General features: G+C 35.5%; 1 long non-coding RNA gene across 1 annotated transcript; it reads left to right on the forward strand.

The window, feature by feature from the left end:
• Positions 1 to 15,332: 15,332 nt before the first annotated feature.
• Positions 15,333 to 28,703, forward strand: LOC136830758 (uncharacterized). The gene is made up of 3 exons (XR_010850737.1): positions 15,333 to 15,488; positions 18,477 to 18,668; positions 25,264 to 28,703. It is a non-coding gene; the product is annotated as an uncharacterized lncRNA (long non-coding RNA).
• The last annotated feature ends 43,386 nt before the right edge of the window (positions 28,704 to 72,089 follow it).

A 72,089-nucleotide genomic window follows, 5' to 3' on the forward strand; every position in this document is an offset into this window, starting at 1 on the left:
GTACTATTATGAAAAGGCTAATTTTATGGACGTCTTCTGCATAGAAGCTTCATCTTGGAGTTCGTAATCAAAAGATATTGTGGCATTGACTAATGCCTTTTCTGTCCTCTGCAGTAACCCCTATTAGGTGAAACGACCTTAATTATTTACAATAAAAAAGTAAAAAATACGCCGAAGTTTCTTCGGCGCAATCGAGTTTTCTGTACATCGTGTAATCAAGGCCACCGAAAATAGATCTATCTCTCGGTGGTGTCGATATAATGCTGTATGAGATGCGGGCCATGAAACTTTTAACCACGACCTATATCGCTGCCAGACGCTCGATTATGGTTAACTTTAACCTTATATAAAATAAAAAAAACTACTGAGGCTGGAGGGCTGCAATTTGGTATGTTTGATGATTAGAGGGTGAATGATCAACATAGCAATTTGCAGCCCTCTAGCCTCAGTAGTTTTTAAGATCTGAGGGCGGACAGCTAAAAGTGCGGACGGACAAACAAAGCAGGTACAATAGTTTTCTTTTACAGAAAACTAAAATGTGTTTAATTTATTCGTGGGTGTATTTGTGTTTACATGGGAATGGGTAGCTTCCACTGTTTTCATCGCAAAAAATTTTAAAGTTATTTAGTTTGAATTGGGCTGAGGAAATAGCACTTGCAAAGGCCACACAGATATCAGGCGCTCATATAATGCAAATAAGCCGCTTACCCCGAACCAGATATTAAGAAAACATGCAAATTCAACCAGTCAGGGTCCTAATCTCTGTCAGAACTGATGCTCGCTGTACAAATAGGGTAGGAAATGAGCATATCACAATACTCCCTCATTATTAGGCGTGAGATTGCAAGTCATTTTGAAGCAGCGCAATGAGAGGATTGCATTGCCCTCTTTGATGAAGGGATGTTTTGTTTGTTGCCAGTTTGTACGACAGTGAAATGACAAGATTCGGGATGTATTGCCTGATGATTCAATTCAGACAGGCAGAAGTTTTTCTGGGTGATAGATATTGGGCGCCAACAGTCTTCTGGTTCAGGCCTGTGAGAGATGAGATTGTGTTATTCTGTAATGTGGTTAAACTACAAAATAATGCTAACACTGATTAGCTAAAAATTGGAAACAAACCTGATTGTTTTTAACAGTTTAAATTTGGTCATTTTAGCTCAGTAAATACATTGTTTATGCAAGAAAGCCATGCATGATTGGGTTTTCTGTTAGAAATTGTCAGTTTATGCACCATTGACAATTGCAATATGAAGTTAAGAATACTTCAAGAAAGATAAAAACAGTTGAAGACAGGAAATTAGCCTATTGCAAGTTAAATAAAATACATTAATCTTTATCATTTTAGTAATGTTAGCAACAGAAACATGTAAATTAACTTTTTTTAAGTTTGATGGTAAATTAACTTTTTCTAGGTTTGATGGTAAATTAACTTTTTTACGTTTGATGGTAAATTAACTTTTTAGGTTTGATGATAAATTAACTTTTTTTAGGTTTGATGGTCATACTTGATTATCAGCTTTCCTTAAAAGCATTTCCCCTCGTAATCAGTTCTTAGGCAAGACGTGTATAAACAAAATTACATCTTATTTTGCTTGTTCATTACAACCTGAATCTTTTAAAATTACAGACTTTAAGTTTCCATAATAATTTTCTTCGCCCTTTTATCCACTAGGATATTAATTACAAGTAAAACTTTTTTCATTATGAAAACTTAAAGTAAGATTAAAATGATCAATTAGGGACAAAAACTTTCATTCGTGTTAAACCAAAGACTCGAGGCCTAAGCCAAGCTTATCCATCATACCTTGAACACTCTTTGATGTGTTAAGTCAGTGTTGATGTTTCCCAATCCCATCCAAGTTACTAAAAGATAAACACAGTAATCCACCTCACTCCAACTTGTCTTGCTGAGAATCAACAGCAAGCTCAGTATCGCATGCATGCAGATCCCATGCTCCAGAAAAGAGGTCTGTTGAACGTTCACTTAACTCCACTGCTTTATAAGATCTTAACAAGATGTCAGTCATTGCTGATACATGGAACAAACCTACTTATCAATTCTTAATAATGAGGTCATATGCAGAACTTAATGGATAATTGCTTCTTCCTGAGCAAACCTACCGCGAAAATATCACGAAGACCCTGTTATCATGGAGAATATATAACAAAGCTAATTACCGGTTGTTTGAAAATGTTGAGATATTGAGGTATGGAAGGAGAGAAAGAGTGGAATTCACTGTCTACAAAAGGGTATTTAGGTCCCTTTCTCATCGTCTGTCAGTCACATTTTTTTTCCATATCGAGGGGTAGGCTCATTGATTCAGCTTCATATTGAAGTTCAGTACTAAATATCTTTGGGCTGTGTTGTGCCAATGGTTTGCGACCATCAGTATGTTTTTGTCTCGTGTCATTCACAGTCGAGTCCGGAATCCCATTTTCTGTTGGGTTTGTCATAGAAAACTGAAATTAAAATAATGGTTAAATGAGAATGATCCTAACGAGATAGGAAAAACTCGGGCCTTGGCCCAAGAGAAATAACATCCCATCTCTAGAAAATAAAAATGAGGTTTAAAAGTCCCAAGAAAAACAGAGTAGTTTTTATTCTGAAAATGAAGGACCGATGTAAGGTATATATAAAAGAGGAATTTGTTTAGTATCATATGCTTACTCGTTTGCCTAGAGTCAGATTTTGTCTTATATTTACCAAGATTACAGATGACTCTCTCTCTCTCTCTCTCTCTCTCTCTCTCTCTCTCTCTCTCTCTCTCTCTTTTGGCTAGCCAGGCATCATCATATCCATTTACCGCTTGCACCACGCTCCTAAGGTTTGTCTCAAGTAGATATCGGATTCAGAATTCGTTTTGCCTGTGAATGGCAGTCATAAAGACTGCTGTTAATATGACATTTATTCTGTATCTACTACAAAGATATTTTATTCAATTTTAACATCGATTTCAACCGTTGCAATTAATTAGATACCTCAGTCAAATGTGAGGAGCATTCAGAACCTTTGCTGAGAGTATATTTTATTCGTCTGTGTCACCAGTCTTATCCGCTGTGATAAAATATTTAATTCGTAGATTAATAAAATGTCTCAATATGCCTTTAGAAGTTTCAGGTCATCACAGAGCACCATAATGAAACAGATTACATTTCCTCGTTTATTAGAGCCGATAATGATCCAATTCAGGAAGAATTACGCAGCGAAAGGAATCAAAAGGTATTCCGTAATGAACTTCCGTAATGGTTTGGTTCAGCCAGTGGTGCAGTTTTTATGTCATTAACCGAAGGGCCCAGTTAACCGCGTATTAATGGAGCCTCCGTCAGATCATTGATTGCTGATGCAAAGAACGTCGCAATGCATCGAGTGTCATTGTGAGCGTAAAACTAACTTCAAAGAATGTGTCGGATAGGACGTAACGATGGCGAGGTTAAATGGTGCAGATTTTGAACCCTTCATATCTCGACTAATGTATGAATCTGCTTTTAGTTTGATTCTGTAAGTTCAGCATCACAGTCAACATGATTTTTCCCTTCATCTAAATAAAATTGTTCATAATGAGCATTAATATAGTGTGTATTTCATTCGGACATCAGTCACTTCCGGGTTGTGTCATTAGGACATCAGTCACTTCCGGGTTGTGTCATTCGGACATCGGTCACTTCCGGGTTGTATCATTCGGACATCAGTCACTTCCGGGTTGTATCATTCGGACATCAGTCACTTTCGGGTTGTACCGTAGGATGACGGTTCACTCCGCTGTCAAAATTTGTGCCCACTTCCTGTTTCTGGGTTTTATCATTCCTCCATCCCATGGCTTCTTCCTTATTTTCGTCAGGCCTGGGCTACTTAAGGGTACTGTTCGTGATTAATATTAATATGGGTTCCTTTTCATTAGGAAATCAGCCACTTCCGGGTTGTACAGTGGGGCGACGGCTCACTCTGCTGCCAAAATTTGCAACTCGCTTTCTGTTTCTCTTCCCTGGTTAAAATTTTTAATATTCCTCCGTTCTGCCGCACTCTTAAGAGTACTAGGTTGTTCGACCCATGGACTTCAGAACGTAAAAATTAATCTCTAATAAAAATATATATTTTTGTCAGTGACTATTCGGCGTAATGAAAGCCTTTGAGGGGTCTTGCATCACTGATATATCAAAATCTTGCCGTTTCAGCGAATCTTATCAATAACGGTTTTGAGGGGTGTTGCACCAAAATCTTGCTGTTTCAGCGAATCTTGTCAATAACGGTGCAGAGATACACTGCTTGTTAACGTGTTGTATAAGGAAATGGTAAATTGCAACATTCGCCAATTACCAGCCATGTAATTGCTCTTCAGTATAAACTATCGTGATGCCATGGAGAGCCGTTGTATCATAATTCCGAAGGATTTCTAAACAGAATGTATTTATGTAAGAAATATGATTAGAATTTTAGCTCGGGTATGTCTGTCTCATTGTCTTTCGTCATTATATTTTTAATGTTAGTGGTCATTCGCTTTGCGACGCCAGATATTCTAATACTCGATCAATAACTTGTGATGCAACGTCCTTCTTTCTGTGTGTCGAAAAGTTCATCCAGTGTTGCTAAACAAAGCTCGTAGCAAACATAGTTTTTTTTTAACTTTGTGTTCTCGTTTACGAGTATATTCTACATGGATGATTCGTATGATGCCTCAAATACTTTGTGTGTGTGTGTGTGTGTGTGTGTGTGTGTGTTGATACACAGAACACTATCTAAGCGTGGAAACAAGGCGATAATATTGGCCCGAATAAAAAGAATATGGATGCGAAAGCTTTGTTAGCGAGATTCTTTGTTTCTTTGTTAAAATCAATTGTCTTCCAGTTATTGCAATTTCCTCTTCTTTTTGCGAGATTCAGATATCTTCTTTAAGATTCCAATTGGCCTTCGTCCATATAAAAAAAAAAACTAGAACAAATCTAGAGCCCTTCCTTTTTGAAAGAGATTCAATTAAGAGCGACCTGTTGTCTAAACGCGCTTGGAAGGCCCGGCGATCGAGATTGCCAAAGGATTCAAATTGCTATTGGTATCGCCATTGCCAAGGTATCAAGGTTGCCAGTGGATCGAAATTACCGAAGAAACGAGATTGCCGAGTGCCTGATATTGCCATTGAATATGAAAGTCTTAGCATAATGAAATTCAGAATATTTATTTGCAAATGCCCAAAAGCTTTTCTCCTTTGCTTTTAGTTTCCTGGAAAAGAAAACTATTGGGATGGCTTTTTGTCTGTCCGTCCGCCCTCAGATCTTAAAAATTGCTGAGGCTAGAGGGCTGCAAATTTGTATGTTCATCATCCACCCTCCAGTCACCAAACAGACCAAATTGCAGCCCTCTAGCCTCAGTAGTAGTTTTATTTTATTTAAGGTTAAAGTTAGCCATGATCGTGCGTCTGGCACCGCTATAGGTGCCAACAACACAAGCCACCACTGGGCCGTGACTTACAGTTTCATGGGCCGCGCTGAGAGTTTCATACAGCATTTTGACGCTTCATACAGAAAACTCGATTGCGCCGAAAAACGATTGCGCAAAAGAAACTTGTTTTCATTCTGTAACATCATGGGGAGATAGCATAAATGAATGATAAAGACCATGTAATTAGCTCGTGCCTTCCAAATTAAAGAGGTTAATGACAATGAGCTTTGTCATCTAATTGCGTAAAACTGATATTTGTTTTGACAATTAGTAGTAAAGGAATTGTACAATGCTCGCATTAATTTCCCTAAACGGTCTAAACTACTTTTCGTTATTCACCAAAGCCAATCAAATCATGGACATGTATTTCATGATGATATTGTCAATGAAAATTACCGTTTTGTTCATTACACTGTAATGTATGCATGGCATAAAGACAACCCTTAAATATGTCAAATACAATATGTGACTTCTATTGCCCATCAGCTGAAAATAGATTGCATATTCGTTTTCATCTATTGATTCATTTGTTTTTTGTTTTTTTTTTTGGAAAGGGGGGGGACTTCCCATCAGGGCCGCCCTAATTTTGGTGACTAGAAAAAATATTAATAATCAAATAGCGAAAGTTCCTCCTTCCTTTGTAAAACTTAAAAGATGAGAGGAAAGGTGATTAAAACCGAAAACTTTCACGTGGGCGGAGCCGAAGACGTAGGGTTGCCATCAACCTTATTAAAACTCTTCTTTGAAGATGCAGCTTGTTGGAAGTTGAACCATTTAATTAGTCCTTGTAGTTTGGAGTCGGTCTGCATAAGTTCCTCAGTCTCTCTCGTTCCCTTGGCTTCTTTGGCTTTATGTGGATCATTGCCGTTTATACCCGATTCGTGAGGTCTGGTGAAAGCGTCTGTTCATTGATTTATGGGATGCGGTTACTGGTAACATGCCCTTGGCCCAAAGATGGTCGAGAGAGATGATGACCTAGTAAGGTCACTCCATGAAGACCGAAGTATGCCTGTTGATTCCTTTTGATGAAAAAATTTTAAAAGGTGATTGTTTAGATTTTGGGAAATGAGAAGAATTGTTTTCTGTTAATTTTTTTCTATGGCAAATGATAAGAGTATTTTCTGTTAATATTCATGTGTTATGAAGATAAGTTTTTTGTATGCCGCCCACGGTTCACAAACAAAGTTAACACGGGTTCGACCCCAGGCAGGGAAGCAACGATGTCTGCAGTCCATCGCAAACCTATTGTAGTTCTGTTGACCCAGCATTTAAGTCGTGTACTTCATAGTCACTTTGCTGTCATGGGTCGCAGGTTGGGTGAAGGGAGAAATCAAAAGAAAACGGACAAGGTCGATCAGTGTTTCGTTAAGAGTAAAAATGGTAAGGTAATCTTTCACGCCAAGAGGGCTCTCTCTCTCTCTCTCTCTCTCTCTCTCTCTCTCTCTCTCTCTCTCTCTCTCTCTCTCTCTCTGTGTGTGTGTGTGTGTGTGTGTGTGTGTTTTCATATCTCTGTAGGAGCTGCGTAGTTGAAGACAATAGTGCATATAAGAAATATTTCTACATCGATTAGCGAAATTAAGCAAATGCAAATAAGCATATTTTCCATATTCTGATCTTCCATTTCCTTCAGAATATATTTACAGGTTATTTAATTTCTGCAGCGGAAGTGGAGGCGCCCTTGGCCATATCCAATTACTTACACAAACATGTTTAGGGTTATATGTCGGTTATTGACGGGAGCTGTAAACAAAAAATTCCGGTACTTCTTTTAAGAAGGAAAATATATCGATTCTCATTCACAAGCAGTTACGTGATTGAAGTAATAACAGAACAAGCGATATGACACAGTTTACTTGTGCTGAAGAGCTCGCTTGTAACTCCAAACCCCCTTGACGTTGTTGCTGCTGTTGTAGATCAAGCCGGCCATGTGCCAGCACGGGCTCTTGCTCTTAAAGCGTGCTTTCTCCGTGGGGTTATTGTCGTCGGCGCACCTTACGAGGTGCCCTGTAGGCATTAGTGAAAGGTGTTTGCAGCGCCCTTTCGTCCCTTAGCGGCACCTGCTTCAAAGCTTTTTACTTTGCATCCATTCCTGCTCTCCTTCTTCCATATTGCTGTCCAACCTCTCTATCACGTCTTATTTTAACTCTGAGGTTTCCTTTGGATCCTTGTTCTTCATCTTTATTTTCTACATATCTTCATCTTGCTGCCCGACGTAGCCCCCAAACCCCCTCTTTTCACGATCTTAGGCGCTGAATGGTTGAAAGTACCCCATTGCTTGGCTTTACAGCCTAATTTTCATGATTCGTTCATTCTGCGGCTGGGTAATCCAAGCAGTACCTGCGTGTCAGCAAATGCCTATTCTTGTTTATGATTTCGTCCTCACAGCCATTGTCATGGAATTAGAAAAGAAAGGAAGAAGGAATAAAACCTGGTACGCATCAGAATGCATTACGAAAATCTTTAGTAATCATCGAAAACCAGTGATCCTAAAAATTGGGTCTCCCTAGCTCTTATGGTGAGTCATCAGATTTCCTGGGAAATTCGACCGGTAACGGTTTGTACTCTGGGATGTTGCTCGTCTTTGATAAGACACCACTGTATCTCAGAAATAAAATTCCAGTGGGTGTTTGTAATGTGAATTTTGTTGCCCCTGTTTGGTTGGATTAGTCAAAAAGACAGGAGTTCAGTGGATGCTTATATCTTAGAATGCATAAGTAACAATGGTTTACAACTAGATACTAACTCTGTTGCTCCTTATAATAGCAAAATTCATTCTTTTACAATTGTGTCTGTGTCTTGTTTTGTAGCTAACCTCATTTACTTTTATTTTACCCTTCATTTATTTTTCTGTACTATTTCCAAACTTTTGGGCGATGCCATAAGTATACCTTAGTTTAACCAGACCACTGAGCTGATTAACAGCTCTCCTAGGGCTGGCCCGAAGGATTAGACTTATTTTACGTGGCTAAGAACCAATTGGTTATCTAGCAACGGGACCTACAACTTATTGCGGAATCCGAACCACATTATAGCGAGAAATGAATTTCTATCACCAGAAATAAATTCTTCTAATTCTTCATTGGCCGGCCGGAGAATCGAACGCAGGCCCAGCACAGTGCTAGCCGAGAACGATATCGACCCGTCCAATGAGGAACTAGGGCGATCCCATAAGTTGTCTGTCCATTTGAGATGGATGGATGGTGTTCAAAGCTGAAACTCACGTGGGTCTGGAAAAAGCAATATAAATATCATTACTTCACCTTTCTTACCTTTGAAACCTCTGTGCACAAATGTTTGCTCTTCATTCGTCGTGCATCTGGTTATAATGAATAAGAAGGATGTAGAAATTTAGTGCGTAGTGTAAGAAAATAATTAGAGATGTAACAGTACTGTTTATATATACACAGCTCAAATCCAGGTCTTTTATTAAACATTCAGATCTTCTTGGATACTCCTCAGGCATAACGATAATAAAAGTGCTCTGATCAGTGTCAGAGATAATGATAATTCTGGATCGAACTGACGTATCCAGTTACATGATCTTCTAAACCTATATCAAATTTACTGTTCTCTCTCTCTCTCTCTCTCTCTCTCTCTACGATCTGCATATTGCCGTTGGGTTGAGAATGGGACTTCTGTGGGAGATAAGCACCGATCTCTCTCTCTCTCTCTCTCTCTCTCTCTCTCTCTCTCTCTCTCTCTGAACACCCCCGATCCGCGTATTGCCGCTGGGTTGAGAATGGGACTTCTCTGGGAGATACGTACCGATCTCTCTCTCTCTCTCTCTCTCTCTCTCTCTCTCTCTCTCTCTTGCCGTTGGGTTGAGAATGGAAATTCTCTGGGGGATACGCACCGATCTCTCTCCCTCTCTCTCTCTCTCTCTCTCTCTCTCTCTCTCTCTCTCTCTCTACAATAATCAGGGGTGAGCAAGACAGTCTAGAAATAGATAGATTTGTTTGTCTTTCAGGTGGGACAGACGGAAGGGCAAACATAGAACGCACATTATTACACATTTTCGTGTCTCGGTGAGATTCCCGTAATGTTCCTTTCAGTTTCTTCCTAATTATGGGTTTTGTCTGGATTTTCCAGCCTGCTGGAGATTTTTTTTTTATTCTGCATTGCAGAGAGAGAGAGAGAGAGAGAGAGAGAGAGAAACTATTTTGTTATGACTATGAAGAGATTCATCTCTCTCTCTCTCTCTCTCTCTCTCTCTCTCTCTCTCTCTCTCTCTCTCTCTCTCTATATATATATATATATATATATATATATATATATATATATATATATATATATATATATATATATATATATATATATATAGATAGATAGATATGTGAGCGGACGTGTGTGTATGTATACATGCAGATGTATAAATCAGCTTCGCTTTAATTCATTTACAAACATCATTCACCTCTGAGATAATCTTTTATTACAGATTATAAATACATACGCATTTATCTACCAGATTTCATCCCTGTAAATTCTCCCATGGCCGAATTGACGCGCAACTCTCATAGTAAATGGTAAAAAAAAAAAAAATAAAATAGAAGAAAGCCGAACAGAAATCTAACGCACAAAAGATGGCCAATACTTTTTTTTTTTTTTTTTTTTTTTTTAGCGTCGCCCCAAACATCATTCACTTCCTTTTTTCCTCGAACCAAACTCTTCGTGAGGCTATTTACGTTTTGCAACGAAGTCTTCTCCTCCAACAATAACCTTAATTTTTCTCCTGAACACGAAAACTTTCATCCCCCTAATTCGCTTCTGCCCGGCCACTCCATCATCGCCTCTCGGCGTTTCTTTGAAGTTTGTTTAATTTCGTATTTTAAAATGTCTTGCCTTCGGGAGAAAGCCAGGGCTTCCTTAGCCTGAAACGCACGATGTTTTCTTTTAAGAGTTGTGTAGCTTTTAGAAATCTTAAGTTCCAGGGTGGAATATTTGTATATTGAATTGCTGGCATAACGCATCTCACCTTTCAAGTCTTTTCATTTTGTTGTCGAGATTTTTCTTCGGCCGAAAGCCAAGACTTCCGCAGCCTCGGCGTGTGAAGTATTCTCTTCGAAAAGAGCTGCATATTTTATACCCTTCAATGTCAGGGTAATTTTCAGAGTGAAATGCGTATCTAACCCATGGAATGCTTATATTGCTTAATTTTATACAGTTTATTATGATTTTAATATTCTCCTGCTGGCGAATTTAAAGGATCCCAAAGCCTCGGCATCTAATTTTATCTATAGGTTTCGTTACCTTTTTTTACATCCAAATATGTCAGGAGCAGATATTTATCAAAGTGATACGACCGTCATGTTACTTCTTATATACGTTCATGCCACAAATGATTTTTCGGCCTCATAGTGTGTTTGTGTGCTTCATTTGTATAAAAAATTATGTTTACATCAGAACGCTTACAGTAAATTCGCCTTATTTAAACATATTCATTTAATTTTGTCCCCTCTCATATGACATGAATATTTTCCACGGACTGCAACAATCATGGTTTCTGTTGCATGAAAGTCGAAAATATCATTCCGCCTTCGCCATCTTCGAGGTTCGCGGAGAGTTGCTTTTACTTATCCCTCGGGAATTGGCGAAGGTAACTTAAAAACGCCCTCGTCATAAATTCCCTTTGCAGACGGCAGTAAAGAAGGAAGTAATGTCTCGAGAGTCGTTCCGGCAGAAAATATCAAACGTTAAAAATGATGCGAAGGCCCGGATCCATCGTTTCATGTCATTCAGTTTTTTGAGAGGTTTGTGTCTTGTGCTTTTGACGGAACGCAGTTGCAGAGGCTGTTAGTTGATCATACGTGCTCGAATTCTTGCCTAATTTAGGGATACTTGATAAAACATATGAAACTAGTGAGCTTGACGAAGAAATTTTTTTTTTCAAATTCGCCCTCGGAAATTCGCTTCATCCTTTTTTCGAGTTGTCAGCGAATGTCACCGGATTATTAATAGATTTTGCCAGAAGTTTTAATTGTAATGGCACGATTCAATTAATTTTTATCGTGCTGGCGCTTCCTTAACTTCGTTTTTAATTCGTGGCAAGTTACCATTAATTAATACAAAATATTCAAAAAGTAAGAACTAATTAAACGAAAGAAAACAACCATATAAGTACATCTAAAAATTGCACTATTTAATACTTTAATCTATTTCTTCTCCATTCATAAATGGTTAATAACATCAACCATTATTATTCGAATGATTGTTAGAAAAGTAATAACTTAGGTTTTAAAGGCTTTACATGAGTATCGATTTCCTCTTACAGTCTGTGACCAGATGTACCTTTGAGACGTAAGCAGTGGGATGTATTTTTGTTTCAGTTATAAAGTCAATAATGTTCCTCGTAAAAATACTGAAGCAATATTATTAGTTTCATATATCCTGTACACTGGTATGTACATTGCAAGTTATTGGAAGCTTTATTTTTGGCGTTATATTAAATTGTTTATTAAATTTCACTGAGCGACCTTAATAACAGATTCCTATGGTATAAAGGTCAGAGTGAAAGAGAATTAATTGTTTGTATCTGCTGTATTTGTCTGCTTTAACTGGACAGTTTAGTGTATTGAAATTGTCGATCATACACACAAATACACACACACACACACCCACTATACATCCACACATACACATATATATATGTATATATATATATATATATATATATATATATATATATATATATATATATATATATATGGATGTCTGTTTGTGTGTATGTGTGTGTGTTCCAACATAACTCTGAAACGCATTGAGCAATTTCATCCAAACTTGGTATACTGTACATATGACCTACTATCTGGAAAAGAATACTGTGGGGACTAAGACATCACTAATTTAATAAGCATATCTTAGTTTAACCAGACACCTGAGCTGATTAACAGCTCTCCTAAGACATCACTAGCACCAAAGGGCACCAAAGGGGGTGGAGTGGGAAGGGCTTCCCCAAAACAGGTTCTGCCTGTAGACTTAGTAACTGAATAAACTATGAATTTATCATACCTCATTTCAGTATACATATGGCTTACTATCTGGAAAAGAATACTGTGGGGACAAGACATCAATTGCACCAGAGGGCGGGGGAAGGGGTAACATGTAAAAATAACCGAAAACGACAGATATTAGTGTGTAATTCATAGTTTTCGAGGTCGCTGAGATAAATGGTGACACTCCTGATGCCCTTTTAAGTCTAAGTTCAGCCCCAATAGGAGGGGCGGGTGAGAAGGGGTGAAAAAAAAATGTAAAAAATGACAGATATTAGTGTTTAATCCAAAGTTTTCGAGGCCGCTGAGATGCCCTATAAGACCAAATTCAGCCCCGATAAGAATGGGTTATGGGAAGGGGTGAAATATAAAATGTCAAAAATGCTGGGCAGTGTAATTGAAACAACTAGCTTAACAAGAAAGAAAGAGAGAGAGAGAGAGAGAGAGAGAGAGAGAGAGAGAGAGAGAGAGAGAGAGAGAGAGAGCAGGAGAGATTGAGAGGGAGAGGAGGTGAGGTGAGAAGTGAGAGTTAGGGAGGAAAGAGGAAAAAATGAGAGAGAGAGAGAGAGAGAGAGAGAGAGAGAGAGAGAGAGAGAGAGAGAGAGAGAGAGAGAGAGTTTGTCAGTTGTCATTCAAAGTTTTCCTGGGCAGCACTGTTTGTCAGTTGTCATATATATATATATTTTATATATATATATATATATATATATATATATATATATATATATATATATATATTAATATATATATATATATATATATATATATATATATATATATATATATATATATATATATATATATATATATATATATATATATATATATGGCAGACTTTGGTGTTATAAAACAAATACTTGTTAATCCACTTTCTCTTGATAATTGCGAAAGACGAACCATCACTATTATTCGTGGGTGCATTGTCCTGGTCTATTTAATTTTTATAAATGACTAAAATGTAAGATAACAGATAAAAGCAGGACATGATAATGCTTCTTCCTCTGTTCTTGGAGAGCAAGCTTCCATTAGCCGTCTTCAAAAGCTAATGCTCTTCCTCATCAATTCTCTGTGAGTTTGCAATTCCCAAAATGTCGTGAAGTTTCTCTGACCGAAATACTGTCCATGTCTTGTCTTAATTCTAATATCTAGATTCCAAAGAGTTAGGAAGAAAACATTTAATGTCTTAAGTAATGCATGTCTTAAGTCATTAACGGCTATTGAGACTTTTAAGATAGAACTCTTTTCTTTGTAATGTTTACTGTATTAATTCCTCTACGTTTATATCGTAGTTTGATTTGGAACTTGTATTTCTTGTCATTGTGCCATTATAGTTCATTTTGGCTAAAACTCATTATAACCAAAAAAGGAATTTTAAATGCTTTTTGAACTTCGGAAATCTTATAGAAAATTTTATAAACCCCAAAGTCATACTACTGAGTATTTTCCGTTTTTTCTTCCCGAAACTCGTGATTCCGGAAATGAGCTTTTGACGGAATCCCTCAATTGAAAGTGAGTCAGCTTCTCTTTCTTTACTGGTCAGCTGGTATGGTGGCTAGTGTCGTGGCATGCCGCTCAGAAGTCACGAGTTCGCGCCTCCCCATGGCGATGAAACTATCGCTGGCTTTGTATCAGTTACTGCTGCAGTGTGGGAAGGAGGTGGAAGTCTGAAAACAACGTTCTTCGGAAGCTTGAATTGCAGATCAGTGTCCCCGAGGGCTTGTTCCATGTGAATAGGATTCATCTAATGAAATGATAAAAAATAATATAGCAATAACTCATGTATGTTATGGTAGCTTACAAAAGAGTAGAAGTCTTTGTTCATTACCAGAATGCTGCCATGAAATTTTACGGTAAACATATTTAGGTTATCAAATGTATGGGTATTTAATCAGTCTCAGCCTTTATATTTGTATATAAGTAATTTTTAACTTATGATAAAAAGCTGAAGTGAGTTCTAAAACAGACGAAAGTTCCTTTAATGTTTACAGTGACATTTCTTAATGTAAAATTCAAGCAAAACACGTAGAATATGTTTAATCACTAAATGTACATTCTTTTATTGGTCTCTCGAGTTGCTGAAAATTATATACTTGGGATTACCATCCACACAAATAAAATAAACATACTTTTGTTATACATTCGTTATCGTAAGTTTTATCATGCATTTTCTAAAAGTCCTTATGAGATCTCTCTAATATGCAGAGATAATATGCGTGCATCATATGTCAATCTTGTTCCCAAATATCTTGGACAACTTTGGACTAACGACTGCATGCATCAAGGGTGTGGATTCTAAATAAATAGCAAGAGAGAGCTCATTTTCTCTACCCGTTTGTCAATCCAGATTATTCTTCATTAATTTTGCATGTATATTCCCATAATTATAAGGTATTTTCATATTCAGCTGATACATTTTCCTTGATCATCAATTATCTAAGTAAATCATTTCTAAATATAAACTATACCGGCCACTACTGTCCCCGATCCTCGGTCCCCATCTTATCGTCAATCATGTGAGGAAAGACATTGAAACTACTTAAAAGGCAAGGGGTGTACATTTTAAAACTCTTCGTCTTTATATTTTGTATATTATTATATTACGTGTACAGAATGCAGTAAATAACTGAAATGATCAGTCTGTAGCCTAATATAGACCGAAAAATACATAGAACGAGTTTTTTATATTGGGAAATATTCGAATCACTGGATTGTTCAGGCTGGTAACAATGGCTGTAGTCATTCTCAACCCTGTTTAACATACGTTATCTTCCGTTGGAAAGTTTAGATAAGAACATAATCAAATTAGTTTGTAAATTATGTAAACCCTAAAACCATAAATAAATTATGTAAACCCTGTAACCATAACTGACGAGTTTTTTGTGGGAAATTTTGTAATTACCCGTTGACAGAGATTGGTAATACTGTCTTGAGATATGGTGTACCAGCTGTACTGTTCCCTGCCGGTCACGGACTCCGGATTGTGCTGTCCATTCTGACCGACTATCATTTTTTCTTATCTGCATTTGACATTCTACTGGTGCATCAGTGTGACGATAGTGATTTTCAAGGTAAATATTGGGAAATACCAATTTCACGGTATATACAATATGTAATACAGGTAGGCTATCAAAACAACTTTCTCTAGCCTAGGCTACTCTCCTAAACAAGAGGTTTAGGGTAATACTTGCACATGAAACTGCATTAACAAGTTATGTGCACTTGCTGGACCAGGAATTTATCATATTTTTCGAACCTCCCTTTATTTATATTTTTTCGTCCATCAAAACAAAAAATTCTTCTCAATACATAACAAATGCCTAATAGCAGAGAAAAATGACTAAGGTAAGACAATACCGGGCAAAATTGTAACCAGTAAACACCCCTAGTTTACGTTAGTTGGTATTTTTAGACAAGTTAAAGGGTTAAAATGGTTTTTCATGCAAAAATGTGACCACCTTTGGAAATGGCTGGCTGGAGTCTTCCTTTACCTGGCCATTCTATAGGGTTGGTGTTTTATTCATAGCCTAGAACGACTTTAGGTTAATCAACAAAGGTTGTATGTACAACCGAAGGTCTTTTTGGTTTCACAAATTGATGGAGCAAAAATCTTTGATATTAATTTTGATCTGTTAAGAACCCCAAAACACTGGTCCTTTCGTCGGAAATTATGTCCCTTTTTGGTCCACTTGCTGGAACCCCTTCCATGCACATTCTCTTCCTTTGATCTTATTTTCCACCCATTCTTAACAATGGTTTCATTGCACAAATTTACTTTTATGTGCTCAATTCAACGTTGAATTGGTCTCGGCATTTGGCCTCTGGCCTAAACTTTATATTCCATACCAATCTCAGAACACTGATGTTTTGTGTTTTTCAGAGAAAGTCTCATAGCACCAATAAATTGTACATATGTTTACCCAAAACCATTATCTTACATCAAAAAAACATATTTATTACTTTGAAATTTATTTTTCTATACTTTAGTGTTGCCTCTTATTGTTGGTCAATAATATTAACCTCATATCTCAAAATATCACTGGGACCCTTTTGACCAGACTTTCATGTTGTTATGGAAAGACTGGTCCCATGTTGTTGTTATGGAATGGGCACATGTGCAAGTCATTAGGGAGCCATACGGTCAAGAAGGGAGCCATATGGTCAAGAAGGGATTGGCTAAGGAAAATTATAAAAGGAACTATACTAACCTAACTTACCCTAACCTAACCTAGCTGTTTCTTATCGGGGCTCCACCCCCCTGATGAAGGAAACCACTTTTTTACCAAAAGTTCCCCTATAACACTATGCATGCATGATAGTATTCCAGGATGGCCAACTTACAATAACATATCAGTTCTGAGATTAATTACAGTCAACCCCCAAAAATAATGGTAAATTGTTGATAAGCAACCAAAATACTATAGAAAAAGTCAATTTCCAAGGTAATAGCCCATGCGGAGCTGTTCTATGGTTCGACTTTATCCCATTTTGGACTTGAAAGTATAATTTTCATGTTTTAATGTGTGCTTTGAATGTTTCTGATGTTTGTTTTGAATGCCAATGACCTATCCTAACCCAACCTAGGTTACCCAGACCTTACCTTAGAGCTTAATAATAATTTGAAAACAATCCATAAACTTAACTTTAATGTGTATGAGAACTATGAATGGGATTGAGATCCTTGCATTTCAGTCATTTTGTATTTTTCCCCACCCAAAAACTCTTCTTCCCGATGCAGTCCCCAGAAGTGTAGGACATAAGGATGGGGTCCAGTGTCTCCAAACTCATTTGTTACTAAGAAATGTTCAAGAAACTTTAAAACAAGAAAATGAAATATTTTCAAAGTCCAAAATGCAATAAAATATTACCTTTGCCGATCGATACTGTTATCTTTAATCTCACTCTTAAGGCATTGGGGTAAAAGTGCAAAAGAGTTGTGCACATTATCTCCACTGGTCACGGCCCACTCCAAAGCAGGTCAAAGGTATAATCGACAAGGATTTATCCCAACCTGATCTCCCCTTAAGCTGATCTGTCTAAGTCATTATGCCCTGACCAGGCTTCCCCTGGAACCCCAGTTGACATCATGTGGATGCACAGTGTTGATAAGTTCACAGTTGTCCATTTTTATTGAAAATTAGTTCAGCTTTGACAATATTAGTTTTGTACATTTTTCATGTTACAGGCATTTTGAATGTCAATTTATATCTAGTCTTTGTAGGTATTTCTGTCAATCAAAACCCACTGAATTTCTGTGTTCCCAGGCAGGTGGCCATAGTGTGCAGTATCAGGATGTTTTTAAATTCCCTTATTCTTAGTACGTATAGTACTTAGGGTCAAATGTGATTTTCACAAAAGCTGTTGTGCTATTAGTGGTTTTCACTAAACATCCATCAGTGCTTTTACATTCAGTTGACCTACCACTTTAGTAGCTTCAGTGGAAGTGTGCAGCTTTGTGCATATATACTGTATATATTATATGAAGTAACAGTTTATAGTTCTGTGCCGTATTGCTAGGCATTCAATGCCAAGAAGTCACTGCAGCATCATAGGAGTACAGCAAATAAGAGCAGGGGTTTTAGATTAAAATGAAGTGTATGATCCACAACTCAAAAGTAGTCAGCAAGACTTATGTAGTACATAGAGGCCATTAGAGTGACCAGTAAGCTAGAACAAATATCCTAGGGAATTTACATTTACTTAATCCAGGGAGCAGGTTGATGAAATGTAAGACAAGTGGGATGATTATTAGATAATCTGTATGTTGAAGTGAATAGTATTACTATTAAATGATACAATAGTGGTTTAGGTCTATCTTCATCATTTTTACAAAACATATTCAGTCATTCTTCAGTTTACCAATCAGTTATTTTTATCTGTTAGGTAAATGTTTGCTCTGTGTTGGTGGTGTTGCATCAAATTTAACTACTGTAATGCAAACCATATGAATTAAATTTTATTTTCAAAGAGCACATTACACCTTTTGAGTGACAGTGAAATAATTTGCAAAATGTATGACTTGTAGATATAAATTATAACCCAGGATATTTTCTTTACAGATCAGGGATGAGGTAGTGCAGGATAAATTGTTCAAAGTATCAACCCAAGAGCTGTTGACCAGAGGAGCTGCAAAATATTTCAGACTATCCAAAGAAGCCTTTATTTGATTGGTATTACAAACTATCCATATTGCTAATGAGGTCTCTTAGGACTCTACTTGAAGAGTTGTTAGAAAATATTGAATCATGAAGGTAAGGTATTTGAAGAGGTACTTTCAAGTACCAAGTGTCTACAGATGAAATTTTGTGTATCGTTCATTGTATTAAATGTGCTTTGAAGGGAAAGTGTTTGTACTATAATTAAATTTAATGAGATGCAAAGAAATGTTTAGAGTGCTTAGTTTGTATCAAGGTTTGAATAAATCCAGACATTTTGTACCTAGAGGTAAACAATTTAGATGAAGCTCATTTAAGGAGTTAAAAGATTTAAAGGTCACTGATTAGCAGCTGAGGCAAAGGACAAGTCCCTGTATAGACATAAAACATGCATAAACATTTATCATCAAGCCGCTATTCCACTCAGGTCAGCCATAGGCAGTATCTGCTGATGCTTCAGCTAGTAGACCTATGTGGCCCCACCCTCTCCATAGGAAATGTGCAGTAGTAGTGTGAGAATGCCTTGTTGAAGTCACATGTATCTGTATTCTAAATTGAAGTTGTGAAATGGACAAGTGGACTTGTGAACCAAGAGAATCTCAATGCAACCTCTGAAATGTTCTTTGACATTTTATCAGCTTTATCCGATCTGCTGTCCAACCATTTCGACTTCTTTCACTGTCCTGATGATAAAAAATGGTTACCATTACTGGGAATGGAGTATATTTTTTAAGCCAGTAATATCTGAGGTGGTCTATCAACCACCTGATGGTGTTCAGACATGAGAAGTATTAGTATACTAACCAAATTGATGTCTCAGTGTTGGGAATATTTTAGAACTGAACCCTTGAATTCAAATGGTTTCAGGGGGTATGACTCATGGCATTGCCTGGTTTGTCCGGTAAGGAAATTGGAATGGGGATGACGTATTCATGTAATGTGCTCAGCCCCAGCAAATGGGTTTGGCTACATTTGAGCCACCTTAATAATTAAAGTAAGCCAGTTGTCAAATTAGCAACAAAAGCAGCAGCAGATTGTCTTCCAAGGTGATGTCTGCTTTCTTGCAGTGATTTCTTGCAATAATCAGAAGTGTTTTTTAGGGCTGTAAGACAAGAACACTAGAATGAAACAGGTGAAAAGAAAATAAAGAGAAAATGGGTGAGTTCTCCATAGAAGTATTGCAGTATGCCAGGAATATGGGCTTCAGCCTTGTTGTACAGTGATGACTGCCTAGTTGGTTTGACATTGAGATACTTATTAATTGAAACCCCTACTCGAGGACTTAGGAAATAGACTTCTCTTCAAAGCCAGATGTCGTAGATGGCAGTTACTTTCTTGCCATAGCCCTTATTGGAGAAATTGTATATGATGCCAATGGCATCTTTAGTTGATTTAGGCACTGGTTGTATATTAAAGATTTGTTTACACTTTCATATTTTAATTTTTACGGTTGGTGGTCATAATTTTTAATGAACTCTGTTTATTCTTTAAATATCCAGAGAGTAAACTAAATGTAACATTTTAATTAGTATCGGTGTTGGTGACTGTAACAGCCATGATGTCAAATAATTTAGTCATTCTGTATCCCAGCATTTTACTTTTTTACACCCTATACACAGGTGGACCCTTCTTTCATTTCAGACAACACTTCTTAGTTATTTATTCATATCTGATGAAAATTGGTTTTTAGGCAAAGTGTTCTTCCCTCCAAAGTTTTGAATCAAGATTTATGAAGGTTTTACTAATTAGTGTTGTACTGTATAAAGATTATGTAGCTCTTGGGACAGGTATTTTGTGAAGGCTCATATGATAATTAGGTCATTTTCCCCTGAATTTTGTGTATTTAACATTTTTAAGTCTTGAGTTTGATAGAACCAAGCACAGTATTTTAAAATATTCTGTTGGTCTGGCCAACTCCATGGATGGACTTTTTAATTTCAGTGGCTTAGTCTGTAAGAAGTGATGTTCTACGCTGTATGATGGAGAATAGAAAGCTAACACTAAATGCTTTTTTGCATGTCCTCATTTTTTCCAACATAAAATAAGTAAAAGAAATGGTCAGAGTCAGACTAACATGGTACAGTATATTTAAAGGTCTACCATTTCAATTCCATCACAGTTTGAGTTTCGAAACTATTGATCAACTTGGGGACATGAGCTTATTCAGATTATATCCTATTAGTCTTTAAACATTGACATAGCTATAGTACAGTTATGTCCTATGATTAACAAAAAGCATTTAACACCATGTGTCGATATTCAGTTTTCAGAATATTTAAACCCTTCATGGACACTGGCCAATATTCATTATAAATTTCTTAACTGATTCATATTTTATGTACTTATCCATAATGTTTACTCTTAATACACACTTGAAAATATAGTTCCTCAAAGTAGTGTTCATTTCAGTATACTGTTCACTCAGGCAAGTAATGGCATTGCAGATCAGTTAACTACCAGGTTAAAAATAATGTTTACATGGATGACTTAGGTTGACGTATGTCTTCCTCAAGAGTATTTCAGTGCTCTGTTGAAAAACCCAGATGCTGTTTTTTTATGTAAAGATGTTAAAAGAAAGCAAAACTAAGAAACTGAACAAAATGAGGGTGGAAGTAATACCCATCATCCTAACAATAAACGTACAGTGATTCTTAGGTCCAATATTTTGTGCACCCTGAACATGAAACCTTATGTTGCTTATATGTAAAAGGTAAATGTGAAGATGCTTTAAATTCAGTCAGAAAACTCTTAGAGCCTAAGACGTATGAAGAGACATTTTCATAAATAACCACCTATAACCTTCCCAAGCTTAAGTTAATAGTCTAAACAAATCAGTAACTTCTGTGGGGAACCTAATTATTCTAGAAGTAGAACATACTCTTCAGATTGTGTATAAGGTCCAATGTTTGTGGGGGTGGCTAGTGCCATCATTACTTAATGGTCTGTGCAGTGTCCCTCTGGACCTAGCTGCAACCTTTTTCATTCGTTATTATGCTGTGCCTCCATTCATATTCCCTTCCATCTTCCTCTAACAATTGTTTTGTAGTGCAACTGTGAGGTTTTTCCTCCTGTTCCACCTTTCAAACCACCTTACTTTCAATTTCTCTATCAGCACTGAATGACTTCATAGGTCCCAGTGCTTGGCCTTTGGCCTAAATTCTATATTCTGTTGTATCCTGTAAGGTCTAAAATTCTGTATTCCATTCAATTCAATAAGGTCCAAACAATAAGTAATATGAAAACTACAAGATGCAGAGTTTCTCACTATGCAACTTATGCTGATGGTCTCCAGATCTGCATTAGATGTAGGGTTTGCTGTCATGTCAATGAATGAAACAAATATATCTTTATCAAACCGCATTTCTGTGTTAATAGCAGAACTAGGTGCAATAAAATTAGCACCTAAGATAATTGAAAAGACCAAGTGTAAACACTGAAATATTCTGGATCCCTGCCCTCTTGGCCACAAATTTTAGTTGCTGTTATTGCACCCATAGCAGCAATTTCTCTGCCCAGATCAAAAGTTGCTAATCCTGTCAGTGATTTCCAACTTCTCTGAAACCCCTGCCTATATTATGTAATGAATATATTGAATTAAAACAGCCTTTTGTTTTAGCCTTAAATGGCTTTTTGTGCTTTGCCTTTTCTGTCACCTTCTGTAAGGGGGTAGCGCCATCAGTGTACCTCACGTGGTGCACTATAGGCTTTACTCAAGGTTTTTTGCAGTATCCCTTCAGCCCCTAGCTGTTCACATTCTCTCTTCCATCTTTCTTTCACCCCTATTGTATCAGTTGTTTCTTAGTGCAACTGCGAGGTTTTCCTCCTTTTACACCTTTCAAACCTTTCTGCTGTCAGTTGCCTCTTAGTGTTGAATGACCTCAGAGGCTCAGCACTTGTCCTGTAGCCTAAATCCTATATTCCTTCCTTCCTTCTGTAAACAAACATTCTATACATGATTAAGGAATTTGTAAAAAAATTTTTGTTTGCAGCCTAGTGCTTGTTAAATAATTCGGCCATTACTTATGTACACTTTTACCTTATTTGATATCTTAATTTTATCATTAAGTTGGATAAGGTTATTCTTTTTTTCATTCCAATGTTCATTTCATATATGGCAGATTTCTGATTTTCCCCCTTTTTTGCACTACCTGCAAGCTGCTGTCTTGCTACACATGCTTTGGACTGGTTTCTTCTTTGTCATTTGAGGTCAGACGTCCATCATAAACACTGTTTCTTTGAAGAGATGTTAACCACTCAATTTCCTTCCTAACCCTTTGGATTGATTTTACTCATAGATGTAATATCCCATAGGGTACATTAGGCTTTCTGTGAAAACCCTAGGTATCCAAGGTTTAGTGGCAGAAATGCACTGTTCTCCAAGACTTTTTATAGACTTCAGGAGCTTTCTTCTATGACTATCAGCCTCTAGATGTAGTGATTTTATGTAATTACCTTTGATTAGGTTTTGGGGAATTTATGCTAATGGATTGTGGCAAAATCCATAATCACAGTAAATAAGATTGAGTCATTAAATGTACTCTGTAAGTCATTCATGTTTAAAAGATTTGCTTATTTTATTGGTTTGAAAACTAGCCAATAGTCAACGGGTGTACAACATAAATTGGCTCTCTAGGAATGAAAAATTACACAGCAAAGCTTTAAAATCATTGTGCATTTATCATTGTTTATAGCTCCTCAAAGTGGAAGATAACATTGAGCTTGAGTAAATTTGTATAATTCATTAGTTTAGAATATTGCATATATTTAGTATCAGTGAGCTATATTTTTCTCATCAGAATATTTGGAGACAAATTTTGTAAAGCAGTATAAAAAAAGCTTCGTGACTAGGAAATTTTAAAAATCTTTAACTTCAGTGTATGCCATTGCATGTTTGTTTTTAAAACAATAATTGCAACATCATTTCCAAGTTTTGTAACATTGTTGCCCCAGTTTGTAAATTTATAGCATTAATTTATAGTTTGTAGTTTTTGTCAAATCAAACTCAAATTTAGTTATGGCATTAGTTTTTAATCCTTAGCACTTGTACCTTCATATTTTCTGCTAGCATAATGGACATTAGGCTTGCTTTTTCAGCTTAAAATTAAGCCTGCTGTTCTTTTATTTTTGCATTATGCTGTTTCCTACAGGCCCATTTTGCCATAATTTTATCATATATTGAATACCTTAAGTGCATTCTTGCTTTTGCATGCCCTCAATCTGTGTTTAATTTCTCTTGCAGGTTGTATTGCTTTGTAATGCATATATAAGTATTACAGTTTTGCTATTATATATTTTGCTTTTATATTGACCTTACGGTATGTAATTGTTTTGTCATGTCCTTTATTTCTGATGTTTTATCATGTCCTTAAGTTGAATTTTTTTGAAAATTGCTTTGCAACACCCTTCACTATTATTATTGCTGTGTCTTTCCCTTCAGTATGACTTTTCATACTTTTGGTTTTTTCTTTACTCTTAATTGGTCATTCCCTTTCGATGTACACTACTTTGTCATGCCCTGAAGCTTCCTTTTTTTGTATTGATCTTGTCTTGTTTGGCAAACCCTTTAGTTCTAATTTATTGGGCATTTCACTGGTGCTACATACCTTAAATTTTTTGGCTGACCTCTATTATTTTAACATGGCATGTAGTACAGCCTCTCATAAGTAATTGTGTTGGTTTTCTTCCTCCAAGCATTTTTTGATATGCTGTGCTTGCATTTTTTGGGGTTTTAGTACTCAGTGCAGCCCAGCCCACATGGACATATGTTAATAAGTAATAAATTACTTAGGAAAGATGCCATAATAGTTACTTAGGAAAAATGCCACTGATTTGGCATCTCAGGTTTTTCATAAATGTGAGCCATTGGTTTAAATGCATAGCAACTGTGTCAGGTGATAACACACAGCATTTACATTATAAAGGTATCTTTGTTCAACTCTGTTTCAGATTTGTTCTACAAATTTGAAGGTGCTAAAGGAATACCAGTAATTTTTATATTCCTTAGTTTTAAAAAGGGTCCACATATAGCCAGTAAGGTGGTTTGAGATGATTGATAATACAGTATTAACCATTTATTAGTTTGTTATTAATTGGCTCACAGATATCGAGTAATCAAAGTTTTCATCAAAATTGTTTGGTATTCTCAAATTGTTGATTTTTTCCAATAAACATGAAAGTGCTTGATTTTTTTTTCCAATAAACATGAAAGGATAATTTTCATCAATTGCCCTCTCGAGAAGTTTTGGGAGTTTTTCATTATCCACATTGAATGTGAACATTTTTTTCAAGGTGGATAGTAAGCATATTTTAGCTCCGTTACTTTTTAATAATTCATTTTCAACATTTGAAATTCTTTCAAATATTTTTTTGGTTTATAGTGAATGATTTTCCTCTCGGTATTATATGTAGTGTTAATTTTAGCAATTTTTCCAAACTGTAAACATTTTGTTTAAAGTGAACTTTCATTTTCCCTTTAAGAAATTCAGCAACTACCAGCATATTTTTAGTACATTTTTACTGTAATTTTAAAAACATTTGGGGAGACTGAATAATGTTCTGAAAATTGTATCTATGAAGATTGCTGTTTAAGCAAGTAATCCAAACCTGGTAGTTTTAAGGGCCATATTCAAGATAAACACCACTATCTTACTATCTTCTCTGTTTTATTAATTCTTTATGGAAATCTCCACAGGTGCATGGATTGCTCACGGCATCATATTAGATCACGAAGCAGGTATACCTATGGAGCGACATGTTGATCAGATGAGCTGCTGTGAATCCCCAGAGAATAAGGATTCCTGTGAGATGCTTGGCATAAAAGTATGAGACCACCACCACTGAGATTCAAGTCTGATCACAAAGGTTGAGAAATTCAGCTGGACAAAAATCACTTGATAATCCCATGTAGATCACTGGTCTTGAATTTAGGCTACAATGAGACTGCCAGAAGAGGAACTTCTCAAAAAACTTAAAAGGTTATTCAGAAGTTGATGGATAAACAATGAAAAACATCAAGCAGAAGACTGTTTATAACCATGAAAACCAGATATGGTGGTTAAAGAAACCACCAAGTGACAAAGTTTGGCTATATATAACCTTCATAGGAAGAAGGAACTACATACTGTACCTCCAGAACTGGTGAGTGATTGGGGAAGAAGTGCAACACTGCTGGATCCAGCCATGGACAACTGACAGTGGCACTTATCATGGTGGACCTGGATCTAGGAGAGCCAGAAACTGATTGTGGCGAGTTTAATCGGCAATCTTGCCGAACATGGTGGTGACCAAAAGGACTGCACCGGTGGGTGATGGCAACTCAGTACTCGACCCATTGTTATTTCTATCAAAGTCTGAAGAAACCAAGTCTCTTTGAAACAATGCAGGTCTCATTAAGACGAAGATGCACCCCAGGCCTACAAAGTTCATATAGTCTGCAATTAAACTTAGTGTTTGTGGTACAAAATGTTTTTACTGTAGAAAAACTTAAATTGCTTTTTGGTGAATAGTGATACTGCACTTACAGTGACTCGACATACATGTTACAAGTAACTGTGGATTACCCACCAATCTGTAACTTCATTATTATAAACCATCCATGCTAATATCCCTTAGAGGGATTACTAAAGGGTGTTTGCATCTTTTTCCAACATAAGTGGCACAGTCTGTTAGCCTTAACAATTAATGACCCCTGAATCTTATGTCACACCCTAGATCCAGTAAACATCCTTACCAGTCACTTAGTTTTGCTAGTTTTTAACTTTTTTCCAATGGTTGTTCTGCCAGACTGTCACCAACTTTAAACAGTTTTGAGTCCTGAATGTTAAAGCAATCAATCCTAGATTTCACATGAGCCCTGAATGTTAAAGCAATCAATCCTTGGTTTCACAATGTTGCAAGAGCAACTTATTTCTTGATTGGAGAGGTATTTCATATAGTTTATTTCAATTCCTGTGGGAATTTCTCTTCTAGCAGTCTTCCTGTGTGTGAATAGGTCAACTATTAGCTTCAATTCACGACCAATAATCTTTGCAGGGGGAGTATACAGTAGAGTCATACTTGGTGACACCTCCCACGCCACACAAACCTGGGTTAATGTCCCATTCAGTTTGACAAACATGGCCAATCTTTCCACGTTCAGACTTGGGTCTTTCTTTGTCAAGCAACCAATAACTTTCTCCTGGATCAATATGCAGATATCTCTGCAGTCTTTCCTTGGTCAGTGTTACTCCATGGGCACACCAAATGTACAGATGATTTTATCCAACAAAATCACTATGGCCATGGCACCCGTTGCTACTTCTTGGCCCATCTCTATTAAATTAGCTTTTGGGCACTTAATGGAAAAACCACATTTCATAGATATAACACAAAATGTTTATTTGAGGTATATTGAAGTTGCAAGGGTGCTATCTTCCTGGTTATATTTCTTTGCAGAACATAAACCTCACATGAACATTATCCCTATTCTCTCCTTGGTATGATGATCATGCCAAATTCATTAAAATCTTTGTCTTCGGTGATGACTGAGGCGTCAAGTTTTTTCCATAACTGGATCTCAAGTCTGGCCTACCAGGAATGTCCCACACTTTCCCAGTTTTTCCACTGACATTTATGATGCAAATTTTGTCTCTGTCCCGCTGCATTAAGTTCTGGTGATGGTATTTACTTGTGGCTTTTATGTTATCTCCCCATTTAATTCGCATGGGACCCCTCCTTCATAAAGAGTATTGAGTTTCTACTTCTGACACAGGCTTCAGGGCCACTCTGACCATCAGTGCACCTGCATATTTCTACTTTTTTCTTGCAGAAAGGCTTGTAGCTCAAATCGCTTAGAAAGTCTTCTGCTCAGATTATGTTGCCATGGTCTATATAATCAATATAGTAGTTGCTGTTCCAGTTTCCCCTGTTTTCCGATAAGTTGACTTTTCATTTCCTTCGGTGTCCTTAATCATCATAATGTCTCTTGCTACCTACTCTTGAACTGTGACACCCACAATTAAGTAGTGTTTCAGGCTTAACTGTTAGTATCTCTTCTTGTGTAGTAGTTCTAGAGCACTCAGAATGTGTAGTAGGCTATATCATGCTATGGTAACATTTTATCTGAAGATATTACTCCTCTCATAGAAGTAATATACATCATAATCCCCTCAAACTTGTAGGGCTTGGATGGTTCAAGAGTTAACAATATATTAAATCAGAGGTCAGTGCCTGCTTCAGCTGAGTGAAGCAGCTTGGCTCACATCTTCCTGCTAGTGTTGACAATGGCATAGGCCACTTCCTTTAAAACCACTGTCTCTGCAGTGTGACTTGTAGCATGATCACTCGCCAAATAACCCCAGGACTATGCTTCCTGCTGGAGGTGGGGAGGTATTTCTTTGGACTCTACTTGAGATAAGCAGCTCTCAATCTGTTGAACTCTCCTGTCAGCCTCTCTCCATCTCTTGCTAAAAAGAACAAGACATCAAATAAAACACCTGTGCTGTCTCCCGTAAGGCACTTGAATATAGCAGGTGCATTATTACACAAACTTTTGTATTTACACCTTTCAATTGTTTTCATTAGTAGCATTTTACCTTATATCCATTCTTCTTACTCTATCAAATCATCCCCATTTTCTTCTCTTCGTAAACATTTTCTTTCCATCATCAGCTCAGTTAACCAGGCTTGTTGCTTCAAGGCTTTGTTCAGGATCCTCCTGCATGCTCCGTCTTGACACCTTCCTGGGCAGAACTTGATACCACTCTAACACCTGTGGGGTAGGAAAATAAATCCGTTAGTTAAAATGGCACATTTCATTGTCTTAAACATCTAACAATCTGAAAAGCTAGAAAGTCGCAAGCATTTCAAATACAGTGCAAAAGCTCTTTTCAGATACTAACCCCTCCCCCAGCCCCACACACACACACACACACACACACTACTTAACTAGTACACTAGTTATGGTATAAAATTCTATTTAATTTTTTCAGTAAGATCACCTACAAAATTTTCTTGCTCTCTACAACTGGATTATCCTAACGACCGTCTACACTAGTCATTAAAGTTGGTACTTCACTATGTATTCAAGTCTGTATGAAGCGGATGTTTGGCAATGTCTTAAATGAATTTAACATTTGAAAAATTTTAATATCAGAATGTGTTTTATTCACCAAAAACTGTTTTGTTCACTGTCTAGAATTTGCTCACTAGAGATTTCCTTCATTTTATAGTGCTAAGAACAACAGGCATATTTTCTCTCAAAAAGGGCCCCAAAATATCTAGCTTTTGTGTGAACACCATCTGATTTTTTATGGAACCACTTATGTAAGTGGCTGAGGAGCAACAGTGAGATACTGTCTTGGCTTATTGTTAGTCTTGCTAAGAAAAGCTTGTTTAACTGAAATTCTATATGCAGGACACCCCTTGATCCCCATGATGCACAAACATTGGATTCAGTACACCCTGTGATGCACAAACAATTTATGTACACGATGCAGTACACCCCATGATGCACAAACAGTCGATTCAGTAAACCCAGTGAGGCACAAACAGTTCAGGAGTGTCTACAATCCAAACACCTGAAGAAAATTTACAGCACAGAGCAAACATCATCATAGCTGAGGGTGTCATCCAGTATCACGTTCGGGAAATACATCGATGTGCAGTCGACTACAGCTTAGACACTAGCTGTGCACCATGGGTTCTTTTTCTGTATTTTTTTTTTCAAATATAGCTGGCAAGTCTAGTTTTTTTAATTAGCTGGTAATTCTAGTTTTTGGAGACATTGATACATTTAATGTATATAATAGTTCATACGCGTTTCGAGTTTATAACAACGTAAAAGTTTTTTTTCCAATTCCTCGTCATGGCGAAATGAACACATTCAGACACAGGCTTCTCTTCATAATAGACACACTTCGCTTTTTAATAACAGTATGTAATAAAAGTTAACTATTAAAACTAAATTATGAAACTTTCAATTTTAGTATTTCTGTTAGTAAAATGATTGTCCAGATTCAGTGAAATTGGCTCGAGAAGTTATACTACAGAATGTGCAATACTTGTCGACCCCATCCTTTCTTCCTCTATCCACACTTGCTGGACTCCTTAACTCAACCCTAATACTCCTATAACTTATCCAACATCAACATTAACGAAAATCCAATATAGCAACCTTGTTTTGATATTAAATCAAACCATTACTAAACCCATTACGCAAACACACCCACACCTTGAGAGAGAGCGAGTCTCGAAACCTTAAACCCGCCAGACAGAATCATCGTCAGTTCAACTTGCATGAAAGCTCAAAACCCTTTGTTTAACGTCAGAGATAGGAAGACGGCAAATTTATTATCGATGAATGTTACCCATATCTAATACCTTATATCTGAATACTAAGGCTGAGAGAGGGATTTTATTTCGTGTGAAAACGCATTAGTATCTATAGAATGAAATCTAGATGACATTAAAACAGACAAAAACCTTAACAAAATGACAAGGCGTTCTTTTATAACCAAACCGGAAAGTTTAAGTTAGTGAAGTAGCATGTAAAAAGTCTCACTCACAACAGTAGTTAAATGTGATTCAAATACACATTATGAAAAATTTCAAGCAGATTTCCATTAACTTTTTTTTCTTTTTCTGCATACAATGCTGCAATACCTTTTGCCTTTTTTTTTACATTAGCCATATGCCTTTTGAACTTGCAAGGGAAATAGTAACGACGAAAACCTAGTTATTGCTTGACCTATCAGTAAAAAAAAATATATATATATATCCCATAACAAAGGCAATATCAAATTAACCAAATGAGATTAAGAACTCTAGTCAATGGAGACTTCTCTGATGGATGAAAAAAATTAACACGATGGCTACAGTGAAAACCAGTGACACAGCAAATCACGCCCTAAAACATTCTGAAATATGCTAAGAACGGACGAAAAAAATTTTTTTTTGAAGCTGCAACGTTTGAAGATATTTTTATGCAACAACAAAATTAAGGTTAAAAGCAACTAGGACACTGAGAAGGGCAACCAAACGCCTCCTCAAGTCCAGTACCTAAAGGAAGTGGCCAGGGAAGAATTTTGGATAACCACCAAGAAAAACTTATCAAGCAAGAAATTCCAGTTACTGAAATATGCAAGCGCAAGGACAGACCTCCACAGTGTTAAAAAATGAAAGTGATCTGAGACTTGGTCTTTATCAGAGAAAATCTTCCTGGACTGCTAAGTCTTATCTTTATATGGAAAGGCGTAAATATTAACTACACGATTCTTTTACAATGGAGGTATGACGAGAGATTAAATTAATTTAATGTGGGCAATCAGACTTTAGCTGAGAAAACTTTAATAACAAATGAGGCTGCTCTTAACGAAAGGGATTGTAGATTAAAAAGGTCATGGAAAAGAAAGGGCAAAGGAATGAATTAAAAAGGCCATGGAGAAGAAAAGGCAAAGGAATGAAAGCACAAGAGGGTGCTAGCTATTACGTAGGGACAAATGAGAAGACCTAAAAGAAATTAAGCATTCCACGGAAAAAGCTTAAACCGTCATAGTGATGGAGGGGGAATGAGCCGTGCAGACGAGTAAAAGGTTCTTAATAGACTAGTGAAGCTTAATACTTCAGTGATGAATAACAGACCCACTTGCAACAAAAACACAAGTGTATGTCCAATACAGTATAGTTGAAATAAATTTTCCTGTCAAGACTATGACTGTAAACCATTTATAGGAGAAAACAATAACCACAATCTAAATTTTAGTTACCCACCATCTGTGGATGACTAAAGGTTTTTTAAAAATTTTTAATGAAAAGATGCTATGGGGAAATAATGGTTTACTAAAAGCTAAGTGAAGATGCTGCACTTGATACTTGAGACAGAAAAGCTATTTGAAAACTTTAAACCGTTAATAAGCAAAGGTAAAAATATAAAGAAAAAGACACCAAACTTGTAATAACAATCCATTGCAAGATTACAGTGAATGCAGCAGCAACTACACAGCTAGGGCATCTAGGACAAAAGCTCAGTAAGGGAAGACTATAATCATTTTAAAGGGAAGCCAATACCCTAGCCAAGGAATGAAAAGCTGCCTGACAGACTCAGGACTAGAAATCGTCAAACCTTAAGCGAAAGAGAAAGTGGGTACAATATTCGAAATGATATTTCTTGAGCGAGTTTTATTAGCAAGATCTGTTTACAGCATTCTCGAGAAATAAAATTTCGACGAGCAAGGAAGCTGACAGGCATACTCGGCAACGTTTAAACAAATGAAAACTGCTGACCATTGGTAATTAAAGTGCATCTTATTGGTAATGAAAGTGCATCTTGTACGACAGTTATTTTGCAATAGTAGAGAGATTTTATATTTGTTAAATTGTAACAACAGCAGTTAGGGAGGATATCCAGTAATTATCAAATACTAACAACCACAAAAGCAAACTCATGAAAGTAATAATGATCTCCGAGAAATATTCATACTTAAACTGAAAATAAGTGTGATCGTGATAATCGTTGTTGATATTTTATGACATTTAAACTATTAACCTTTCAAATTTGAATCATTGTATGGTCAACTGCAGACTGAACTTTCCTAACCAAACGAAGTTCAAATTTAATGCAAAGTCAACTAAGCAGTAAAAACCTCTTGGGTTAGGCATTTAGGTTCTGGTAAAATTAACCACTGTAGAAAATACTCCTTGTAAACTTAAAAAAAATCAAAGACTAAAAACTTGAATAAAACTATGTATAAACAATTTTAGATAACCTATTCAGGATGAATTACAAAAGAAACTGATTAATACAAACCTGAAATTCTTTTACGTAGAAAATTTTTAATGCAGATTATCCCATTCTTGAAGCCCAAATCACTTTCTGTGCTTGCCTTGTAATTTCAGTATCTGAACCCTCGTAAATAATTGCATCGTGGAAAAAAGCAGAAGAACGTGGAAGCTTAACATTAATTCTCCAGGCAGCTAACTAGACGCTTTTCACCTGGAAAAATACATTTTTTTATTACATAAGGCGCTGAGCTGCATTATTTCAGGATTTAAAAATTTCATGTAATAATTCTATCTCTAGGCTGTCAAATTAACACTAATTTTAAGGATTACAAACGTTTCAAGTATCAAGTATTCTCAAGTTCTTTAAGGACTTTATTTACAGAAGTCATTAATCAAACTCATTCCCCCCCACCAAAAAAAAGTTCTTCCTTACAGCATGAATAAATATAAATCTGCTTATTTCAGCTACAAATTCGAGCCTTGTTTATTAAGAAATCCAACCATAATCTCAGTTTCCTCCAAAGAAACTAAAACTGTAAAACTTAAAATATACAAATTTAGGGCTGAATTATGCAGTTCATACGTTCAAGTGTCTCGCCCTGCTCTTGTTAATTATGAGTAAAAGATGATTTTACCACACCTTTTGGAGAAAAGTGAGATTCACAAAGTTGGTCTGCTATTATTTTTACGTTCAGAAGATGAACCCTATTCATACAGAACAAGCCCACAGGGGCCACTGACTCGAAATTCAAGCTACCAAAGAACAAACTGCTCATTAGGAAGCAAGAGAAGGCAAAGGGAAATACAGAACGAAGGGATCTCACTTATTAAAAAAAAAAATAATAAATTAAGGTAAAACCACAACCAACAAATCACCTCTGTCAACTAGCACACAGATCTATTCAGTAATTTTCAGGGTAAGTTTCAGTAGCAAGTGTGAAATCTTATCTTTCAATGAAATTCACAGGCTGCAACCAAGTATCTCCAACTTCGCTTCAAATACATGAATTCTTTACCTTCCAACATAAGAATTCCCTTGGTAGCGGGGTAGCGCAGTCAGTGAACATTAGCTGGTGCAAGGTAGGCATTACTTTATGGTATTTGTAGCGTCCCTTCGGCTTACCTGCAACCTCTTTCATTCCTTTTACTGTACCTCCGTTAATATTCTTTTTTTCCATTTGACTTTCCGCCCTCTCTAACAATAATTGTTTCTTTAGTGCAACAGTGAGGTTTTCCTCCTGTTACACCTTTCAAACCTTCTTACGCTCAATTCCCGTTCAGCGCTGAATAACCTAGGTCCCAGCACTTGGTCTCTGGCCTAAATTCTATATTCCAGTGTAAGAATTCCTACCTTCCAATACAAGTCGTATATTGCATGCACTGGCATCCACTGGTCAATATCCTTCTGAGTTACCGAAGTGTGCTCGGATTGTTTTTCCAATGAAATGCACATCCTGCAGACACATCCTGCAGATCGCCAACACCATCCTTCAAAATTTTATAGTCGTTCTGAAACTTTCTCAGGTAAAGGCACCATCCAACCTAGTGGAAGGGAAAAAAGACGATTTTTAGCAGAGAAAAATTCATGTCAACTGACGATTTGTTTTATTAACTAAAGGTAAAGTAATTTACATGCAAAATTACATCCTTTGTCCAGACGCTTACAGTGAAAATCATATGTTGGATAGTTTCAAGAGTAATTTCCAAGTAAGTGCATATTCAGTTCATTCCTATCTCCGATATTAGCCATCCATTATTAACCATCAACGTTATATCAAGAGAAAATTATGGACCATCGGCAACATTATTACCTATTTCAGATTTATCTGATCTAATGGAAATAAAATTTAAAATGGAAACGGCGAAGTTTGGGCGGGTCTCAGTACCCATTAACGTTTTATTTATTTTAAAAAGGTAGCCATGGGGAACAACGCAATTTCGGGACAGTTTTGATGCCGTTGAAATCTACACGGGGTATGAACATTATACCCTTATTATATGGAAAAGTGTTAGGTACTTTGATTAACCGCAGTAGTGCTCTACTTAAAATTATTTATGATTATATCAATGCTCTCATTCTTTATCTTAGCGGGAGAGGCCTTATGTATAATGATATCGTCTAAAATCACCTAGGCCTCGAGTCATTACGGGCTCTAGCCTCTGACGCAGTCCGTATCTCTTACATAAAAAATATGGTTTCTACCATTTGGTGAGGTGATTTTTGCAGCTTGCAACATATTTTGTCTCTTGCCGAAAATCATTTCAACCTAAATTCGAAGTCAGTGGGTAGGTAATTCAAATTTTTTCTTCGATTTCAAGTTTTTAATTAACTGCACAATTCCCCGAAAAAAAAAATTCTTGAGACAGTATAAAAAGACACTGCGAATAGAGCAAAACGCACTTGGGTACAGGGTTGAAATTCTGTTGCAATTAGTCAAACAACTTGCACCGAACCAAGGCAATAAAAAAGTTGATAGATTTTAAATGAACTATGACATTCATTGTTAAGATACAAAAAAAAAAAAAAAAAGTAAATTAGGCACTAAACTCTTGGCTGACGACTGACCGGAAACTTGTACCACGCAATACCCGACGGTTCATAACGTCGTTCATCTCACACTTTTTCATGAAATATTCAACCAAATGTGATTTTGAAAGGTCGAAGAGTTTCAGCAACCACTTGTTCCATACCTCAAGGTCGCAAACTGTACCAAACTGTACCAAATTTGTCAAGATTTTCAACCAACAGGGAGTCTGTTTTATTGTTATAGTATTTCTAATTAAATACTATAACAAACGTACCTTTTGAATTGTATACCAAGACTCTCAGGCTACAATCCAAAAGGTACCAATTGGGCCCTGAACTTCGGCACATTAACTGTATTGTCACCACAGTGCTTGGCAGAAATGATATAAAAGTATTTTTTCCTGTTAAAAATAATTTCCCAGTATGGATTCTCTATTCCCTAAAGACGCCAGGCTTTAAACTTGCCTCTTACCTCCTACTGCCTAGCTGGAATGCTGAACAAAATCTTGCTGTATAGGGAATTGAGCAGTAGTTATAAGACGTATCCGAGCGTAGGCTTACTTCTTCATCAGTCCCAAACAGCCAAACTCCCTCTCATTAACTCGATTACATTTCTCTAAACTACTCCCAGGGAATTACCATTAACCAACAATTGTTGTAACGAACTTCGGTATAAAATGTAACCGAAAGCTTTCTAAAAGAAAAACTGTCATTTAGCACAAGTCGGCCAGTTATATTATCGCTCTAATAATATCAAAAGACTATATAATATATTAATATAGTTATCGAAATAGCAGCAGTATAAGAAGATAAATTGTTTCATAAGATCGCATATCGTCGGGGATGAGTCAAACACCTCAGGCTGTAAAGCCAAGCACTAAACACTTTCTGCGCTTAATACTGAAAAGAGAGAGCTGGAGGGGTTGGACAGCAAGATGGAAAAATTAAAATAAGAGGTAAAGGAAAAACTAAAAAGTGGGGTCATATAGGAGCCAAAAGGATATCGCAACAATCTTCCTATTAGTATACTGTTGATACCATTAAAATTATTCCGTAATGACACTCCTTTACATTTATCGGATTACCTGTGTGCCTTAAACTATCAACAGTTATTCACGGAAACGTGGTGAATCCATCTTAAATGATACATCAGACACCTTTGAGAACCTATCAAGAAATTTAATTCATCTCCCAAATCTTTCTCATCTTCATCAAATGTAGCTTTTTTCCTGGTGGGGTTGTTTGACGTCCACTCGCCCCCCCTCCCGGACACACACACACGGAAAAAAAAATCCTGGCAAAGACACCCACGTTCCATTTACATGGTCAAACATTTAGACGGCATCTTGAACTAATCTTGTGAAGGACGATATCATGTACAGAAATGAGTTTGATTTTGTATGACTTTGGACTGCATTTTTTTTTATTAAATATCTTACTAATTTCATGACATACAATTTATAGTACGAAATACAAAAACTAATACATAGAAAGTGAGACACTGAATTTAATGCCCTTATTTTTTCGGAAAAGATTTTAACCAAAATTTCTTTTCCTCTGCATTTTACCCAGAGTGAAAGTCATTCCTAATATAGAGCAATTCTGGCCACCTACTAACACAAAGCAAGAAAACATTCATTGTGACCTACATTGCAGTGAACAGTACGAGTCTGAAATATTTAGCGACACCTTCTCTGACTGCAGCAAGGTAAAAATAGCACAGGTAAAATTGGCAAAAGCGAAAAACTAAAGAAAAATGTCATTCCAATTTTTAGCAATTTGGCGTAGTTTAAAACTCCGCTGGACTATTCTTCCCTAATGATTAATACCTGCACTGATCTCCTGTACTTAACAGTTTCCACTGAAAGCATTTTCTTACCTAATAAATTAAAACCACCTCACCTTTGTTCCTATGCCCTTTATGAAACTCTACGTCGTGAACGTTCTTTCCCATTTATTCATGAGCTGACTACAAATACTTTATGAGGCGGCCCTCGCCTACCACGACCCGAATTTATCCTACCTTGGGTCTTAAGTATATTCTATGAAGTATAAAGTACATCCTCAGTCTTGTACGATAGAAATGTTCAAAGCACACATGGAAACTTATCAAAATGATGCATTCAAGTCCAAAATGCAATAATGGTTTAAAGTAAAATACCAATAAAAAAAACAATAAAAAAAGGAGACTTAACAATATTCCAGCTTTACACCAATTAAAAAAAAAAGTGTTTTAATTTCACATTCCAAATTTTAAGCATAACGAAAACCACCATAGGCAGTAACACAAAAGTCAGACAAATCATTATTAGATTACTTATGAAAAATTCCTAAAACCCCATGACTGAAGCATAACACAACACCACGATAAAAATAATTAGCAAAACCTCAGAAAAATGGTATATACACCACCATAACGCGAATGACTTCCTAGAATAATGACAGTATTATGCACGAAACTGTCGCATAATTTTACAAAAACAATTGACTGCTAAAAACCAGAACAAATACTTGGAATTAAAGCACTGTACCAAGTCCCTTTGCTCCATGTAACCCAAGACCAAAAGACCCAAGGTAGCCAAAAAAAAAAGAAAAAGGGACCTTTATATACTTTGCACTGAATTCCTACCAAAAACACGCCTATACTTACAACTTTCACTTTGAAATCTCACAAATTCTTCTTTAACTAAACTTTCTAGTACTGAACAACGCAGTGTCCAAAAGAGAACTGAAATTTTACTAAACCACTTTTTGAAGAAACAAGGACTCTGGAATACGGTAATTATACTTCAGCGGACTTACGTGTATTTTAGCGTCACTGAGAAAGCTATTCAGCGCCATCTGTTGCATAGTATTTTATTTAACCGCTGAACGCTATATTTATCTATAAATATAGCGAATATGTACTTGAGTCTGTGTAATGTGTCGATGTCATTACGTTATAACATACTATGGAAACAGATAGAGAACAATGAGTTCCCGTTTTACGCTTTTAAAATGAAAAATTATTAGTTCCAAGTAAATTTATTACTAGCTCACGCAGTGTTATGACAGTTACATAGTGTTATTTCGTGACAATGCCATGCATTGCTTTGCTAATGCCAGGCAACGTTCTAGCAAGGCAACGAAAGCATAACGAAATCAACAGTTTAGCGTGCATGTTAGTAAAGATGAAATCAGTACCCAAGATTTTGAAGCTCCCCTTTTCCATACAAAGAACAGAAAAAAAAAAAACTGATACAAATATTGACGAATTTGATAAAAAAAAAACCAAGACGAAAAGGCATGAGGTGTTACGTAACGTAATGAAATTCCTACTCTTGACAGTGTTTTTATTAGATATGTAAAAATGCTGGATTCCATGGTTGTAGAGAATCATTGCGCAAAGTGCTCAGGGTAATCTGATTTAAGTATGGAAAAGTTAATGGTATAAAATTTTTACTGGAAAGAAGTGACATAAAACAGGCGAAAGAACAAAGTTTTTACAATGAAATCTTTGAGAGATTCAGAGAGAAATTCGTGATATATCTGGATGAAACATGAGTTAATCTAAATTATTTCGTGAGCTAAATGTTGGATGGATGAAAATTCTGGGCAAGCACCTGGGACAAAGCCACCAGCCTTAGGAGGCAGTAGGTTAATGATACTGAAGAGCTAGTCTTCGAGGCTAAAAAAAAAAACAACGGTGATTATCATCTCCAGATGAATCATTTCGCTTTTAAGAGATGGCTCGACGAGGAACTTCTTTTAAACATTCCACCGAGGTCTGTTACCTTAATGGATAATGCTTTGTACCATTTCATGCAAAGAGCCCCCGCGCCCCATCACACACACAAGCCCATACAATGTCGAGCACAAAAACTTCAATTACTGAATGATTAAAGAGTAAAGGTGCAAATCCTCGAGAACATTTCACAAAACGTGAATTATTTGAAATGGCAAGATCATTCTGGCACTCAGAGGATCCAAATATGTAAGATAAATTAGTAGCTGAAAATGGACTTTACACTGCTACGAGTTCATATGGGTAAAATTGAAGACTTATATCAAAGTGGATGAACGAGTTGAAACGATTGTTTAATCGAAGACAAAAAATGTTCCTGTGAATGAATTTACTGATTCTTCTGTAACTGACACTGAATCTTTATATTTGTTCTAGATATCTTGATTAAAGTTCCAAATGCTGATTGTTCCAATTTTCTTGATAACTCTTCCAAATGCCAACTGTTTCAAGTTTCTTGATAACTGTTTCAAAATTTTTTATAACTGTTCCAAATGCTAACTGTTTCAGATTTCCTGATCATTGTTCCACAGTTCTTGGTAACGGTTCCAAAGCCTAATTATTCTAAATTCCTTGATAATTTTTTGTCAAAATTTCTGATAACTTTTCCAAATGTTAATTGTTCCACACTCCTTTATTACTCTCTTAAATGCCATTAGTTCCAAATTTCTTGAATATTGTTCCAAACACTGCAAACTTAACGTCTAAAAAATAATTTCATATTAATGTTAATTACTTTTAATCTGTTCTGTATCTAAATAAAACGTTAATCAACTAGTATGCTTGTTCTTAAATGACCTGGTTTAGATTCAACATACTTATGTATTCAAGTCTGTGCGTGCGTGTGTGTGTATTCATGTGCGTAATTTGCTATGTACGCATAGAAAAATGGTGTACAGTGCATTCAATATTCCGCATACAAATGAAAGTGAATGCTGTTTCAAAATGAAAGACTTCATTCTTCGTAAAAGTAAGCGCATTCAAATACATGAGCATGAATATTATTTTCTTATATCTCTTACCTCATCTTTTAAAGGGCTACTGCCTACAATCCCCGTATTTCTGTGGCGGTAAGAATCAGACGCAGTTATAGGTAGATTGTAGGTTATAGGTTATAGATTATAAGGGGAAAAACAAAAGAAATTTCATGGCCGGATTAACATATCCTGTATGGGGAGTTCTTTATTTCTTCCTTTAAAATCATGGCCATCACATTGCACAGGTAATTAATAAAAAAAGTTATCAGATATTACGGAGTAAAGTTATGAATGTGTCTTAATGTTTCCATACCTAAATATCATCACGCATATTTCGCCGGAAAACGTAAAAAAAAAAGGTGAGAGGTATATCTGAAGAAAATGTGCAATGCAATAAAGAAAACGCGAGCTGAGCTATTTTAGTGACATACTTCATCATTAAAAGATATTCCTACCTCATAAACTTTACGAAATATTGCTATCATTCAACACAGAACTCGAGGGCGATGAATTAGTTTGTGAATCTAATTAAAGAGACATTTTTCGCTATAATTAAACGCTGGGTGCATTTTCTCTGCTTGTGTTCGATCTGAGGTTAAGTTCCTCGTTGGAGAAGTCGGTAGAGTTCTCGGCTAACACTCTGCTAGGCCCGAGTTCGAGTCTCCAGACGGCCAATGAAGCATTAGAGGAATTTATTTCTGGTGATAGAAATTCATTTCTCGGTATAATGTGGTTCGGATTCCACAATAAGCTGTACGTCCCGTTGCTAAGTAACCAATTGGTTCTTAGCCACGTAAAATAAGTCTAATCCTTCGGGCCAGCCCTGGGAGAGCTGTTAATCAGCTCAGTGGTCTGGTTAAACTAAGGTATACTTAGCATCTTTACGGGGCAAATTATAAAGATTCTTCACTTAGATGAGATTTTTTGGATAAACTGGGATAAAAGCAATTACGCTAAAGCATAGCATCGCATTACTCGCCATGTATAAAAAAACGAAACGGGAAGAAGAGAATTACAATAAAATACCAAACACACGATTAACAAAGATTCCTATGAATATATGTAAACATAGTTTTGTGTGCCATAAAGATTTGGGAAAATATAGGCTGATGCAAGGGCTCAGCGGTATTATGGATAAAATCAGATCTCCGCTAATTTTTATTTTCATAATGTATCCGAAGTAACTAATTAAATCCATTTTTTTTATCATTCTCGCAACATCGGTTCATTTCATTCTGAGAAGGAAATTGGAGGAAAAGGGTTTTTAAGGATAAAAGTCCTAAAAAAAAAAAATTTATGTTATAAATGCAGCAGTATAGGAAAAGGGGTATTAAGGCCACAAGTATTTAAGAAAAGAAAAAAAAAATATGTTATAAATGCTGCAGTATATTATATAAAATTAAAGCCCAAAGGTTAAGTACGCCTTTTCCTTTTAGTATCTGAAATATCACTAACTAAATATGTTTCTCCATATTACTGAAGTTGTTCTCCGTGAAAGATTGAGATGAACTACTGACATTACCCCTACGGCAGTGTTTCTTAACCTTTTCTGACCTCAGCACCCCTGTAGTGTTCAAAGTCCAGTACCCACTATATATCTGGTTACTGGGATTATATATATATATATATATATATATATATATATATATATATATATATATATATATATATATATATATATATATATATATATATATATATATATATATATACTGTATATACTGTACTGTATAATATGTATATTTATATATATTATATAAATTAATAAAATAATTATAATAATAATTACTATTATTATTTTATCAATATATATATATATATATATATATATATATATATATAATATAATAATAATAATAATAATAATAATAATAATAAATAATAATAATATTATATTATTATTATTATTATTATTATTATTATTATTATTATTCTGAGGTAGTTTTCATTTTTCATTTGTACTGAATTTCCAACACCCCAGGTTAATAAACACTGCCCTATGGGGAGATGTTTGGAAATGACACACTCGGTGTACACTTACAAATATAAATCTATAAAATAGGGGAGACTGACTTTAGCTGATGGGACCATCACTGAATCTAAATTTGTGCCTTTCCACAAATTATTTACAGCCTAATGAACGCTCACCAATAAAGCATTATGAAAATGCAAATATAATCTCGTCGAATTAGTGCAATTATTAACCCATATGAGGATGCCTATCGACAATAAGCTGACGTCAATATCAAAGGTATATAACAAACTATTGTTATGAGGAAATCGTTTAACGTAATGAGTTGCCGGTCAACGAATAGGACAATGTACCAAAACAGTGATATAATGAAATCAAAGGAATCCAGTGTTTAATTGCATGTGACCAGGTCATTAGCACCATAATTGTTCAATATGAATGCATGTTCATGCAATGCAAGCCAAAATGGCTGACAATTTCACAAGCACGCCTCAACAGAATAGGAAGATATACAATAACATATTAAAGATGAACTAATAGAGATCTGCACCCATAAATAACTGTAATATACTATTCTGTAGGCAATACACAGAAAAATGATCGTGAATGAACTGTTTTTCCTTATTTTACATAATGACTGATTTAACGCAAGCGGAATAATGCAATAATGAGGCGAAGATGGATGGTTATAGGAATAAGGAAAAACGGAGGCATGTTGAAAATTCAACGGATTGATGGCTGAAGAAGTAATCTGTTCAGATCATATATGGCTTTCTTGGGGGAGGGATATGAATCAATCTTCTCTCTCTCTCTCTCTCTCTCTCTCTCTCTCTCTCTCTCTAATGTGAATGATAGATTGGAAACATCATATCTCATTTTTTTGGGGGTTATTTTGGTAATTACTCGACTTGATGCATAATTGTGGTCTTGGGTCTGTATTAAGGGCTAAGAAATACACACATACACGTGTATGTATGTGTATATATATACACGTATATATAATATATATACACACACATATATATATACATACACATATAAATTATATACATAAATATAAGTCTATGAATGTATGTATATATTTATACATAAATTTGTATGTATGTATGTGCGTATGTATGTATGCATTTATAAGTGTGGGTGCTTCTGTGTGTCTGTGAGTGTGTTTGCGTGGGCATCATAGCTCACAAAAGGAAATGTCCAGTGCAACTGTAATATAGACACAATAAAAACGCGTCACATACAAAACTTGTCAGATTTAAAATATTTTAACACTTACTGAAAAAGCTCTTCGGCGTCAAAATAGAGCAGATTTAAATTACTGTTAGTTATAAATGACATCTCTAACGTTTTTTACCTTAAAAAAATTCTTAACTCTGAAATATTATGTTCTGTAAAAAACTGATTTTCTGAAAGCCATTTGCCTGGACCGGTATCAGAATGTCAATTGAGAAAATAAGAAATAAACAAGAATATTAACTGATATATAACATCTGTTTACAATAAACTGTTTTTACGTTATGTTCCATTAAGAAATTACAAATAGTGCACAAGGCTCAATATACACAAACACACAACCAGTGTAAACAGTATCAACATGTATATATACTATGATTACTGTTTACGTTAGATTCTGATTCTTCAATACTCTACAATAAAAAATAAAAATGAAAACGATGAGAAACGTTTTCTCATCTTCCTTCCATACGTTTATGTGTTTTCTAATCCCAAGGATGTTTACAGACCAACTTGAAAAAGAGAAGAGCAAACCTTTCAATTTGGGAGATTCGTCCGATCACTAGACTTTTTTCATGCAGCCGTCCCCCTCCCCGGCTCCCCTATTCCACACAAACCACCCCCTTATATAAAATGAGGCAAAAATCGTCCCTTTTTTGGTGACAGGAAAGTATTGAAGAACTTAATAGGATTTGGCCCGAAACTTCTCTTCCTCATCCCTTACTTAAACGGGCTTTTGATGACAGAACATTTAGGAAGCAGCTGGATTTATAATTTCCGATTTTATTTTCGGCTGGATACCCAAAAAGAATAATAAAAAAAATGTCGTTCATGAATCCTTTGCTTACTAGTGGTCTTTAGGACTAGCTACTAAAAGACAGTAAATTTATTTATATATTTATTTATTTATCTTTGGGGGTCACTTTCGATTACCAATTAAGACATACCACACAATCGTAAGTTTTCAATTAAAAACATCTTTCAATAATCTTCTGGATTAGCTTCATGAGGACGCCCCAAAAATTTCTTTAGGATTTCAAAAGCAGCACAAAGCGAACTCCTAAACACGCCGAGGAAAGTGCTCGAATTCATTCTCCCCGTGCTCTCACTAAAAAAAAAAAAAAAAAAAAACAATTATGTCATTCAGAGCTTTTTTATTATTGGAAAATCTCTTAATTCGTACGATCCCTTATGGTAGCTGAATAAAAACCGCATTCACTTTGGTTTTCAATATATACCTAATGCCCTAAACTTATACCATGAAAATATCTATGCTCAATTTTGGTATCAGTCATCTTTCATACCCTTTGAAGTTATTGGGTGAGCAAAAAAATACTTCTGAAATATATATATATATATATATATATATATATATATATATATATATATATATATATATATATATATATATATATATATATATATATATATATTATTTGTTGTTATTTATTAAGTGACATTTTTTCTCATGGAATTAAGTTTTTGTTTATGACTTATTCATAATAAAAAAAAGATCGTAGTCCATTATACTGAAAGTAGTGAAAGATGACAGCATCATATTCCCCGAGAGTTTGCTCAAAAGTTCCATTACTTAATGCAGTGTAAAAAGGCCATTTAACGTCAATGTGTTCTTAAAGAACAAGCTTAAGGTGATCCTTTTTTTTTTTTATTCCATCACCTTAATGGAAGGAGAAATAATGCAGGGTTAAAACCAAAAGGACTCATGGACACAATTTCAAAATTTCCTGTCCATTTTCTTCGGAAAATAACACGTCACGTTCCTCTTAGGTAACAAAAGGGTTGGGATAAAATTGTGAAAATAACAACAAGTGCTTCAGAAAATTGTTTTCGTGATCGAGAAATGAACAGTGGGTTAGTAAAGGGAGGAAATAAAGCAATAAAGACATAAATGAATGAATGAATGAATGAATGAATAAATAAATAAATAAATATATAGAAATTTAATAATTTCATAAATCGGACATCACAATTTCATGAACAGAAATTCAACAGCCTAATTTACCAAAGCCTCCTGACATCTTGGTTAAAGCTGAAAAAAAAAAAAAAATTATTATCCAGTGTTGATGCACCTAAAAAGTATCCTTCAATTTACCTCGGCATTCCAGAGAGTAACCAAAGGACTCTCCTCCAGGATTACTTGGTGCGTGGAGGGAAGGGTGAAAGATAACGTCCGCAGGACTTGCAGCTCAAGTACGTTTTTCATAGATCGTAAAACGGTATTTAACGCTACGCTTTCGACGATAAAAAGTTATGGAGGGATTCCACCTTCACCAAAAAGCTTAAGGCTTTTGGCTTTTTTTTCTCGTACGCGCGCTGCTGTAAGAAAATGATAAATATGTGTGTGTGTGTGTATATATATATATATATATATATATATATATATATATATATATTATATATATATATATATATATATATATATATATATGTAACGAGGACAGAATTAACACCTTTTTGAAGGTGTACGTAACGTGCTCCAACGATCTTTATTCATGAAACGGAGGCGTATGAACGTTCGCTCACGGCAACACTTACATCTATTTTTCTCCTCTTTCTCTCTCTCTCTCTCTCTCTCTCTCTCTCTCTCTCTCTCTCTCTCTCTCTCTCTCTCTCTCTCTGTGTGTATCGCCTCTCTCTCTCTCTCTCATCGTTTTCCGAAGTTCACCCACCCGAATCGCACTCATTCTCACCAAATCAATTAAATGGACCATTTAAAGAAACGCAATAGTTTCTACAAAAATAGGTTTATTATTCAAATAACCCAACAAGAAATGAACAAAACAAAGCAAAGATTAAAATGCATAATAAATGAATTATCGAGTTAGATAACTAAACTCTGAACTGTAAAACACTTCTGATTAAAGAAGTCTCACTATGGCTAATAGCCTGAAAATATCCAAACTCACACATACTCCCCAAATCAATAATTAGTCATGTCAAAAAACAGTCTACCACATGTTATTCGAAACAGTCCACACTATCCACCGACATCTGTCCACAGACATCTGTCGGAAGAATTAAACATGATAGAAAACTCCCAAAAATATATGAAATGCAAAACACAATAATGGAAAGTGTAAAATGCATAGCCAAGATATGGCAAACGTAACATGACAAAACAATAATATAAAAGAGGTATGAATATTCATATTAAATCTCCCACACCAGTTCAAAAGTTCATAATGATTAGAAAATCATGGTAAAAATCACAAGTTCAATTTCCTCCCATAAAAACAGAGATTTCAAACTCTACCTTATCTGCTGATTCAAAGCCTGGATCCTCTCCAAAGCTACGTCTAGACAACTGCAGTTCTATCACGTTAATGAACGATCAAACTCACTTTTAGGGCAGATTTTGGCACAATCTAGATCAAATTAACGCACGTACTCACGAATATACATAACACTTCGGAAATCACCTGACCGGCAATATTGCTGAGAATCAAACCATTTGCTGAACACAAAGATTTTACCTCGAGTCTCTCGACCTAGTTCCATCTGACTCCATAAATTCTTTCATCACATCTTAAAGCATTGAAGCTATGAAATGCATATATGTGTCCTTTAAAACTTGTAGCAGCCATATTTTCTGAAATAGAGCTCGGCCACCACATAAGAGCGTCTCGCTCTCCTTAACGGCAAACTAAAACAAAAGCATATGTATAAAACATAACAGATAGAGCTATGCTCAATTAGCAATGTCTACTGCACTGCAGCTTTAAGGACTGCTCTCATGACGCACTTCCAAAGTCACTGGGGTTGAGTTCTTAGAGCCTTTACATGTAATCTTACAAACACGAATAAGCTTTACTACCCCCACAACAAGAATTATCAGTAAAATAGCTATTAAGACAATTAAAATTGTCGGCATAATATATTCCTGATACTGGAACATCACGGAATCGTCAATGTCTTCCAATGGTGGAACCGTCATTGGCACCTTGGTTGTAGGTACCTCCACTGCAAATGCTCGTTATGCGTATGACGCATAATTATCTTCTCGGAACTGTTGAATACAGCACGGCTAAGTACGAGAAATTCCGTAGACAGGATTCTGCAGGATGAATCGAGCTGTTCGGACCCTCGATGAACGAATGTCGTCGACTTGTTGCTCTGGCACATCATTGTAACTGCACTTTTTGCAGAACGCGGCAGGAAGAGTACTGGTGGACTCGATGTGGTAATCTCGCAGGAACTGTCTAAAGTCACATTCTGTCGGAGTCTGTCTATGAACTAATGATAATTCACAACCACCCACAGACACAACTCGCAACTGGAAAACACTACTGTCACACACACACCTCTCTCTAACCAAAGTACAACTCGTCTTACAATCAACTCCCGAACCTTGACATCGATCTCCCAAAATGAACATGGTCCCTACTCTATCCCATGTCACTACTGAGTCTCCCAAAAACACTCGAAAAAGGTCTAATAACAAAAAGGTTTCATGTTACTGGACCAAACAAAAACTACTAATGCAAAAATCAAACACTCACAATGTGAACTAATTCCAAGTTTGTATCTCAGAATAATCACAGTCAACTCACTACTAAGCACAATAACTCTACGGAACTCACTCACAAAAAAAAAAAAAAAAATACTCGAAATCTATCCAAACACTAAAAGGTATCATATCTCGTAAAACGACATGAAAGTTCTACTCTGGTTAGCAAATATTTCGCAACACCTGACTAACTCTCAACAAAATAGCAATTGACGTAATGGCAATCGCTCTCATGATCATAACAATTACAATTACTCACATTACAGCTCCCTTAATTTAAAAAAAAAAAAAACTGGAAAAAATCCAAACACTCAAATACGATCTCCCAACCCGAAAAAAAGATCAGACTTGTTCGGTCCGATATACTAAATACCTCCCCAAAAAAATCCTAAACAACACACATATTGCGTCAGATGATGAAACACATCATAACACAATAACACACTAACACACGGGTCAAATCTCGTATGAAATTAGCCCATGTCTCAATTCCTAAAATCATTCGAAAACAAATGACTAAGAACTTCAACATCCAAAATGAACAAGAGAAAAAAAAATAAAAAAAATATCATATATACAAACGTTCCATTACATCCATTACAACTTTACAAACGTTCTTTAACTTTCTTTAACTTCGAAATATGGGTCAATTTCGTCACTCCAGTATTTACATCTTTAACTACAAATCTATTCCTCTTTTTGATCTCTACAATCTCAAAAGGTCCGTGGAACTTCGGACTTAATTTATAATTCAGATCATTCCGAACATTCACTTTAACAAACACTCTATCACCCATCGAAAAAGCTACTCCCCCTCGATTTCGCGTTACTTTTCTCTACCATTGCACGCGAACTAAGTTCAAGTTCTTTACTGATACGTGCAAATCTTTCTCTCGCTGTATTTATCAACGAAGTGACCGTAACATCACCCTGAACACACTCTGGTAACAAATCAAAAGGTCCTTTCAACTTGTATCCATACAAAGCTTCTGCTGGAGATATCTTAATTGTGTCATTCATCATAGTATTGATACTATATCGCACTTCATCCAAAGATCTGTCCCAATGTGTATCGGAACCTCCCACCGTCATGCGCAAAGCTTCGATTACTTTCCGATTCGCCCTCTCACACAACCCATTCGCTTCAGGTCTATACGGGATTATAGATACTTTCTTTATCCCCAACAAATTAGCAAGACCGTCTAAAGTCTTATTAATAAACTCCCTACCATTGTCTGTGATCAGACATTCAGGAACACCATATCGACAAATTATCCCCTTAAAAACGCTATAGCAACTTCCTCAGCTGATTTGTATTTCAGTGGGAAAATCTCGACAAAGCGAGTCAACTCATCAACAACTACTAATAAATGTCTATAACCATAAGCGGACTCTGAGAAGTTACCCAGAATATCCATATGCACTCTCTGAAACGGCCTATGTGGTATGGGATATGAACCCAAACGACACGACACTGTCGTCGCTGGCTTATTCGCATTGCAAATAGCACATTTCTTCACAAAGGCTTCTACTGCGGAAAACATATTTTTCCAAAAGAACTTTGACCTGACGTTTTCATACGTCTTGTCTACACCCAAATGAGGAGAACCAAATTTACAATGTACAATGTCTAGAACTTGTGGTACTAGACTCTCTGGCACGATGATTTGTGTAATCTCACCCATGCTTCAGTACTTCATAAGTTATACTTAACTTTTCTCACCAATAAATTATTCTCCAACTCTAGACCAGAAAAAGGCAACTTATACCCTTTCTTCGGTGAAACTCCCTTAAGAAATGCCTTAGCATCTGACAACAATTTATCTTCATCTTGCTTTTGTTCCAGCAAGCCTATGTCCCAAGTGACACATTTTCACCCGTAATATAACACACTGCGTTACTCTCACTATCACGAATAACAATCTCTCCCGAGACTGCCGACTCACTATTTCTCCCCGAAGTATGCACTGTAGGAACGTGTATGTCCTCTACATGCGATCTCTCAGAACTACTAATATCAGAGACATTAGACACCAAATATTTACTCTCTTCTCCCACACAGGATTCGGTGTGTATTTCCTCATCCTCGACCGGAAAATATCTGCTCAATGCATCTGCAACTACATTATGCTTACCTTCAATGTATTTGAGGTTTGCATCAAAATCTCTCAATGTTAGGAACCAACGTGCTCTCTTGGGCGACAAATTTGGCTTATTAAAAAGCTCTAACAACGGTTGATGATCTGTAAAAATCTCAACTTTATTTCCCAACAACAACATCTTAAAATGAACAAGGCTAGAGACGACTGCGAAAGCCTCCTTGTCCACAACTGACATCAGCCTTTCGTTACTACCACGTGTTTTGAACTTTCTGCTATAAAAAGCAATTGGGTGTAATTTCCCCTCAAATTTCTGCATCAAACACGCACCTATACCTTCCTGACTCGCGTCAGTCACTAAGGTGAACGGTTGACTAAAATCTGGAAACTTCAAAACTGGTGGGTTCACCAAAGCGTTCTTAAGCTTCTCAAAAGCTAATTGTTGACTATCACCCCATACAAACTTAACGTCTTCTCGTAACAAATCTGTCAATGGAGACGCTATTGTAGAAAAATTCCGCACAAAACGGCGAAAGAAACCCGACATACCTAGGAACGAACGAATCTGTTTCCTGGTTTTGGGAACTGGAAAATTCACAATGGCTTTAACTTTCTCATCATTCACTCTAACTCCCTCTTTAGAGATAACATGTCCTAAATAGACAATTTTTCTCTTCAGAAACTCACATTTGGCCAATTTGACCTTTAACCCAGCGAACCGTAATCGCTTAAGGACTTCTTTTAACACCTTTAGATGTTCTTCAATTGTATCTGTGCATATGAGAATGTCATCCATGTACACAAACACCGACTTTCCTAACAAGCCATGAAGTACTGTGTTAACCAGTCTAGTAAATGTTATTGGGGACCCTTGTAATCCAAAAGGCATCCTATTAAACTCGTAATGTCCCTTTGGTACCGAAAATGCTGTATATTTACGGCTACTCTCACAAAGGGGAACTTGTAAAACCCTTGCATAAGATCTATAGATGAATATATATTCTTGCCACCGATCTCAACAAACAAATCAGGCAAACAAGCTACCGGATATCTATCTGGGCATGTTTTTTCATTCAATTTACGAAAATCTACACAAACTCTCATACTACCGTCTTTCTTAGGAACTGCAAGCAAAGGAAAATTAAACGGAGAATTGACGGTCTGATAATGCCTTCCGACTCCCACTTCTGAACTTCTTTTTCTACTTCTTCCCTGATCTTAAAAAGGAATTCGATATGCTGGAATATATATGGGATTTGTACCCTTTTCTAGGCGGATTGAATGTTCTAAAACATCTGTAACTCCTAATTTATCTCCTTCAAAGCAATAATATCTAGATATTCTTTCAACACTTTCTCTACTTTATCTGAATATTCAGGATAATCAACTTTAGCCAAGTGTTCATGTAGAACCTGACTTCGGAACTGTTGCTCCTTGTTAGGAAACATATTCCCGTCTCCACAAAAAACTCACTAATTTATGCTCTTCCTTAAACTCTTCAAAATCAATTACATAAGTACCCTTGTGATATTTTTTTTCACTGAGTCTTGATAGCTAACTAATTCTACTGAAGTCACGCCTGCGACTGAAATTTCATTCACTGACACCGTACTCACAACGTCTTTGAATTTCTCGGTTCCCTCAACAACGCACACTTGAGAAGGAAACTTTTCTCTTTCAGCGACACTTTAACCAATGTAGGAACTCGCGGTTGCAATTCAACATCTTCCAACAAAAATCCTTTGAAAGATCTCTGCGGAATATCTTCACTCTCTAATGAATGTGTTACACATGTCTCAGACTGTGTCTTAAGTTTCTCACAAGTTTTTTTCCTGTGTATATATGGAACAAAACAACCCGACTCACCTATTGTAATCCCCTGAACTCCCGTAAGAATGTTGATGTTATGTCGCATACAAGAAGGGTGTCCTAGCAAAACCATTTCACCTAAGGCTAATCCTTCTATGACCAAAAATGATTCTACTATTGTCTTTCCACCGATACAAAGCGTAAGAAATGACGAACCTAAAATATTCAGTTTCCTCGCTTGTACATCACACACTGTCTCACTAGAAGGGACTAATTTGCACTCTGGAAACCTCGAGTGAAAAAGGTCAGCATTTACTAAGTTAACTGAGCTACCAGAATCAATGAAAATATGAATTTCATTGCCATTAGAGAATCCACGTACAATCGGCTTAGGTTCTAGTGACTCTACGATCTGATTAGTCATTATCCTGTGTCTGTTTTCGAACTTATCTTGTGAAAATTCTGCTGTTCCTTTGTGTATCTAGAACTTGCATCATGTGGAATTCTCCTGTCATATCTAGAAAAACCTCCCCCAGTGACTTCCTGAATAATCTCTATTCTTCGTGGCTGGGCAAAATCTCCATCCATGATCTGAAGATTTGCAAACTGAACAATATCTCACTCTGCAATTTGACTTACTATGGCCTATTTTATCACAATTAAAACAACGTACCGTTGTGACTGATCTCTCTGGAATTTTCTTCGATTCTACTCGTGCACATGTCTTCGCTGTTGCATCATTTCCCGAATGCGAGCGACTATCATTATTCTGTGGTTTGGAAACCGCAGCTGACATCTTTGCACCTCCTGTACAAAACTACTGTCCAGTGTCGGGCATTTTGCTAGATTTTTGTTAATCTGTGCAAACAAAAAGGATTCGTCTGTATCCTGATCAATTCTCTTATCAAAACTATCTACAATTACATCTGGGACTGACGTTAAAAGGCAAGCAAAGTGTAACAATCTTTCAAAATTATCTAAGGAGATATTATTCCCAGTTACCCATGGAGAACCTGTTATAGATTTCTTTAACTCAACTACTGCATCAAATAAATTCGCACTGTATGTGACTAGTGAATCATTGCCCTTCTTTATTTTGAGAAACTCTCGCAAATTCCGAACTGCGCATTCACGTTGAACTCCGCCATAAGTAGCTCGTAGAAATTTCTGCAGTTCATTCCAAGTTTTACACCTTCTGAACCCGAAACTGCGTGCTCGTTTCCCAATATCTCCTTTATCTAAATCCAGAAATGATTTAGCCTCTGTTAAAGCTTCAGCGCCATTCGTAATTTTCTTGGAATTCAGATAATTGTTCACTGACTCAATGAAAGTTTCTATATTTTGGGTTGGCTTTCCATCAACTAACCCTTTAAAATTTGTAATTCCCCACAAATGTTCGTCACTTTATGCACCACAATTGATTGGGATGTGCTTGCTGCATCGTCCGGCATTTTGTGAGTAATCACACGCCCTGAGCGTAACAACATAAAAAGAGAAACCAAAAGAACACTAGAGAAAGGCACAAGTTACCCTCTAAAAGAAGAACAGAAAACGGCGTTCTGCGCAACTTACGAGAATGGGGTACTTACCAATTTTGAAACAGAAAACGAAGTACCTATCTCTCAACTTGCTAACCTGTGACGTCACCTACTGACGGCAAAGCAAAAAAGACACCCAGCGCGTTTCTAGTAGTATCATCACTTTGCGTAATTAACTCACAATCGCCACTATTCACACTTATTTGGGTATTTTGTTAACCCCAAAATTGCTCTAGAGATCAACCAGATCTATTTCACAACTCCCCACTCCCAGTACTCGAATAGAAACGGAAAAAAGAGGAAAGGTTCCCCGCATTTCACACGTAATCACGACCTACTCAGTCATTCAACACTGACCCGTCGCCTTAGCTCTTAGGTGAAGTCGCCTATGCCTTGGGCATCAACGTTACCAATTAGTCTATTAGCAATCTCCCTCTTTCGCCATCACTAAAGACATTAAAATCATGCTGCCACCATTTAAAATCAAAAGACACCCGCTGCCGCCATTTCATTCAGACACGGCTGCCACCATTAAATTCTGTAACGAGGACAGAATTAACACCTTTTTGAAGGTGTACGTAACGTGCTCCAACGATCTTTATTCATGAAACGGAGGCGTATGAACGTTCGCTCACGGCAACACTTACATCTATTTTTCTCCTCTCTCTCTCTCTCTCTCTCTCTCTCTCTCTCTCTCTCTCTCACCGTCACCTCTCTCTCTCTCTCTGTGTGTATCGCCTCTCACTCTCTCTCTCATCGTTTTCCAAGTTCACCCACCCGAATCGCACTCATTCTCACCAAATCAATTAAATGGACCATTTAAAGAAACGCAATAGTTTCTACAAAAAATAGGTTTATTATTCAAATAACCCAACAAGAAATGAACAAAACAAAGCAAAGATTAAAATGCATAATAAATGAATTATCGAGTTAGATAACTAAACTCTGAACTGTAAAACACTTCTGATTAAAGAAGTCTCACTATGGCTAATAGCCTGAAAATATCCAAACTCACACATACTCCCAAATCAATAATTAGTCATGTCAAAACCAGTCTACCACATGTTATTCGAAACAGTCCACACTGTCCACCGACATCTGTCCACAGACATCTGTCGGAAGAATTAAACATGATAGAAAACTCCCAAAAATATATGAAATGCAAAACACAATAATGGAAAGTGTAAAATGCATAGCCAAGATATGGCAAACGTAACATGACAAAACAATAATATAAAAGAGGTATGAATATTCATATTAAATCTCCCACACCAGTTCAAAAGTTCATAATGATTAGAAAATCATGGTAAAAATCACAAGTTCAATTTCTCCCATAAAAACAGAGATTTCAAACTCTACCTTATCTGCTGATTCAAAGCCTGGATCCTCTCCAAAGCTACGTCTAGACAACTGCAGTTCTATCACGTTAATGAACGATCAAACTCACTTTTTAGGGCAGATTTTGGCACAATCTAGATCAAATTAACGCACGTACTCACGAATATACATAACACTTCGGAAATCACCTGACCGGCAATATTGCTGAGGAATCAAACCATTTGCTGAACACAAAGATTTTACCTCGAGTCTCTCGACCTAGTTCCATCTGACTCCATAAATTCTTTCATCACATCTTAAAGCATTGAAGCTATGAAATGCATATATGTGTCCTTTAAAACTTGTAGCAGCCATATTTTCTGAAATATATATACACACATACATATATACATATACATACATATATACATATATATATATATATATATATATATATATATATATATATATATATATATATATATATACACATACATATATACATATACATACATATATACATACATATATATATATATATACATATATATATATATATATATATATATATATATATATATATATATATATATATATATATATATATATATATATATATATAATTTCTGTCATTTATAAACTCATGAATTTTTTAAAGTCACAATTATGAGGCCATAAATATCGCTTAATACGGAATCCATTATACCATGGAGATAATTTACAAAGGGGGATTGTTTCACACACACACACACACACACACACACACACACACACACACACACATATATATATATATATATATATATATATATATATATATATATATATATATATATATATATATATATATATATATATAATACCATCAGCACTCTGAGAATGACCAGAAATCAATCCTGCAGGAAGGAATAGCCAGTCATCCTCCCTCCTGAATAATCTATAGCACGTCTGTCATTTTAATGAGTATACTGGGCTCCTTGTGGCTAGTATCCTGTGGTGGGTCACAGCCAGGGTAAAGTACTGCATAGGGGAAGCAACCTCATCCTAAACAGATTTGCTGAGAAGAACTACTTTATCTCTCGAGAAGAAGAGATGTATGATGTATCCGTCGTTTTTATTATATATATATATATATATATATATATATATATATATATATATATATAGGTATATATATATTTATATATATATATATATATATATATATATATATATATATATATATATATATATATATATATATATATATATATATGTATGTATAAATTTATATACATACATATATACATATATGTGCCTGCGTGTGTGTGTGTGTGTGTGTGATGCATCCATCAGATCTGTTAAACGCAAAATGCAAAGTCCATCATAAACTTTTACCAAGTCCTCTCCATTCTCGTTTCGAAAATGGAAAGAAAAAGACAAAGCCAAACAAGCTAAACGAGAAATTGGATATTTTCGTAATGTTTCGATGATTTTTCTTATTTTACCTAATATTCGAACTGCATACTTCCAGGGAACAATGAACCCTTTATATTGCGACGCATCTGAAAATTTAAATCTTTATTTTTGCGGATTTTAGTAAAATTCGTATTAATTGCAACTAAACGTCTGCCGAAGAAATAAAGAACAAATATATGACTATAAATAAGATATCTGTCACTAAAGACAATATAGAGCACCATTTTCAATATTTGAAGTTAGGGGACGGTCTGATCGTAAGTTCTGTTTATTTTAATTTGAAGGAATGGAATTAAGAAATGACGTCATATTTCACCATCAATTAAAATGAAGTAGTTTTTTTCAAAGCCACTTCTTCAGTGGCTTTCCTTTGCCACTGTTTGTCTGTCCGTATCGCTTTGTGATCTACCTACGGAAAAACAAGAGACACGTGTGAGTGGCATCCCTTTCACCCTGTCTTCGTTATCTCTTTCGTAAAAATGATGATATACACGTGTGCTGCCTTTCCATCATCTCTTCTAGCAAAGGAACCTCAAACAAACATTTGTGGATTAGTAACAGAAACATCACAACATGTGAATTATTAAGAGAACGGGCCAGTAAGTGATATTCTCAGCTAAACTATTCTGTTTTCGGCCCTTGGCTCCATATATATTCCATTACTAGAGAACCTTCCTTATATATATATATATATATATATATATATATATATATATATATATATATATATATATATATATATATATATATATATATATATATATATATATATATATATATATATATTTGGAAAGATGAATGGGAATAATAAATAAATAGCCAGTGGGATACCTATTGCATGGAAGAGGCCAAGTTGTGGACCCATTAGGCGAGCATGAGAGGATACTAAAATTGTCTCCGCAGAAGGTTAAAAATGGACCCAATTTTGCCTTCTCCATGATGGAGGAGGGTCGATCTAAAAGGGGGACTTGATGATAGGGGCCAATGCTTCATGGTTATAATTACCAAACTGTAATTTAACGAGAACATCTTATCATAAGATTAGATTCTCACCGAGGTTCGACAAGAGATCTATTTTTGAAGGAAAGCGAGATAAAATACACTGAAAACTTACCTATTCTACTTTTTCAACAGTAAGCCGCTTCCCTGTACGGGGTGGCTCCACAAACAAAACAACACCATGGTCACTACAAATTTCACACTTTAGCTTCCGAATTGTGGGTGAACCACCTGCGCAGAAAACTTCCACAACATTGGCTACTTCATATGACTAAACAGAGCACCCGTTAATAGCATGCTGAACACCCCTGCACGCAATGTATAATCCATTTCAGTCATGCAGGAACTCACGTACTTCTTGGATATTGGAACGTATCTTTTTCTATACCTATTCCAGACAGTCTATCCAACATTTGCTACCTCATCCTCTCCTCCTCCTCCATCCTAACATCTCCGAACTACACTCTTTCTTCACCAACCTATCGTTCCCCATCCTTTTGAAATTGCATAACCATCTAAAAACGCCCAGATTCATTCTTACACTGACAGTAAACTTTTTACACTTCCTTTCAGTTTCTCATCAACATTTTTAACTCCTTCAGTTCCTCTTATGCTAAACATCCTAAAAAAACAGTTCATCTTGGCAATATACCCCCATTCTTTCATTTGCAATTTGACAACCACACTCTCTTTCCATAAAGGAGTTTGTTCAACATTCACCTTCATAAACTCCAACTTTGGCCTCCACAGATATGCTTGAACACTGATTATGTCTCCCCTCCTTATTTGCTCAACAATTTGCAATATATATTTACCCCATTGACTCAAGACTGAATTCACATCAGGCAGCATTTCTTCAAAAGCATCTATTAGCATGGAAGCCATTTGTACATTAACCTTTCTTACTGAATTTAATTCCATGCAAAACAACTCCCTATTCTCCATAAAGTTGTATCTCAACTTTTCTTCTCTATTTCCACTATTTTCCTTCCTTTTCCCCTCGCTTGTTCTTATTGACTGACCTATCCATCATCCTATATACTTCCACATTATCTTATCTGTCCCTTTATCTATCTATTTATCTGTCTATCTGTTCTTTTAAGACAGCAAAATATGAGGAAAAAACGTAAGGAGACACAAGAATTAGGAGAGTGTACAGTGTTAATTATTGCGCCTTTCATTTCCGTTCCTTTATATACCACTCATTTAGCTTTGTCAGAATGTCAATATCCTAAAGCCATTAAACATAAATGTAAAATTTATAAGAAACTAAAAGAACAACTAGGAATAGATAGAATGACTTACGATAAAATATTACATCTCGTAAGAGTCTAGAAAATCTCTACATTCTACAGCAGACTTTGGTCTTCAGCTGCCGTTCCGAGGAAAAAAAAAAAATCTGTAAACACTGGGCTTTATCGAGCCGGCGTTCGGCAACAGTGTTTCCCCTAAACAGTTCCTCTGCTAAAGTTTTTGCTGCCCAAGTTTATCCTGTGAAGTTTGCAGTCTAAAAGTTTGCCGAGTGTTCTCACACACCGACCACCCTTCTTCGAATTACAGTTTTGCAAAGTCTTTGTTCTCAGTTCTGCCGTTCTGTTATCTTTCCACAGAACTTCTGAGCATTTACTTTACCTTCTAACCATTACAGTATTTGGCGCGTCTTTTTCGTGGATCGCATCTGTTATTTATTTAACGACAGGCAAGAAGACAGACAGACATACACACACACACACACACACACACACACACACACACATATATATATATATATATATATATATATATATATATATATATATATATATTATATATAATTTACATAAATTTTCCCTTAAAGACTATACTTTAACCAACTCTGACTTACAAGTGAATCAGACTGGCATTTCCTTTGAAAATTATCAAAAAACGAACTAAATTATTCATCTTACCCAGACACTACTCAAAATCACGACTTTATTGCTATACATCTTACTGTAACCATTTTTACCTTTAGCAACTATCAATAAAACTACTTATGAGCCAGGTAATTTTTGTATACATACTTTAGTATTTGCTACTGCGATGCATGTATATTAATTCTTCAAGAAACATACTATCGTAAATTCTCATGCTATGACGAGTAATGATTGAATAAATACTACTATCATTTTTCTATTCAAATACCTTGAAACCAAAACAGAAATCTGGAAAACTTCTTTTTAGGTTTTAACGTATTTTGACTTAAATATTATCATTATTATTATTATTACAGTAGATGAAACCTATTTACATGGAACAAGCACACTAAAGGGGCCACTGACTTGAAATTCAAGCTTCCAAAGGATGTTGGCTTCAACCTCCCACCTCAGACCCCACACTGTACCAGTAACTGATCACGATACAGAACCAGCGATTTTTTCATTGACCTGGGGGAGAGACACTAGTGACCATACCAGCTTACTCTTACAATAGAAATATAATCAACCTTAACTAATTATTACAGCGTTCGAGTCAGGAACTACCCAGTAGCAACTAATGCGATGAAGTTCCACAACAAAATAAAAAGCAAAACGCCATCGCACAGAAATCTTGCCCTGAGATCGTAAAAGATAAATAAATAATGCGCCGAAGTTTCTTTGGCGCAATCGAGTTTTCCGTACAGCGTATAATGCAGTATGAAACTCTCAGCCACGGGCCATGAAACTCTCAGCCACAGCCTGGTGGTGGCCTGTGTTGTTGGCACCTACATCGGTGCCAGGCGCACGATCATGGCTAACTGTAACATTTAATTTAAAAAAAAGTACTGAAGCTAGAGGGTTGCAGTTTAGTACGTTTGATGATTGGAGGGTGGATGATCAACATACCAATTCGCAGCCCTCTAGAGTCAGTAGTTTTTATGATCTGAGGGCGGACGGACTTACAAAAAGCCATCTCAATAGTTTTCTTCTACAGAAAACTAAAAAGCATTTCTGGGGTTATCTACAACGCGATTAGCCGTCTAGAGCAGAGGAGATTGAGTTACAACCTTAAGCGTCAGAGCTAAAACACGTCTTCTCGGATCTACGATCAAAGTTCCCTGATAAGAAGCAATATTTCCTCGCGGAGAAGAGCCGGGGAGGAATTCTTCCTCAAGTACGGTAAACATAATATTTCAAGGTACGCTGGAAAAGACACCAGAAAGTTTGTCATTCTTTTGTACTTTTAGCGGCGGTGCTTTGTTTTATACTTTTAAAAGTTACCAAGTTAAGTTTTTATTTTTTTATTTTTGCTTTCTTAAGTATTTTTTAAAACATGTTCAGAATACCGCTGGGATTCCGGTCAGGGAACCTTATGTAAATGGTCTTCACCTAGATGGGTGACCACCAGGGAACTGAAGCTGGCAAAATTTAATCTTCCTATTCAGAAACGGTGTCAAAGTTTTAAACTGCGTATACAGATTACATATAATCAAGTTTTCTACTATATATGATATATATATATATATATATATATATATATATATATATATATATATATATATATATATATATATATAGAGAGAGAGAGAGAGAGAGAGAGAGAGAGAGAGAGAGAGAGAGAGAGAGAGACGTGTGTGTGCGTGTGTACAACTTCTATCACTGGAAATCAAACGTCTTACAAAATATGACATAAGCATGTGACCACAAAAACCAGTCAAAAATAAAATGCTCTTTTTGTACAGAAGATTCAACAATTACAGAGAAGAGACTGGCCCCTTAGTCTTACAATTACAAAACGCAACAATACTGTTCCTGAAAACATTTTAGAATTTGCATTAATACAGTTCCGGTCTCAATGCAACCCATCCCACTCCGCACGGAATGTTCGAAAGAGACATAAAAGTGATACTGAAGAACATAAGCGATTCTTGTTACTGTCTTTTGACTTTCCTTGGCTAATTCCTGCAAAATTTTACGTTCCTTTCTGGTATTAGCTAATTCATAGCATTTTTTTTTGGTTATAAGTAACTTGCTTGGGAATGTCTTAAAGTGGCAGATTTTGCGCTCCATTTTAATGTTCATTTCCTCTTTGCCATACACTAGTTTATGTATGTATGTATGTATGTATGTATGTATGTATGTATGTATGTATGTATGTATGTATGTATGTATGTATGTATATATACATACATATATGTATATATATACATATATATATGTTTATATGTATATATAAATACATAAGTATATATATACACACACATACATACACAACTTCTAACATCAGAATATAGCTTTGAAACTTCCTCCCAGCTCTTTCCCGTAACCCATTACGTATGAATACCAACCAGGGCATCATTCAGAAAACATATATTTCAGCAAAAAAAAAAAAAAAAAAAAAATGGTTCCGCATTATTTTCCAGACGCAGACATTGGGCAATGAAATGGCCTCGATAGCAATCATGTAAATGAATTGGGAAGAGCAATTCGATTACGCAATAAAAATGAAAACTGTCATTCAGTGTCACAATGGAAATTTGTTGATTGCGTGTGCTTTTTAAATCAACTCGGCAAAAAGCCGTTGCATAAGAGGTTTTTTTTTCCTGACGTTGCAAACCGGTTCTTATTCCGGGCGAAATGCAACGCTCTGTCATTTTACGGGACGGGTTTATCGACGGGTTTTATTAAACGGCTGCAATAAGCGAGTAGGAGACGAGACGTTTTGGCAGGGAATTTGGTATCAGAGTTCATAATTCATAATCATACATCATAAGGAGGCTAAAAATGTGTGACCTATATTTGGCTCGTTTTATTAATCTAACTTCTTCTTTATCTACCTACATACCAATCAATCTGCTTAAACCATTTTCTCTCCCTGTCAATATTTCTATCTATATGAATATTTCTCTCTCTCAAATTTGTATAACATATCTGAATTATACGCGCACGTAAGCTAGCATACAACAAATTATAAGAAGATCAAATTACTGTGCAGAATAATGAACGACTGTAGATTATAAATATAAGCTTTACCTGGATGTCAGTTTACTAAGAACAGGATATTCCAAGGTTTCTTAATTTAAAACTGATTACGATGGCATTTATCCTAAATAAGATATTCTACAGAAACTTCTCATTTTAAAACTGGCTGCCTTCATCCAAAATGCAGTAACCTGAGGAACCTTCTAATTTGACAACTAAGGATTCAACCACAGTACTTTATCTTAAGGAAAAATCTAATTTTGAAACCGTTTCATTCTTTCCAATATAAGGAGTTCTAAGGACGTTCTTCATATGGAGAATGAAATTCATCCAGAATAATATTCTTAGAAAGTACCAAATATCCTTATGCGTTAGAAACAAACCTCTCATTTAATCTACACAGAATTCGAGTTAATTCATACTTAGGTCCAAAACGACAAAAAATTTGCATATTCATCCTGGTAAGAAGAGTAATGGGAAAGTTCTTACCTCTGCTTTTAGTTTATATAGTATATATATATATATATATATATATATATATATATATATATATATATATATATATATATATGTATGTATATATATATATATATATATATATATATATATATATATATATATATATATATATATATATATATATATATATATATATATATATATATATATATATATATATATATATATATATATATATATATATATATATATATATATATATATATATATATATATATATATAGAGAGAGAGAGAGAGAGAGAGAGAGAGAGAGAGAGAGAGAGAGAGAGAGAGAGAGAGAGAGATAAGCACAGCCTTCTTATTTCATTGTATGTCGAAACTACTGAGTTCCATTTGGCGACTGGAAACAGCAAGTCGAAATGGGAGGCAAAGTTGGAGGAGTTGGACAGCTAAGGGGGATGAGACCAAAGGGAACATATGAAAAATATGAGGCCAAAGGGAACGTATGAAAAGTAAAATGTAGAAAGCAATGCGGCAAAGGACCTTTATTACCGTCGACAATTGGACCCCAAAATGTAAAAGACCTCTCCTTCCCTTACCCACCACACGGTACACTGATCTTCTTTATCAGGTATATTTACCCATTTTCTTTAAGACTGATAATTATGAGCTCCGTTTACAATAAATTTCTTTTATCTAATTTTTGGGGGAGGTTGTAATTCACGTTAACAGCTTATTGGTATGCTTCACGATACCTTGCTAACTTCATGGTGTTGATAATAATTCTAGAAATGGCTTTAACTACAACATAAGTTTCCGGACAACTGGATCAGCAATAGACTGAAGATGAGTGAAAATTTTGATATTAATATTCTCAGGTGTAAACGAGAAGTTCTATTTCGCATCATGCTGGAATAAGTGAGAATTTTGAGTTATGAAACAAAGGCCTTTCGCAAATTTTCAATTTTATTTTTATTTTAGTCTGTTTATAGTCCAGAGATATGCCTTGGTAAAGATATTTTCAATATCGTCGATGGCTTGATACGAAGGGGAAAAATGTTAAGGGAATAAGTTTATTTTAGACTTAGCACCTAAGGTTTATAGACGGCCCACCTCACAAAACGGCGCAGTCGAAAAACTGAATAAAATTAAGCTGTAAGCATATATCAAATCCTATGCTGGGCAGATATTTATAACATTCAAATATATATAGCACAATTCTGATTTCGTAAAGAAAACTATCGCCTCAAAAATTTCTAATGAATGAAAATAACCGGATAAGTACAAAGCCAAATTCCGGATAAAAGCCAAAAAATAAAAATTATAGACTAATTATTTCCAAAACTTTTTTCTTTATCCCTTCCACGTATGGAAAAAAAAGTCCTTTGAAATTAATTAACAAAGTTTTCTCACTTATTATGCTATAGACAAAACTATTAAACCTAACATGGAAAAAACTAATTAAAGTTCACTCAAGGGGCAGAAGCCACTTTTCGCGGTTGGTTTAACACGGTGTTTGATAACCTAGAGCTGCAGAGCAAATGCCGTGCTAAAAATAGGGGCTGTATCCCGCTAAGCTGCGAGTTTAAGAACAAAAATCTGAATATTCATTCAGTGGTGTGGGTGTATGTGTGTATGTATGTGTGTTTGTATGTACGGTTCTGCTTCTTTGGTTGCTAAGCAAATTCGCCGCTTTTCGACTTTTTCTGTACTTATCCTACTTTCTATACTTTTCATTATGAATAATAATAATAATAATAATAATAATAATAATAATAATAATAATAATAATAATAATAAATATGACTAAATCCTCAATAATTATGTTGTCCTAATATCATACTATTACAACTACAACTAATAATAATAATAATAATAATAATAATAATAATAATAATAATAATAAAGTTAATGTATGTATGTATGTATGTATGTTCGGTTCTGCTTCTTTGGTTACTAAGCAAATTCTCCGCCTTTCGACTTTTTCTATACTTATCCAACTTTCTACACTTTTTCATTATGAATAATAATAATAATAATAATAATAATAATAATAATAATAATAATAATAATAATAATAATAATAAAAAAAAATATATGTATACAAATGCATATGTACCCACACACATAAATATATATAAATATATGAATATATATATATATATATATATATATATATATATATATATATATATATATATATATATATATATATATATATATATATATATAAAATATGAAAATTAAGATTGTTTAGAAGTTTTATATTATTATGAATCTTTATTATTTCTATATTTTTCTTGTTCCTCACCCTGATTGATGGGGACACAGAATGACTGAAAGGTTGCAAATGGGCACAAAGACGATGTTATGGATTTTTGCACTCGTGTTCTTGTTCCTGAATAGAATCATATATATATATATAAATATATATATATATATGTATATATATATGTATATATGTATATATGTATATATATATATATATATGTATATATATATATATATATGCCATATATATATATAATCATATATATATTTTGAAAAACTGATTGCAGACATTTTCCTCCAGTATTCTCATACCATCAATTCTTGTTATATATTTAACACTTATCTTTCAATAATAAGATACTTAACTCTGTTTTATGAAACCGGACTGGGGGACTTATCCTAAATTACCTCCTTTCTTAAAATAATTCTTAACTGCTCCTTTAACCACTAGGTTTCCTATCTTCCAAAATGGTGTGGCGTCTATTTACTACCTCCCCGGGGACTATTAGTTTGAATTTTAGATGGAGTCTATTCAGTTTTTTCTTATTTTTTTAAAATGGTTGGTCTATTTTGTTCAATATCAATACTTTGAATTTTAGATGGAGTCTATTCAGTTTTTCTTTTTTTTTTTAAGCTTGGAAATTCTTGTTCAATATCAATACTTCCTAAGTGGCTCATGGAGTCTATTAAGTTTTTTTTTTTTTTTAAGCTTGGAAATTCTTGTTCAATATCAATACTTCTTAAGTGGCTCATGGAGTATATTTTTTTTTTTATCTTGGAAACTCTTGTTCAATATCAATAGATACTTCCTAAGTGGCTCATGGAGTCTATTCGGGTTATTTTTTAAGCTTGGAAACTCTTGTTCAAAGTCAATACTTCCTAAGTGGCTCATGTTCTCGGATTTTTCTACAAAACTTTCACTGTAAAGTTTGTAGTCTGAAATTTTCCTTCAAGATTTTCGACAAGACGAGGTCGTTGTTACCTAAGAGCTTCTACAGGGATTTCTGAAGTGACGATTTTTTTTTTCTGGTTGAATCATAATTTTGGTGATTTGGTTCATTTGGTAAAAAATTAACAACTAAAGTAAGTTACATTACAGATGGTAATTCTATCTGCAGTTCCTACTGTAATTAGTTCTATAAAATCCAGAAAATTACAATGCTGCTTTCTTCCGACCAATTACAATGTCGTCCAAACCCGAGTCAATCTTTCTTCATAGACATTTTCACTGCTCTCTCTCTCTCTCTCTCTCTCTCTCTCTCTCTCTCTCTCTCTCTCTCTCTCTCTCTCTCTCTCTGTATAGCTGTCTGATTGAGATGGGGAATTCAGTGGGAGATAAGCAAGGATCTCTCTCTCTCTCTCTCTCTCTTTCTCTCTCTCTCTCTCTCTCTCGTTTATTAATATTTGACGTTTTCCTTCATATTGCCTCATAGAAACCGACTTTCTTTTAAACCCCCACCCTCCTCTCTCTCTCTCTCTCTCTCTGCTAGCCGCGTATTGCTGTCTGACTGAGATGGTGACTTCAGTGGGAGACGAACAAGGATAACTCTCTCTCTCTCTCTCTCTCTCTCTCTCTCTCTCTCTCTCTGCTAGCTGCGTATTGCTGTCTGATTGAGATGGTGACTTCAGTGGGAGACGAACAAGGATAGCTCTCTCTCTCTCTCTCTCTCTCTCTCTCTCTCTCTCTCTCTCTCTCTCTCTCTCTCTCTCTCTCTCTCTCTTTTACGCAGTCTTGTACACTTTCTGCCTGATTCTTCATCAGTTCTAAGTCTTCATCAATCCCTCTTTTCAGTGATTTCATGGGTATCCTACACAGGCCTTCTCCCTGCAACTTCCATGTCTGCAGCTTTTCTGACCATCTGTTCTTCATCATCCATTCCTACCGTGTCCAGATCATCTCGGTATTTACAATTTATATATATATATATATATATATATATATATATATATATATATATATATATATATATATATATATATATATATATATATATATATATATATATATATATATATATATATATATATATATATATATATATGAAGAGAGAGAGAGAGAGAGAGAGAGAGAGAGAGAGAGAGAGAGAGAGAGAGAGAGAGAGAGAGAGAGAGATTCTCATAAAATTTCTCATTTATTCGGTTAACATCTTATAAAATAAATATTTATATTTTTGTTTCTTTTCATTTTCAATCTAAACAAGAGAGTGATCTAACCTATATCACTATACCATATTCATAACATATTTATAGTATATAAAATTTACAGCTATTTTTCTATAAACATCACAGAATGCTGCTGTAAGTGCTTTTCGTGACGCAAAGATCTGCGGAAAAGAAAGGCAACACTAAATGAAGCAACAGCAGAAAATGAAAGAAAACATTTGCAACTCCGTCAACAGAAGCTCTCCTCCGACACGCAGCTTAAGGTCGGCAGTGAATGACTGCCTGTGGTAGTATCGAGCTGTTCTCCTTTAATATGAAACTGCAGATTGCAATGAATGGAAACAGAGGTGCTAAATTTACCTTTGATTCTTTCAATGGAAAACCCAGACAGAGATGAATGGAGGATGCTCGGATTATGCCTTCGACTGCAACTATCCAGAGTTCTAGTCTGACATGCTAAGCCATTAGGGATAAAAGAAAGGAATCACAACCGGGAAAGGGGAGGGGGAGAACAAGGAATCAAGAAAAAATGGCAGTTGAATAAAGAAAGGGGAAAACGTGAAAGTGCATTTTTATTACAGAAATCATCTTTGTTTTTATTCATTATGAAAATCATCAATTTTTCAACAGGTGTTAGGTATTACAAAAACAAAATTAAGTACAGAATTAACGGATGATTAATTGGTCCCTGTTGGCCAGAGCTTTACAGAAACTAGGTCACCTTTTCAGTATGCCGTTTATCCATAATTATAAGATTCTAGCATAAAAACGATGAACTTTTTTTTTAATATCAGAAAACGAAAGGAAATATTTCAATATCGTAATTTTTCGTTTGTCTAAGTTTTGACAAAATAATATTACAAATTGGATTTATATTAATATTAGCATAGAATATCATCGAAGGACATTACTGGTGAACAAATTTCGGATTTCATGGTATACTCCAGTTTTGGCGAGATCGATACATCAGTCATTTGCATACCGACTGATATAAAACAGATACCTGTTATTTGTAATTGTATGTACACGCTAATTGCAAATTGTATAATAATTTATGCATATTTCGTATGTGGACGCAATATCACGTCATAATGACGTCATTCCACGAGTGGCATCAGATAGCTCCAATGAAAACACCTAGATTTATTTATTTATTAATTCCTTAATCATAGTTAATATTGAGCAATTTCCCCAAACAAGGGTGGCGCTAAAGAATAAGAACACAGCGGCCACTGCCATATTATACTTTATCTGCAGAATCGTGTGTAAACCCCCAGAGCAGAACACTTCCGTAACATTGGCTGTCCCGCAAACCTACACAGAATGGTCATCAGCAGCGCGTTAAATCCCCCTACACACACTGCGCCACTCACCTCTACCTTACGTCAAAGAAATATAGGTTTAGAGTTCACGTGAACGAGACAGCTAGTACATACAAATAAGCCGAATTTTTTTTTTTTTTTTTTTGCATGATGCCTCTGTTACGGTAGCCTGCATACCAAATGGGAACGAAATAGAATTAAGTCTCAAAGATAAAATAAAATTATTCATATCTCGAGTTATGACCAACTGACAAGCTGACATGGCCTAGTCTGCTAATGACTAGAAATCAAATTAAATGTTCTCTCTGCTAGTATGTGCAGCTGATAAAATAATAAAAATTTTCAAAGAAAAATTTTATTAAACCTGTGACAAAATCAGTATAATAATAGAACATACGAAGAAAACAAAGGAGAAGGAGAGGATCAACATCCAAAGGAAAGAGAAATATTGAAATGAACAAAAGCATGGCCTGCACAAGAGACAGACGCAGGGTGTAGCTGAAGATGGCAGTTGGCAATGGCTGACAAAGGATGAGTTCAAGATAGACACTGAAAGCATGTTGATGGCAGCACAATACCAAGCACGACGCACACGATATGTAAGAAGCAACATATATTGCCAAATATCAACATCATTAGTGTACATAAATGCGAACAGAATATGGAGATCATCAACCATAAGTTATTGTCCAGGATTAGCTCAAAATGAATAGGCGTCAGTCGCCAAGTCCTACCATGTAATGATAAGTGGTACACTCACTTATCACTACACAAAAACAAGTAAAAAACTCGGCAGTCGAGTTTTCTGTACATCGTATAATTAAGGCCACCGAAAACAGATCTATCTTCCGGTGGTCTCGGTGTAATGCTGTATGAGCCGCGGCCCATGAAATTTCAACAACGGCTCGGTGGTGGTGGCTAACTTTAACCTTAAATAAAATAAAAATTACTGGGGCTAGAGGGCTGCAATTTGGTATGTTTAATGATTGGAGGGTGGATGATCAACACACCAATTTGCAGCCCTTTAACCTCAGTAGTTTTTAAAATCTGAGGGCGGACAGAAAAAGTGCGAACAGAAAAAATTGCGGACGGGCAGACAAAGCCGGCACTTTTTAGCTTATTTTTCAGAAAACTAAAAAGTGCTGAAAAAGTAGTGAAACATGAAAAAACAAGGTATCGAGGGACTGTGATAGACAGGCTCTAATAACAGACCTTATCCAGGTGAGCAGAGAAGCGTAGGAGGCACCTTCAGTGTATAACTATGCCATAAGACAAACGTTAAAGATAATGGCAGGGGAAAATATAGAAAAAGTACTAAGATCTAATGATGGAAATAAAAGACTACGGCAATGTTGTGTGACAAAAGAGCACTGATACCAGTCCTCCTTGGAAATGTGATAACATTCAAACATTAACACCAGTAACAGTATTCACAATATTTGCGATGACAATCTCAATTTACAGCTACCCAAGTTAAAACTTCACGGAAATAAAAATACACTGATAATTGATGAATACCTACTCTATCACGCCTTTATATAAGAAATAGTATATTGCGAATTGCATTGAGGATCTCAATGAAAGGTCTTATCATTAATAAGAAATCACTGAAAGGTATTATGGAAAAATCATTATTGTCCATTTAGCATTACAGCCCGGTTTTTCCGTGATGAAATTCACAACAGAGCTGAAACATTATTCATCAGATTATATGCACTGTTGATAATAAACGCATTTGAAGCCTGCGTAATCTTCCTCGAATTGAAAATCCAGCTTTTCATCATCGCATGAACAATAATTGGAAAAGACATAAATGCTTTTTACCTCTCAAACGCATTAATCATTCAAAGGAGAGCTCTCTATAATGCGCTTCAGTCGCTGTTGATAATGAATTACAACAGATTTAAAACGTCCTCTTTGACTTTCCAATATGTATGAACAGAAAAATATCGTATTTTTTTCTATTTTTCTTGAAACTATGTTACAGAATACTTAAGCAGTCCAGTATATATATTATTTTTGATTATCATTTACTGGTTAAACTTAAATTTTACTACTGGGGTAAGATTGGTGATAAGATTAGTTTTTAAACATTTCTCTTCCTGCAGACGTGACAGTACGAAAGGGAACGGACACGGGAAAAAATTATTATGAAATAATAAATACAAGGAGCCTTACATGACCAAAGAACCTCACAAATATTTCCACACCTACTCATGCACATAAACAAACACACACACACATTTATATATAAATATACATATATATATATATATATATATATATATTGTATATATATATATATATATATATATATATATATATATATATATATATATATATATATATATATATATATATATATATATATATATATATATATATATATATATATATATATATATATATATATATATATATATATATATATATATATATATATATATATATATATATATATATATATATATATATATATATATATATATACACACACACACAATAATGAAGCTACAACAAATGTCGCTCAATATCCAATTCACGCTACTTCAGGAATATCCCCGATGGGGAATTATCACCGAAGGGATTTTTTTTCAATGATAAATGGATCGGTACCGTCGGGTCTCGATCCCTCGACACATTTGTAGCTTCATGATTGTTCGTAAACATATATATATATATATATATATATATATATATATATATATATATATATATATATATATATATATATATATATATATATATATATATATATATATATATATATATAGATACATATACTGTATATATAGCATTCTCTTTTATTCGAATTCTAAACCTCTCTTCAAAAAATGTTGCACTGAAACCTACCCCCAAGCTCTAAGGTAGTGAAAAGTCCCTAGCTGAAGGCATTCTCCATCCTCGCATCCTACTCCTTCCCCTCCTACCATCCTTACGCTTCCTCATCTTCCCAATTTCTCTCCTCTGCCTTATCGCTTTTCTTTTCTCGCGACGCGGACGAACCTCCCCCCTCCCCCCCACCCAAACCCCGACAAAAACGGCCCACATAAATTCGGGGGGAAATTACTGTTATCCTGCTCGGAATGTTTTATAGTTCAAGTTTAGAGGAAAACCGTAAAAATAAAATATCCAAGTGTGCAAGTTGAACGTAATGACTAAAGTATAGGTGTTTCGTGCGATAAGGTAAAATGGAAACGGGAGATAAGCATGGGGGAGAGAGAGAGAGAGAGAGGGAAACGCAGAAGAAGCAAAAAGATGGAGGCATATGAATATTTAGATTATATGAATGTGTTTCTATCTATCTAAGATATACTAGATAGACAGATAGAAACAAAGCTTGAGAGACTGATAGATAAGAAGCGACAGGGAACCTGGGGCAATAGCGAAGTGATTTCTTTAATGTAAGGCTATGGTTATCAACCTAGGGGGCGCGCCCCCCTGGGGAAGTCATCAATTTCCATGGGGGGTGCGAGCCCTAGGGAAAAATTTAAAAATCTCTAATTATATTCATTATTCTCTTAACAAGAGTCGCTAAGAAGCAGTGTCAAAAATCTCACTAATTTCACCCCAAAATAATAAAAACATCCCTTCTCTTTCACTTTTTTTAAAAATTTTCCTTTAAATCTGGGAGAGGGGCGCAGAGGAAAGGACCAACTATTAGAGGGGGCGTGTAATAAAAAGGTTAAGAACCACTGATGTAAGGTAATCAAATTCTTTCGATATTTCTCGCCAATGGAATTCGCGAGAAATATTTAACGACTTTTAAAATTCGCGAGAATTATGTCGCAAACTTCTGCGTTATTTGAAAAAAATTACCCTAATTCCACAAATGAAAAGACAAAAATTTAGGACTGGCTTTCAAATCCCAAAACGTTTGAAACATTTAAATAAAAAAAAAAAAAAGTGAAAATTGAATACCGCCTTTGCAAAAATTAAATGTGTTGTTATTATTTTTATTATTATTATTATTATTATTATTATTATTATTATTATTATTATTATTATTATTATTATTATTATTATTATTATTATTATTATTCAGAAGATGAACCTTATTCATTTGGAACAAGCCCACAGGGGCCACTGACTTGAAATCCAAGCTTCCAAAGAATATGGTGTTCATTAGGAAGAAGTAAGAGGAGGTAAAGGAAAATGCAGAAAGAAGAGATCTCGCTTATTAAAAAAAGAAAATAAAAAATAAATCAGTAAATGAATAAACAGATAAAAATGCATTAAAATGCAAGGAGAATAGTATTAGGCAGTAATGCATTGCATCTACGTCCGTCCCCCTTAAAAACACACACTCACAAAAATAGTGAGAAAATTGCATTAATTAAGACAGACATGGCAACGTGGGAACCATGTTAAAAGATAAAATGT

Source organism: Macrobrachium rosenbergii, chromosome 47, assembly GCF_040412425.1.
Source record: "Macrobrachium rosenbergii isolate ZJJX-2024 chromosome 47, ASM4041242v1, whole genome shotgun sequence".
NCBI classification, from domain to species: Eukaryota; Metazoa; Arthropoda; class Malacostraca; order Decapoda; family Palaemonidae; genus Macrobrachium; species Macrobrachium rosenbergii.